Source organism: Polypterus senegalus, chromosome 9 (assembly GCF_016835505.1).
Source record: "Polypterus senegalus isolate Bchr_013 chromosome 9, ASM1683550v1, whole genome shotgun sequence".
Lineage (NCBI taxonomy): Eukaryota > Metazoa > Chordata > Cladistia > Polypteriformes > Polypteridae > Polypterus > Polypterus senegalus.
Window position 1 is genome coordinate 153,934,442 of NC_053162.1, and position 72,089 is coordinate 154,006,530.

At 38.5% G+C, this 72,089-nt stretch overlaps 1 long non-coding RNA gene across 1 annotated transcript; it reads right to left on the reverse strand.

The window, feature by feature from the left end:
• Window positions 1-15,530: 15,530 nt before the first annotated feature.
• Window positions 15,531-31,356, reverse strand: LOC120535016. Its single transcript, XR_005634847.1, has 6 exons — window positions 31,305-31,356; window positions 31,102-31,178; window positions 30,733-30,848; window positions 19,238-19,294; window positions 17,373-17,500; window positions 15,531-15,646 (listed from the first exon to the last, which is right to left on the reverse strand). It is a non-coding gene; the product is annotated as an uncharacterized LOC120535016 (long non-coding RNA).
• Between the last annotated feature and the right edge of the window lie 40,733 nt (window positions 31,357-72,089).

The window sequence follows — 72,089 nt, forward strand, 5'->3', positions numbered from 1 at the left end:
ATGTTAATTTTCTCCCTGTGCTTAAAAATTATTAAAAACTGGCCTGATTATGCGGCGTATGGTACGCTGCGGGTTGGCTAGTTTTAATTATTCAGAGAACTGTAATATCACGAATGTAATGGATTCTGTGTCCTGCTGGAGGAAGAGAAAACCGGTTTAAGAACCACCTAGTGAATCACACACATAGAGCACATAGATGATCAAATATAAAACAAAGCATTTAATGTGCTACTTTAGTTACGATGGGATTTGAGAAACTAGTAAATTAATCGATTTTAAGATGAAGTTTATGATGTTTTACTTTAATGACAAAATAAACTACGTGATTATGTGGAAATTTTGAAATCAAAGTTGACATTTCCTGCTTTTTTCCCCACTGTGTGCCTATTTTTCTTTTCTCTGTACCCTAATAAGCTTTCATATGACACTCATATGGTGGGCTACGACTCACCTTTTCTTGGTGACTTGAATATGTGACAACTTCTTTTTTATTTCAAGCACTGTGTGACTTTGTGAACTTGAGCTTTCGAGTTTCTCGGACACTCTGTCACTCGATCAGCTTCCTTTTGTTGATTATATGACTGTTTAAATCAACAAATAGTACATTTTTCCTTGCCTCCACTTGGTATTTGCTGAAATTCTTATATTTCCCCCGTGCTTTTCCCATTGTCTTTTCACAGAAGGCTGCACTTAAGGGTGATTTATATTGATTTGCATATTCAAAGAGGTGTAATTCGGTGAGGAGATGGGGCGGAACAGCAGGCACGTGCACGAGCATTACTTTTCACACTGATCAGGATTTATGTAGCAGAAGAATGCGGAAGTTGGAGTACGCACAAATTCCTGCATCTGGATTTTTCTGTGCGTAAGCACATTTCGGCTTTTGTGCTTACGTCATGTTATAGTGCAAATTCTACGCACGCCGTTATGCATGAGGCCCCTGGAGAGCTACTGTGGCTGCAAGTTTTCATCCATCCATCCAGTATCCAACCTGATATATCCTAACTACAGGGTCACGGGGGTCTGCTGGAGCCAATTGCAAGCTTTCATTCTCTTTTCTTAATTAGTAACCAGTTTTTGCTACTAATTAACTATTTCTCTTTATTTGAATGGACTTTTCTTGAGACTCTGACCGCTGAATTGATTCTTTTTTCCTTAAAGGGCACCTAAACATAACTCTGACCACTGAATTGATTCTTTTTTCCTTAAATGGCACCTAAACATAAATTTGATGTGAAGTGAGCCAACAGACGAGCAACTATGTTGGGGCCTCAAACTCCAACCAACTTCACTTCATTCTGTTTTTTAATATGAAGCCAATTCTCATTGCTAATTAAACCCGTTATTTAATTCCAGGGCGCTCATTCTGCAATGGCAGACATTTCAAAAACTATTGATTTTCTTTTTTAAGAGCGCTCTCAAAATGTTTTGTGCACTTGAGCAGATCAACATTACTGAGGCCTTCACCTTTCTTTATTTTCAGGTATTGTGTGAAGGATGCAGGTTGTTGTTTAAGTGTTGGTTAATTTTGTGTCTTAATATTGTTTGATTGCTAATTAAAGAAAAAAAATAATTAAGGGGCCTGAATCTTAAGTTGTGTAATCAATTAAAATGAAGGCAAAGAGTTAATTAGCAGCAAACACTAGTCACTAATTAAGAAAAGCATTTGAATGAAAACCTGCAGCCACAGTAGCTCTCCAGGGTCCTCATGTATAAACGGTGCATACGCACAGAAATGTTGTATAAGAACGTTTCCACGTTCAAATCACGATGTATAAAACCTAAACTTGGCGTAAAGCCACGCACATTTCCACGGTACCTCATACCCTGTCGAACGCAAGTTCTCTGCTCGGTTTTGCAGACTGGCGGCACCCAGTGTCAAAGCAGTGCTACTGTTCCTGTGTGGTTTATCTTTCTTTTTCAGATCCACATTACTTTATAAATACACTGAAATTAAGCGCATATTGTTTATTAGTTTAATGCATGTGATTGTAATTAACCAGTAACAATATAATGGTCCACAAAATGGTCAAACTATTCTAAATACAATAGCTGCTTTATCGTTGTTACTCTCACCGCACATTCTTCTTCTTTCAGCTGCTTCCGTTAGGGGTTGCCACAGCGGATCATCTTTTTCCATATTACTCTCACTGCACCACTCGGAGCAGCTGATCAGAAAGAGAATTATCGGTATACAGCATCAAGCACACGCTGCCTCAGCCATGCTTCCTATTTGAACTGCTTCTCACACGGCAAATGCTTCAAAACCTTTCCTGTACGGACCTCGTGGTTCAGAATCAGTTTCATCCCAAGAGCTCTAAACACAATCAATCAGTCCATAAAGTGCTCCTTGTAGAACTGTTTGGATTTATTAGTACAATCACCTCACTGTAAACTTGCACTACAGTTATAATATTACACAACCTGAGCCACTTTATGAAGCACGTATTAACATATGATGACGATATAATTTTTAAAATATTGTTAATAATTGAAGGACACGGTGTTGCTACGCTAGCAAGGATCTGGTGCTCTGTTCATGGATTCTTCCTGCATCGCACTGTATGCTTCACTGGGACTAGGAATAATTAAACACGTAACAACAACAACAACAACATTTATTTATACAGTATAGAATATTTTCATACAAACAGTATCTCAAAGTGCTTTACATAATAAAAAATAGAAGAATAAAAGACACAATAAGAAAACAAAATAAATCAACATTAATTAACATCGAATAAGAGTAAGGTCCAATGGCCAGGGGGGACAGAAAAAACAAAAAAAACTCCAGACGGCTGTAGAAAAAAAAAAAAAATCTGTAGGGATTCCAGACCATGAGACTGCCCAGTCCCCTCTGGGCATAAGATAGAGTGGATGTGCAGCATTGTTCTTAATGGCACTCAGTTTTGCTTTCATTCTCTCCTCCTCTACGACCACCAGGGGTCCAGAATGTTGCCCCATGACTGATCTTGCCCTTTATTTAACTTTTTGATTAGGTGGTCCTCTCTTGAAGTGACGTCACTAGCCTAGCACACACCAGACTGCCCATCACAGAGTTGTAGAAGATGTGAAGGATGTCACTTCCCACATTAAAGGAGCACAGTCTCCTAGGGAAGAACAGTCTGCTCTCCCATTTCTCCTTTATTTCCTACATGTTCCAAGACCAGTCCAGCCTGTCATTAATGTGGACCCCCAAGTACTTGTAGCAGTGGACCACGTCCACTCCTTGAATAGTGACTAGACATAGGAACTCTTTGATGTGGTGAAAGTCACTCACCAGTTCCATGCTTTTCCTGATGTTAAGTTGCAGACAATTCTCAATATCCCCCCACCCAACTCCTCTTCCCTGTCTCATCCTCCTTATCAATACACCCCCATATGTGCAGAATCATCTGAGACCTCGACGCTCAGGCACAGGATGTAGTGTCCGCTGTTAAACGTGTGACCCCTCCAGGTAGGGATTCCAGACCATGAGACTGCCCAGTCCCCTCTGGGCATTCTAACTAATACGTAGATATTTCAATGTTCCTTAAAAGTTTTGAAGAATCGGCGTTATAAGCTTACAGATGGCTTAACGTCTATTACAGAGCTGATTGTGTTGCGATTGCGTATCGTATTTGGAGAAAGAAAAGGAAGGACAGGAATTGGAGGTTAGTACGTTTGAAAGAGACAGTACTGCTGCAATAAATTATTTTATCGAAGGTCGCGCACAATCACTGCACCACCGTGTTCCCATGTTTAATAACATGCTTTAACTCCTATCATCATGAAAATGATATCACGTATACATCTCAGTATTTTAGTTATTCAGAGAGCTGTAATATCATGAATGTAATGGATCCTGTGTCCTGTCGGAGGTAGAGAAAGCCGGATAAAGAAGCACGTAGTGATTCACACACATAGAGCACATAGAAGATCAAATACAAAACAAAGCATTTAACATGCTACTTTAGATTATGATGGGATTTGAGAAACTAGTAAATTAAATGATTTTAAGATGAAGTTCATGATGTTCTACTTTAATGACAAAATAAACTACGTGATTAAAGTGTAAATTTCGAGATTAAAGTTGACATTTCGTGCTTTTTCCCCAATGTGTGCCTTTTTTTTTCTCTTTACCCTAATAAGCTTTCATATGACACTCAGATGGTGGGCTACAACTCGCCTTTTCACAGCGTCTTTGATATGTGACTTCTTTTTTATTTCTGGCACTGTGCGACTTTGTGAACTTGAGCTTTCGAGTTTCTCCAACACGCTATGTCACTCAATCAGCTTCCTTTTCTTGTTTATACCACGGTTTAAACCAACAAATAGTAAGTTTTTCCTTACTTCCACCTGGTATTCGCTGAAATTGTTCTATTTTAAGGGCTATTTATATTGATTTACATATTCAAAGAGGCGTAATTCTGGGAGGAGTTGGGGCGGGACAGCAGGCGCGTGCACGTGTGTTACTTTTCACGTTGATCGGGATTTATGTAGCAGAAGAATGTGGAAGTTTGCAATTTTAGTTTCTTATATCGTATATTTTTTTCTTTTCCAAGGATATCATCCAAATGATTTGAAGTGTAAAACAGATATTTTTTGGTCTGTCAAATTTTTCTCTTAAGTTTTTTATTAAACCAAACAGTGCATGATGAATCGACAAAGGTGTGAATGGAAACAAGTTAGATGGAGACCTGCTGGGTCTTTTGTTATTTGCATCTTATTGCTAATAAGGAGCCATTAAAAACAGTGAATGCAGCTCTTTAAGATTGAAATAAGTAATTAAGGGTAGGAAACCTTAACAAATGAGACCACAAAAATGAAGCATCAAACTGTCACTTGAGCAATAAGTGCTTCGTCAACAATAATTGACTTCTCATTAAGAAACTGGGATGGAACTGTGATGAATAGCCAGGGCCCATGCCCATCCAGGACGCCCCTGCAGCATATGTACCAGGGGAGCAAGCGTGGGAAACACAACATCTCCCCCTGGATGCTAGATGGCAGGCTCCCTGGGTTGCAGTGGTGCCTCGGGCTCCCCCAGGGCTTGATGGGTGTTGGAGTTTTGTGCAGCCCTGTTGGGTTCCACAGCCGCTGCCAGGGGGTGCTGCGGCAGGAGCTGCTGGACCATTCTGGGCACTAGTTTTGCCACACCTGGAAGTGCAGCCGGATGTCGGCAATCAAGCACCTGGAGCACTTCCGGATGCCCAATAAGAGGAGCCAGCAACCTCCACTCAGTGGCCAGAGTCGGGTGGAGGAGGATGAGGTTTCCTGGGAGGAGTGGCAGTGCAGAGGAAGAGTGGTTTGCTTTTTGTGTGTTGGTCTTTTGGGACTGTGTTGTGGCTGGGGGACATGGGGAAGACATGCCCTCCAGCTGAAAAAAATAAAAGTAAGGAACTCTTTGTAGACCTCCACAAATAAATTGTGCTGTGACACAGATCAGGGCCAGGGTATAAAAGCACTTCTAAACCTTGGAGTGTTCCCAGGAGCACAGTGGCATTAATAATTGTGAAATGGATGAAGTCCAGCCAAATTAAGTAACCAGGCAGGTCATGGAGGTGACCAGGAACCCAATGGTCACTCTAACAGAGGCTTTAGAATTCATCTGCTGAGATGGGAGAAACTGTCGGAAGGATAACCATCTCAGCAAGTATTCCATCAATCAGGTGTTTAGGTCAAGAGAGGCTAGAAGGACGTCACTCTTACCAAAAAGCATTTAAAAAAACTCTGACAGCATGATGAGAAAGGTTCTCTGATCTGATAAGAGAAAAATGGAACATTTTGGATGAAATTCCATGCGTTGTGTCTGGTAAAGACCTGGCAATGCTCATCACCTGCCTAATTCCATCTGTTTGGGGAAGCATGGTGTTGGTAGCATCATGCTATGGGTGCGCTTTTCAGCAGCAGGGACAGGGAGATGGGTCAGGAAGTATGAATACAGAGCTACAGACAACTACAGAGAGGTCCCTGAAGATAACTTATTCCAAAGTGCACAATCAAACACGCTTAATTTTGCCTTTAGTCATGGGGTGTGCCCTGTGTGCATCAGAGATGACAAGTGATGAATACTCATCTGGAAGTGCAACGCATATAATGCAGAGACATGGAATAAGGAATATGGGTGTTAGGGACCTCACAAAAATAACAGAAGCTCATCACTGTAATGTCTCGTGTTTTTTATACAATGTTGAAATGGAAAAATGAATAAAAAAGGGCAGAGATGGCAGCTGAATCTGCTGTACCCTGTTAACTCTTCATACAACACGTGTTCCACACTACAGCATGCTATTGACTGTCAGAAAAAGGGGTGAACACAACTGTACTGGAAAGTCATCACAAGTTGATAAATTTGATATGGCCAGTTATTTCCAGTGGTTTAAACTGACATGATCTGGTGATGAAATCAGCAGTTTCAATTGGCCAGTCTGACATACCGTATGACTAGAAGCTGAATAATGTGATGTCGGCTTTAGGTGATCAAAACTTAGTCTCCACTGTTAACTACCCTATTGTACGCTGTATCCTGTCAGAGTTTCCATGAATAAGAACATCTATATAAAAGGAGGCTAGCATTCTCAACAGGGTGATGCTGTCACAGCAACATTAGTAGAAGATGTGTTAAAAACTGATTTTTTTACTTTAAGTAGTCATTCATATTGTCCTAGGTTCTCATATAAGGCTACCATAGACATCAATCAGTATGTTCTCTCTCTTTACTCTGATTCAGAATATTTACGTAAATGTTTGTAAAACATATTAGTCTAATAATAACAAAGAATGGGGTCCTAATGACAAATGCTATAAAATAAATGAAAATTTCTCCTTTTGACTGTGTGCCAAACAGTGGAATGGTACCTTGTGTGTGCTGCATCCAGTGCTCCTGGGATAGGCTTCTGCTTTCCAGTATCCTGAAGTAGATTAAATAGGTTTGAGAAATTATATTAGCATTGTAATATTTTCTAAACCATTGTCAGAATAACACTACCTCTATAGCTCTTATACAGTATACCTGATTTCTGGTCACATTCCTTCTGATGCTTTCCCCACACATCATATTAAGAAATTATCAATTCTGTTGTATAAAACTGCAAAGGTTAACTGCTGAGCCTACATACTCCACCAGATATTTAGCACTGATTTTGTGCTCTGTCAGCATCTATGTGTGGCTTGTTAAACCACTAAACTGTACAACTTCTTCTGGGTTGCAGACTTTGTATTCTACCTTGAGGATCCCTTAAATTCTCACTAATACATGAACTACGTTTTTCAACTCCTCTACCTCTAGCTTCTCCTCGGGGTAATTGTCTTCAGCCTTTGCAGATGCACCCTTTGAAAGTTAAGTTAACCCACCTGAGCTCCCTTTGACCCAAATTAGTCCTAATTTCCCAACGATCCTTTTAGTACATGGCAATTAACAAGCCATTACCCCACCGTAAAGCTACTATAGCTGTACACCCTGAGAAAAGACAAAGCTAAGCAGCTGCCCCTTTCTGCTTTTATGATATTTGTCTAGACCACTCCTGATTATTTCCTTCAAGATAGCAAAAAATATGACAATAAAGAAAATTGATTTACGGCTTAAATTTTTCTAAGCTGTTGCCTCACCTCCAGTACAGATAACCAACTATCTAGCTCTGAGTTTACACTTCAGTTCAATGTGATGCCAACATGGAGCTGCTTCATGTCCTATCTTCCATTGAGATGTAGAAAAGGAACTCCTCCAGCATGACAAAAATGAAGAAACAGATGTACGCACAAGATAAAGATCAATATTTAAGGTAAATATAATGCCGGAAACAGAGTAAGATGTTTTAAAACTCTTTACCTGTAATTGGACACATAAATCCACAATTAATGGTGGTGATGCTTGCACATGATAACAGAAGGATACCATACAAGAGTATTCAGAACCCTCCATGTTTTAACACCTTCTTATGATTCAAGCTCATGCTAAAATTATTTCAATTTATTTTTCTCCAAATCAAACCAACATTCATTACAATAGATTGACAAGATTACATGATTTTAGACATTATTTCAAATTATTCAAAATGAAAATCACATTGACACAAGTATTCAGACCTTTACTCAATACTTAGTTGAAGCACCTTCTGCGATGATTTTAGCCTGGGGTCTTCTTGGGTATGACAAGATTTGCACGCTCTGATTTGGGGATTTTCTGAGATTTTGTTCTTCTCTGCAGATCTGCTCAATCTCTGTCTGGTTGGATGTACACCATTGGTGGACAGGTATTTTCAAATCTTTGGAGAAATGTTCAATTGAACCAATAAGAACATTCCCTGTATTGTCCCTAAGCCACTTCTGTGTTGTCTTTGCTTTGTGCTCAGGGTCATTGTCCTCTTGGAAAGTGAACTTTAACCACAGTCTGAGGTTCAGAGCACTCTAGAACAGATTTTCTTTAAGAATATCTTCATACTTTTCTATGTTCAGCTTTCCCTCAACCCTAACCAGTCTCCCAATCCCTGCTGCTGAAAAACATCCCCACAGCATGATGCTGCCACCACCAGGCTTCACCTCTGGAAGGTGATGATGCTTAAAATTGAGTCCAAACTTTGGTTTGGTATTCATCAGACCAGACAAACTTGTTTCTTACAGTCTGAGACTCCTGAGAGTTTTACTGGAAACTCCAGGCACTCTTTTGTGTGCCTTTTACTGAGGAGACTCTTCATAAACCCCACATCAGTAGAGTGCTGCAGTGATGGTTGTCCTTCTGAATGTTTGTTCCATCTTCACACAGGTTCTCAGCCAGAGTGACTATTGTATTCTTGTTCACCGATTGTACCAATGCTCTCTTACACCTAATTGCTCATTCTGGTCAAGTGAACAGCTCTAGAAAGACTTATGGTTGTTCCAAACATCTTCAACTTACAAATTATGGAGGCTACTCTGCTCTTGAGAACCTTCAGTGCTGCAGGAAGTTTTGTAGCCTTTCCAAGATCTACACCTTGACACAATCCTGTCTGTAAACTCTGCGGGCAATTCCACTGACCTCATGGCGTGGTTTAGGCTCTGATACACATTATCATCTATGGGATCTTCTATTGGCAGATGTGTGCCTTTCATAATCATGTGCACTCAACTGAATTTACCACAGGTGGACTCCAGAGAAGGTGTAGAAACATCTCAACAATGATCAGTAAAATGAAAGGCACCCTATGCCATATTTCAATTGTCAAAGCAATTGGGTCTGAATACTTGTGTCAATATGATGTTTCAGTTTTTTATTTTTTTAAATTTTGAAATAAATAATTATGACTACCATTTTCGATTTGTCATTGTGCTGCCTGATGAGGTAAAAAGTAACAACCCCCTCAATTTTAGTGTAAGGTTGCAATATAAAACAAAAATGAAAAGTGATCAGGTCTGAATACTTTCTGAATGCAATGCAACTAAGTACACTGATATGGTATCTTTTGCTTTAGTTTTTCTATGACCTTTTAGCTTTTTGTATTTTAACATGAATTTAACTTGTCATGCATTTACTTTTTATTTTGTAATCCTTTCTTGTTACTATGTAAAGCACCTTGTGAAGGCCTACTCTATGAAGGATTGATTGGTTGATCTATTCTACATGGATATCATAATCAATCAACAAAAAGAAAATGCATTCCATGCCAAACTACTCTTGTGCCCAGAATTAGAGTTGAAATTTTAATGAAACTTTCAAACAGAAAACTTAATATATTACTAAGAACCACATCTAAAAGTGGACCAAAGGAGCAATTTATTTATCCAGAATAGGGATACTGATGTCAGTTCTTAATGTTATATGTTGGCAATATACTGTACTTGGCAATGCTCCATGATGAGGAGCCATTCAGGTATGAAGTGGTGGACAAGTAAATAAGCATTGTATATCTGCTTCTTCAAGACACTAATAGTGTGAAGAGGGTATGGAGCACACTGTTTTCTGTATTATCTACATGTATGAATTCAAAGGTAGGAAGCCTCAGGGAAGAAAAGGAAGGGATTGTTGAAGACGCACCTATAATAGCAGACCAGTTAACACACGGCCCATTATTGTTGATACTGTATGCAGATGTCATATGTAATGGACACTTTTGTTTGCTGGTGTATGGTCTGTGGCTTTACCTGATGATTCAGTCAGGTCATTATTTTTCCGTATATATATAAAAAATATTGCAATGATCTTTCAAACTCTACACAGTAAGGTTATTATAATGAACTAAAACTGTGACTCAAACAGCTAAAAATGAATTTTGTTAATCAAAGTAAAAGCAAAACTAAAGGTTAAGCTAAATGCAAAACTGCAGTTAAAACCACATGCTACAAGAGTAATTGAAATAAAATAAAAATGAGTGGGGGAAAAAAGTTTGTTAACATTTTTGAAACAAAACAATTGCTGATAGTCTGCTATTGAACAATGCCTCTTCTGAGGCATACACAACTTTCACAGTTTCAACACTGTGGAGTAGTACACAAAAAAGAAAATGTAGAAATCCACTTCCTATCCCAAAACACTCAGCAAATTCTTCATTGAAGTGACTTAATTAGTTTGTCTTATGTCCACATATTGTGAACATTAGTCACATACGTCGTCTTTGGTTTGTGAAACACAACAAAGCAAAACTCAATGATGAAACATTTCAAGATATAAATCTGATTTGAAGAAGAACATCCCAATGACTGATCTGAAATTAAGGTACTAGATGTGACAAGAATCTTAGAGAAGCAGTAACAATTACCGTATTCTGAAATATCATGTTTTAATTTGCAGTGGAATGTGAAGGGTTTGAAGACAGCAGAAAAGGAGATGCTGCATTTGGTAAAATGTGCAAATACTAACACACACTGGCACATTGGGCTCACTGGATAATGATATGAAAATCCACTCCATCTCCCTCATCATGCTGTATTTGCGGTAAGTCCTCACATTCTCTTGTCCTTGCTCCCCGTCACCAGCTTTTTAAAAAATGGTTCAATGTATTTAATCAGAGGTGCAGTGGTTTGCTGTTTTTTAAGTATTAATATATTATTGTATGTTTTTTGAGAGCTACTGTATTTTTTGTTCCTCCATTTGATTTCTGCATTGAGCTTGATGCAGTGGGGTTAGGTTCTGATCAGGCAAATTCAATCATAAATTAAAAGATTTATGGAAAACATTATTTATTAAAAAAGAAAAGTTTTTGGCATGAAGTCATTTCAGCAAGTCCACAATTTGATAAGGCAGGCAACTCTTGTTTGAGACTCTGATGCCAAAATAGAGTTATAATTTGTAGCAATTTCAAATAAACTTTAAATGATTCTTAATTTTCTAGATGCATGTGTACGATTAAAAAACATGCATGGTTAAGTTGGCTACATAATTTTATTTTTTATTATTAAACTATCGGTCATGAGTATCATATATTTTATCTGTTTAGCTTCATGTATGCAATAATGAGTACTTTGTTTCTGCCTGAATTGTTTTAATAAAGATGCCACAATAATAAATACATTTTCAAGTGTGTTCCCTAATGCACAAACATTTCAGGTTATTACATATGAATTGATACTTATATTGTATAATATAACAGGGTATTGCGGCTGAAGATTTTTGCTATGATTTAAACCCAATCTTTAGAATTGCTACTGTTGAACGTCCATCTTGTTTTTCACTAACTGACAATGCATTACATGGCTATGTAGCCTTATGAATGCTGAAGATGTCAATTAAATAGAAAGAATATGCTTTGGAAATGGAAATTTAGCAAAGAATTGGTCATAAATGGGGAAGTACTGTCTGGGAGGACTTCAACAAAAGTAAATGTGTAACTGATTTAGACAATCAGGCTTGTGGAGATTATTTAAAGGGAAAGGACCTGCCAACAAAATACTTAAATTGCTTTCATGAGGATGTATAAAAGACACTGAAGACTGTGACACAATGAAGAACCACAAACTTAGCAAAGAAGGTAAATAGAGAGATCATGTTGGTCAACACTTTTACTTCATCTCCACATGAAGCCATTGTCCATTCACCTCAGCTTTAAAGAAGTAAGTAAATGTACAAATGGAGTTAAGATTTAAGTGTGTTCAGAGACTGGGTTAGCAGTTTGAAAGCTGGTGCATTTATACATTTCTTGTCACTTTATAATCATATTTATTACATATTTGTGTATAAATGAGCCATATTCATATTTGATAATAAAAAGTAGTAAGTACTAGCAGTGTATTTAAAATATGTTTTTAATATCATTTTATAAAATCATTTGGTTGAAATTGCTTTCATAGACAGCAGATTCCAACTTAAGTGATGAAAAGATTCAGGTGTTGTTAGTAGTTAATTTTGGTGGATCTATGGCTAATTGCAGAGCAAATTTCATTACCATACATTTTTTTTCAAAGAAGTACCTGATAGAGATTTATAATCTTTGCTTACATATCAATCTAAAATTATTGACTCCATCTGAACATGAAAGACAAGAGGATCATTGTGGCTAATAAATTACAGTGTCAGAGAAACATTGAATCATTATAAACTTTAGATAATGCAGCCATGAGGTTGTTTTTAGTGTAACAGAAACACAGCATGCATTTAGTAACTATTGTATAATGTGTTACCAAGCCATCTTTCATAAATTTGTACATAAGATAAGTTGTTTTTTTTTTACTTTTATGGACATGAACATTATGTCACTTTCCTGCTTCAATTTCAAGGAGCAGTAGAAGTGAGCTGCAGTGACTGCGGTTCACCAAAGAGACTGTGCAGCCACAGAGAGAAGTGCGGGATGGGGCAGAAGCAGACTGTCTTCACTGAATGAGACCTCTCCCTGATTTCTGTTGCAGTAGAGGATAGGATTTACCTTGTACAGTGGTGAATAAATAAACCATATCATTAGTACTGTATTGAACAAATAAAGATTATCATGTTAGTGAATTGAATAAACCCACTGTAACACTGTACCTTTCTTATATGGTAATACCCAGCTATCCAGCCCCCCACCTACATCTGACCGAGCCCGTGTCCTGCAGTAAAGTGTACTTGCTTCATTATGCACTACTGCAGGTGTTTTACTGCTTGAGCAGATGCTGAACAAGTCAAAGAAGAAATTCTATAAAATATGCAAATTGCAGGAACCTCGTGTAAGGTGTAAACGCTAGGGGTCGCTGTCACCCTGTTAACCCCAACAGACAGACACTCTTAAAATACCAAGGGGTATTTTAATTACTTTTATTCCTAGTGACAGTGCCTTAAACACCACGTGACACAATAGCACAGGTAAATAATTAAACAATACAGAATTCTCTAAGTCTCCTCGACAGCTCCCAGCAAGATTTGTCCACCTCCACCTGACTCTGGCTCGCTTTCTGGGTTCATAGCAGTCCTTTAAATAATCCTTGACCCAGAAGTGCTTCTGTCCTTCCGATCATGTGACTTGTCGGCACTTCTGGGTCAGATAGAGAACTTGAATTTTCTTCAGCACAGAAGTACCTTGGGGCTTCCGTCCTCATGACTTGGGAGTTCTTCCGGGACATGGATGAGATACAAGTTCCACAGTCTTCCTGCAGCGTCTCCTGGCGGCACCCATGGTACCCAGCAGGGCTGTGAAGCCGAACTCCAAATCTCAGGGTGCTCTTCGGGAATCAGGGAACTTGCCATCTAGCATCCTTCTAGTCTTTGGGCGTCTGGGCTGGGTTCAGTTGCCGGCCTTCTATCACAAAGGTAAAATTGAAACATTTTATTAGATAGTGTGGCAGTAGAGGTTCCGACCCACCTCTTGAACCCCAGGTACCACTCCAAACACTAGGTACAAGTCCAAGACTCTTTTATTTTCTTTTAGCACAGTGCACCAAGCACCTTCCAATCTACTCTTTAATAAACACTACAATAACCAAACCTCCTCTCCCAGACACTTAGCTACCCTTCCTCCCTGCTCAGCTCAGTGTCTGGGCTTTCCCAATGTCCCTTTATACCCCCTGACCCAGAGGTGTTCCTGCCCAACAGTCCACAAGTCCTTACACCTTCTGGGTCAGGGTAAACAGTCCATATCTTCATCCCGGAAGCATGTCGTCTCTTCCTGTCCCGGGACAGTATTATGACATACTTCCGGGTTATAGGGCATATACGAGTCCACGGGCCCTCTGACAGCGTCTCCCTGTGGCCCCCAAGGTATCCAGCAGGGCTGTGCATAAAAACTACATAGTCCATAAGGCCCTGCTGGAACTCGGGGCCCGTCCACGCTGTGGGGAGAGCTCCTCCTGGTGGCCTGGGGGTGAGGACCGGAATATAAAGCCAGCCATCCACCACAATAGATAGACTTTACAATTCTGCCAATGCTTTTCAAAGGGAGAATTAAAAATTTAAAATATGTGTTCAGCGTGCTGTAGGGGAGATCTCTATACGTAAATTGACCTGTCGTGACAATTGTTCTTAAACAATATTGTATGCCAAATTTCAAGAAGTCCCTTGTGAGCCAACTTGTTTATATGTAAGCATATCTAAAAAACAATTCATGGGTACAGCTGTTTTTTTGAATTGGAAGCCAGTTGTGTGACCTGCCTGTCTTTATAAAGTAATTTGAAGTGCTTAATTGAATGGTTAAATGTAAAAAGTGTGGACCATTATAGAATCCGGGTGCCATGGGAGTATGGCATACATTTCTTACAGAAATACTACACCCAAAAATGATATTTTTTACATGTTACTAACTTCATATAGATTGTAATGATGGTTGAGAAAAAATTTAATCTTTTGCTTTTCTAGAGAAAGGACACAGCAAAGTTTCTGACAGAAGAGGAACCAATGGTGGCCAACATAGGACAACAGCAAACTCTATCAAAAACATTCAATAAAAAAAATCTGACATTGCTTGTTTTGCATAAACCAGATTTCAACTCATTCAATCGCATGTTCACAAGGTGCAAAATTAAATTTTTTTGCTAAAATATTACTAAATAAATATCATTGGAAAATAAAAGTAGTTCATATTAAACAACAAGGCCCTTCACAGGGGATTGTTCTTTTGAAATGAAGACCGCCCTCTAACCTTCATTCATTGGTCCTGTCTTTAATTGAAAAGCACAATCACACATGAAGGGGCCTCCAGTTTGAGAACTACCTTTATTTTCTTGTGGTACTTATTTAGCAATATTTTATCAAAAAATACATACGTTTTGAAGGTTGTGACCATGAGACAGGTGACTTGACATATGGATTATGCGACATGAGTAACGTTGTTGATTAATGTTTTTATATTGTTTGCTGTTGTCTAGATTTGATGAATAAGACTCCCATTCTATCAGAAATGTCTGTTCTCCACTAGAGCATAAGATTAATATATTTTTTCACCATCATTACAAACAAGATAATCTTAATCTAAAACATAAAATAAAGTGAAATGATTCACTGATTTAGCATAATAAAAAAAAAATAATCAAAGAAAGTTGCCAATTAAAAAACTAACAGCACTGATCAAATCTTGCGAAACTGAAACTAAACTGAGAATGGGATGAAAGGTACAAATAGTATAGAAATAAGAACTAATTAAAAAAAAAAAAACATAAAACAAACTTGCTTCTTGTCATATTCCTCATATTGGCCGCCTTACAGCCGTTTTTGGCAACATCACTTAGATTTACACTTGCATTGGTAATCATCTGGCTGGACATCTGCTCACAAATGAACAAGAATTTATCTCTGAAAGAAGTAGAAGAGGATACATTCAGAGCTCATCAACTTGTTATACACTGACCTCACTCTGTTGAGCTGACTTTATTGTACCAGTCATAAGCAAATTACATTCTTGACTGTGGTGACCACTCATGCCAGTAGTCTTAATTTAAACGTAACCACCTTGGTTTTGTTTGTTTTTTGCTGTAAATATTAAAATCATCACGCCATCTACTGTTAGTTACATATTCACATATAGGAAAACAGAGCAAATAACTGTAATAATGCATAATGCAAATCAATCAATGAATCATGGAATAAATCCATTAATCTGTCAATTAATCATTTATTTTACCAGGCAGCTTTCATAAGAAGCAAGATGCTTTAGAAAACAAGCAACAACGTGATAGAAAACAATGGAAGTCACTATTTAAATAAAATGCATTATTATTGAAGAGGAAAAGTGGGCTTAACATTATTTCTATGTTCTTTAAAGTAATTTTGTAGCCTGCATATGACTCTGTAGATTTCAAGTGCCAGTGAAAAATCAACCTGCAGTTAAACTTTTACCATCTGAATGTAGCTCCATCTTAACACTTGTAATGCCCTTTTGACACTCACAGTTTTATTTAGTGTATAAAATGACTCAGTTGGCTCATAAGGAGGACTGCAAATATGTTGAAAAGAAACTGACAGAAAATCAGTAATATTCGAAATGGTTATTATCTGCCCTAGTGTGGTATTGGCTGAGTAGACAAGATCGAAAATGAGAAAACGGTAATGTCGTGTTTTTTATTTTGTGTGCTGGGTTTCACTTTGCTCGCCATCAAGAAATTAGAATGTTTTGGTTTTAATTTGGGATTAAATCCTTTCGCCTCATGAAAGTGCACTGATACCTTGAAAGCTTACTTTTAAAATCTTTATAATTTACCCCCTCACCCCTAGCTAAATTCCGTCACACTGGCGTCGTGTGACATTCTTTCCCACAGGCAGACACATACTTGCAGCGTCTCCTCATGCAAAGGGGCCTGAGACCTGGGAACAGGCGGGCAAGACTTCAAAGCACCCCCAGCCCACAGCTGCGGGCTGTCTCTCCAGCAGCTAGCTCCAGTTTGTAATCATTATTAAAGGCTTGACCCCAGAGGCATCCGTGCCGCTGTTCGCACGTCCTCCCCCCTCACGCCGACTGCTTTAGAGAACTTCTCCGCCGACGACTCCTGTTACCCATCAGAGTGGCAGAGCGCAAAGATGTAGGGTAAAGCTTAGTCCTTTCAACAAGAGGGATGCACGGCCTCACTCCTTCCTTCGAGCAGCCACTCGTATATCAAGGGCGGCATTCAACGTGCTAAAATTAATTGCCTTTGGATCAAGCAAACAGTGTTCTCAGAAGAGCCTCATGTAAGCAATTCTGCAAAGAACTATACATGTGCACTCTGTAGTTTTGGCAGTAATCCAGCAGGACCAGTTCAAAGAGGGTCAAGGCGACATCTGCGGTACTTTTCAACAAAATGTTGGTTTGCATTATGGATGTTATCAGATAGTCATAAAAATATTGGTAGTGTCTCATTAATAGACACGTTTTGGTGATACGTGGAAAAAGAGATACCTGCATCTCACTAAATGAAACGTCCACCCATCAGTTTCTTTAACCTAAAGCTGCTTCTTCTATTCTACAGTAGTATTGTGGGGCGTGAGATCTCAATGGCATAGTGTGAAAAATTATTTAAAGGAAAAAATATATCACTTTTCAAACCTGGTTGATCCAATATGGGAGTCACGAAAAGTTGGAGTCCATCCCAAAAACCATTGGCCCAAATTCAGGTAGCAACACTGGATGGAGACCAGTTAAAGAGGAAAATCTATCCTTAAAATGCAGAGAATCTGTAAAATACAAAGAAACAAATCCATTTCTGAAAATCACAACTTGCACTGTCTGAGGTTAGACAAGTTTATTCATTTCTATTTCAGGGTCAGGGTATATTTTTTTTTTGTTGATTCTACATAGATTGCTTGATACTCTCAATGAACTCAAACATTTGAACTGCCTTCACAAAGATATTTATAAAGAGATTGAGGACTGTGACACACTGAAAAAGCACAAACCTAACAAAGAAGGTAAAGATGACAGTCCATGTTGGTCTGAAAACATTTACTTCATCTCTGTACTAAGCTGCTGTCTCTTCACCTTAGTCAATCAAACTTAAAAAAAAAAGAATGCACCCTTACAGCTTGTCTAGCCAGTTGTGTGAATTACCTGCATTCATAAGGTAGGATGAAATACCTGATTCAAAGCTTAAAAGTAGACAGACATACATACACATATACTGTAGGTCTGATATTGTATGAAATCAATTGCATTATGCCATGTTATATTTTATATGAGACTAGCTTTGCCTGAGGAATTTTCTAAGATAAATGGCCTTGGCTATAAAGCTGTTAATAAATCGGATATATGAGAAGTATATAAAAATTTGTACTTTATTTTTTATTACCAGAGACCAGTATTATTAGTTCACTGGATCTCCTCATTTTTGAACATGCTACATACTATTGCACATTCCTGCTGAAGATCGCTTCCTGCTTTTCCTAGTGACTGATCTTGGCTTTTGTTGAAAAACACAATTTTACAGGAAACTATTCTTTTGTATTCAGACAGGTAACAATTGAATAATGGGAATTTTGGGTGTAAATATAATTTCACCCTTTAGCACATCTTGCAAAAATGTTAGATTCAATCAGATTTGAATGTAACTCTTTGATCTGTAATCTAGTATTTTTACAAAGTTTTGGAGGGTTTACATCATAAGCAACATAGAAACTGAAACATGACAAGCATATTGAAATGAAAGTCTGCCTTAGAGAAAGTGGGGAACTATAACATATAACCAATAAGAAATTAAATAAACCTCAAATAAAATGGAAAACTTTGGAAAGTGAAATTAAAAGTAGAAAAACTGTAAATCCTATCCTTGCAATGTTCAGTTCATACATGTGATACAACGGTAGCAAGCAAACTGAACTAAAGTCGTCTTCAGATATGGTTTTTTATTTGGTTCACTCGAAAAATTTTTTTGAGTTTATCACCAGTTGTATGTTCACAGAAGAAGGGGAATGCAATATAGCTGTATTATAATTGTTTTTATTTAATTTTATTAAAATGGCTTTACCCAGAAAGCAGCAGCCAGCCAATAAAGTTGTAACACTGAATTGTGTTTTACTTTAACTTATGATAAACAGTAATGATGTTTATAGTCTGCACATTTATGTGACCCATGCAATGATTTGAACATTTTAAGCATTTTAAGGAAAAAAAACAGTTGAAAAGAAATAACATCATGAACTACATACAACATGGACCATAGAAAGCATCTATGAGGTGCGCCAAAGGCATGTCAAGTAGGGGTGTTGGTATGAATGAGATGGCATCAGAATTCCATATTGTAGGACATCACCAATAGCAGCATTCGATTTCAAAGGTAAAAACTGCTAAAAATGTCAAATCCATATTGACATCAAAGCCTCAGAATCTAAACTTAGTACAGCATCATTATATAGTGGCTTTAAATAAATCTCTACTAGCAAAAACGTAAAATAAAATAACTAATGAGTTTTACTCACTTAAGAGCAACGTCTTGTTCTCTTCGCTTCAGATTCTGAAAACTGCATTTCCATCAGCTATAGGAAAAAATAGCACATCATTGTTCTTTATTTTAGCTTGGCTCCATCAGTTAGTTTGTGTTATAATTTTTTGATTATTTCCTCTGTATTTTTTTATGATTTGGAAAGCAGTTAACGCTGATTGTTGATTGGTATTGCAAACCTAATGAACACATACAGATGGACAATAGTGTTGCATTTTTGAATTCCAGTTCATTTCAGATGTATTGCCATGTGTGGTGCACACAGTAAAATGAAATGTGCGCTTCACCAAATGCATGATGCCACCACCCTTCTAGTTGCCAGAATCTCACTTTGTAGATTATGTCAAATATTACATCACAATAGGTGATGATAAGCAAAACCAGCAGAATTTCCTTTGAAATATGTTACATTTCAAATGCAATTTTGCAATACTGACACTTACTACAAACAGATATTTGGGTTTAGGAGTTTAACATTTTTTTTAAGGGGGTTGTGCAAAGAAAGGACAATTGCTTTCTAGGGTATTGGCAACACTGCATACACAGTTGCACTGTCATTGTCATTCACTGCTTGTCTTGGATGGCAGGAAACCATATCCACAGGACAAACTTTAACGATCAATAGACATTGGCACTGTATCTTATCATGTTCAAATCTGACGGGAGAGAGTCCCCTGCGTGGCGAGAAAAGCACGTGGCCATGATATCTCTGGCAATCAGCAGCTACACTCTGAAACACAAATAGCTTTCACAAAAACATGAAATGTTACTCCTTAACAATCCATAGATGATAATGTCTGTTGAACAAAGAGGTATTGCTAGCTAAGCGGAGGCAAGGTACGCTCCAACACATGTCGAGAGGTAGACCGACTCAAATAGAGGATGGTGTGTGAGTGAGGAAAGCGTCCCGCCAACTCCCCTCAGCCAGCAGCATGTATCTTGGATTCGTGCAAATAAATCGGTATTGCAAGTGAACTATGATACTTAGCGCAAAGTCGCAAAATCAACTGGAATGTTCAAGCAAATTATAAAAAAAACTCGATCGAAATCCGTTAAGTAGTTCTCTGGTAAAAAGTGAACAGACATACAGACTGGATGTTAGATTTAGATATGTCAATTTTGCACCACCTGTAGTGTAGTCAGGTGTTTAATGTCACAGTCAATATGGAGTTTCTATTTTCTCCCTCTGTCTCTCTAAGTTTTATTTACTTTTATTTTAAAACATCTAAATGATGATCTGAAATTTGCCTTAAATGAGAGAATTTAGGGGTGTGTGTATGTGTAAGACTGTACCGAGAGATGGAGTGGCATTATCATTTGCCTTGGATTTTGCACTATTTGCTTCTATGATTGACTTTGCTGTCTCGGTATTATCAAAACAGGTTTTAGACTGATGAGTACATTTTATAACATAGTTCATTTTAAACTGCTTTTAATCTTCATAAAAAAGGATTCTTTCAAGGCTGCTTTGATTGGCTTGCACTCTGAAGGTACAACATGAGCAGCTGCTCCAAGTGGAGCAATTTAGGTATTTTGGGTTCTTGTGAATGATTTGGGCTATCATCAGATTGACAACTGAATCAGCACAGTAGCAGCAGTTTTGTGAATATTATTGTGGTGAAAAGAGATAAGCCTTTAGTCACAGATTTTAATTTAAAGATCAGCATACAGCTAGGTCGATAGTTATGTTCATCAGCTTTGTATAATGAGCAAGAGAATTAGATGTGTTGGAAATGAACTTCCTGTACAAAGTTTCTCTTCTCACTCTCCAAGATGAGATGAGCAGGGTATCACCAGAACTGCTGGTTCTCTGGATTGAGAGATACCAGTTAGAGTTAATGTTAGATGCCATTTGGGAATCTAATACAGACTGGCAGACCCAGAACATGTTAAAGGGAACGTCTCTTTTGTTTGATTTGGGAGCTCCCAAGGATGAACCTGGAACATTTGTTGATAATAAAGTGGACTGAAATTTTCAACTCAGCAATACACAGCATAGTAAGGAAATGGAGAGTGAGAGAGAAAAAAGCTAAGTGATGTAGGTGCTGAGATTAGTTGTCCAAGGCCCATCTACCCATCTACCTTCAACTACTGTATGAGTTTTTGAGTGCTATGAGTGTAGTAGGTATAAAGTTGCTATTAGAAGCACCTTTTAAGTCTGTATTTCAAAGCTGTATTCAATGAAGTTGATAGTGCTTATTTAAGATGTAACTGTAACAGTCTATAGCATGTCAGGGTATTGAAGATACAAGGACAAGGAAGTAAGTTAAGTCCTGGTGAGCCATATACTGTACATTCTGCACTAACACTGTTTCTATTAGGGATACGTTAATTTATAATTGTAAAATGATATATAATACAGAAAGATTGCCCCATGATGGAGTAAAGCTCTGGAAATGAATGAATGAGTGGTGTGGCCGACTCTGCACCAAGAACAGATACCAGTGCAGAATAGATAACGGTTAAGAAGAGTAATTTAGTAACAAAGAAAGTGAGCAATATGCATGGAGCTTATAACAAAGCAGTTAGTATTAGTGAGGTAAGAATCCTCTAGTTTTATAGGTGGCAGTGAGTGATTCCTGTGCAGTACACCTAGTTCCTTGGTATAAATTATGATGAACACGCTACCTGGGGATTTGCCTGGTCTGTTAATGGTGAGCTGGAATTCAGGATGACAGAAACAAAAAAGAGGAACATAAAAAGAGCTCTTAAGAACAATTCCCTGACCACAGAGATGGTTTACCCACAAGAAAATCCTGGCTGGGATCATTGCCCAAGTCAGCTTGTAGTCAAAAAGTGAGACAAGGCAAGAGACTGCATAGGAGATGATAGGCCATGTTTTTGGGAAAGATGAAAACAGTACCAATAGTCGGAGTGCTGGTGCATAGACAGGTCTGTTAGTGAGCACAGTTTAGGCAGGGATTTACTTGTTTGGTTAGATGAACTGCATGTTTGTACAAGTATTTACTATTGTTTACTTTGTTTTGTGTTTTCTCCCTTTGTTTATTTCTTATTTTTTTTCTAAATCATATCCTTCATTTTGGAATTTTTCATTTTCAAACTGGTTATTCCTGAAGAAACCATAAAATATTTTTTTCATTACAATTTTAACAAATCAGTGATCTGTAACTTCAAACGTTACCTGTGCTTCCCCGTGGACCTCTTTAGTTTTCTATCTGGTCACTACAGTTGTGGAGTTTGCATGTTCTCCCTAAGTCTGTGTAAATTTTGTTACAGATTCCTCTAACTTCCAAAAAATAAGAATGTTAGGTTCATTATTGACAATGGTCAAATCAGTCTGGTGTGAGTGAGCATGCCTTCAGACAGAGTTTCTTCCTACCTAAGCCTGAAACTGCTGATGCAGCCTTCAAAAATGGAGGTATGGATAGTTTTTAACCTTGATTATCTTTCTAATTAAAATAAAATTGTATCTATTAATAAGACTTGGACATTACAGTGGTGCATAGGATCGCACTGCTTTGTTGCAGTTTCACCATTTACTGCCTGCGTCAAGTTTTTATGTAATTTCCATATCTGAGTTGTTTTATTTCTCTGGGTCTCCTCTCACACTGAAAAGACATTCCTGGCATATTATTTGATGGATCTGAACCGGCCTGGTCATGAAGGTGTGTGTCTTTGTGTGGGTGTGTGCATGTCAGTTGACTCTGTTAAGGACTGGTGCCTTGTTCAGGATCATTTCCTACCTTGCACCTAATGCTTCTAAAATAGACACCTACACTCTATGAGTTTGAATTGGAATGAACACTTTGCAGAAAGTTACAATATTTATAGAGATAATAATTCCTTACATTTACAATATATGTTTTCTCACTACTTAAAAGACTTTACCAAGAGAGTGGGGAGCCTCTTCAACCACCACTAACGAGCAGCAACCACCTGGATGATGCGACAACAGCCATTTTTGTGCCAGTAGGCTCATCACACACTAGATATTAGGTGGTGAAGGGGTGAGAGAGATAGCCATTGAGGCCAGTTTAGCCTGGACATTGGGATAAACCCTTCTCTTTACGAAGAATGCCCAGGGATCTTTAGTGACCACAGAGTCAGGAACTTGGTTTTACATCTCATCCAAAGGATGGCTCCATATGTCCCTGTCAGTGCACTGGGGCATTGGGATCCACACACAGACCACAAGGTAAGTGTCCCCTGTTGGCCTGTCCAACACCTCTTCCAAAAGCAACCCAACCTTTTCCTAGATGGTCTCCCATTGAAGTACTGACTAGGGCCTGAATATGCTTAGCTTCAGGTTATTGACCCATTCTGAAGTTTATATGGTATGGCTTTTAAACAGAAGTACATCAGTGAATTTGCAAACCAGTGAATCAGCATATATTTTTAAATCACTAAGTAAAAATAGAGTAAACATCAGAAAGACAGATTCTACCTGTTTAAAAAACTCAGAATTAAGTTTATCACTTTTGATGTTATACCAGGCCTTAATCCATCCATTCATTCAGTTTCAAACCCATTTCTCTAATTCAGGGAAGAGGGGTCAATAGCCCTGGATGAAATCCATCCCACTCACTCACACTGGACCATTTTAGAGACCCTAGTCAAGCTCACACAGACTGCCTAGACCAGGCTGAAATAGAATATTATAGCAAAATATATGCCGTAGAAGACCAACCCGGCTACAGACATTCACCAAAGACACACAATGTCCAAAACACACACATTTATTCTATTTTTCCTATTACACAACCAAGTATAAACCAGCACATAAAACTCCTCTTTTCTACTTCTTTTCCTTCTGCCTCCTCCACTCCTCCAGTCGCAAGCTCCGTCCTCTGCCTCCTGACTCCGGCTTCTCGAATGGAGTGAGGTGGCCCCTTTTATATTGCACCTGGATGTGCTCCAGGTGCACCCTGATGAACTTCCTGCAGCACTTCCGGGTGTGGTGGAAGTGCTGCATGGGCACCTGGAAGCATTTCAGGTGCATTTGGTTCCTTTTCCGGCAGCACTTCCTGATGTGGCGGAAGTGCTGCCATTCAGGGCTCCGGGATCATTCAGGCACCCCCTGGCGGTGGCCACAGACACCAACAGGGCTGAGCTTCCAAGCTCCCAATCCATGGCCCTGATATAATCCGGGAGAGCTGCCTTCTTGAGCCCCAGGGAAGATATGCCCCCCTCTCCCGTTCCTTCCCTTCTCCAGGTGTCCCGGTGGGGCAAGGTCATCGGTCGTTTGCCACAATGCTTAATAGTTTCTGAATTTATTTTTCACAATGAATATTAATTATATTTTGAAGTAAAAGTTGAAAATCCCCCTGAGGGTTAAATGTCATTAAAAAGTTAATTTTGTTTGGGTGGAATATGACTAAATGAATAGTTTGTCCATATTTTTCCTTCACAAAGTGAGTCTAAGTAACACTAGTTTTTACGAGTGTCACTCATTGACTTATTTTGCAATCTCTTTTGCTTCAGAATTTATCCGGAGGAAATGGAAATTGAGGTTTGATTTAAAAATCCCTTCTGACAACCACAACAGACATACCAATCAAAGTACAAGTGACTACTCACCTACTCACTGTGCTAAACACAGTGTAAGTAAAGTGAGCATGCAGAACTATTGGCAAATTACAGTGGATGTGCAGTATTCCTGAACACGCGATCACCTGGCTGAAAATGGCTGTGTACCAAAGCTCTAACCTAAAACAAAAAGCCTCATGTCGTGTGCACCTTACTGCTTGTAATAACTGAAATCACAAAACCTAAGCCCCTTCATGTAATTTTCCTAAGTGCTCACTGCATAATAGCAACATCATGCATAATACTCCAATTGCTTTAAACACTTAGGGCCCACCATGGATTGTTCAAAACTGGGGTTGAATTTCCAATATCATGTTTACAGGCTGAAAAACAATTTGACCCTTGACCTTCTCGGTCTCAGTCACTGAGAGTACAAATGTTAATGGTCACTGATCCCATTTGAAATTTACTTTTGTAAAAATTATCTGTTTCTTTGTAATTTTTTTAATTACTGAACCCCAGCTTGAACTATGAACAGATGAACCCTGCTCATCCTCCTTACTTCTTTGAATATTTCTATATATAGATTGATGTATGGTGACTTAATGTGACTGGTAGTAACAACATCAATTATGAGATGAAAATGATAAAAAATATTGAAAGGTGCTTTATAATGGAACATGAGTGGCAGACAAGGAACTTTCCAAATCAATTAGAAATTATAGCTCTACATATAGTAAATTAATGTCAATAAATATATATTGTCACGCATGTGTGTTGGAGGATAGCCTCATGGGCCCGACTGAGGCATGTAATAACCTGCTGGAGCAAGAGAGGTTTTTGGTACTAACATTCTCTTTGCCTATTTCCCAGTTAGCCACTTAGCCACGCCCCTTCCTGTTCATCATTTATAAGAAAACCGGCTGCCCAAAAGGAGGCAACCCACCAGATGGAGCTCCTGTGATTGACCCTTAATGCTGCGGCTCAGAGCCAAAACAGTTTAGCTTTTGTTTATATTTTTGCCTAAGGGCTGGAAACATAATGCAATAAAGTGTTTCTTTTGTTGAACTTTTTTTGTTGATTAAATGGGACAACCCAGTTAGCATCCCAACTTTTATCTATTCGTGGGCTGTCATTTCTGGACCCAGCCACCAAATTTAAATTATTTATATATATATTGTATATTGTGATGGGTGGCCATGGCCATTACCCACTTGGCATGTCAGCTGTATGGAAGGACTGGGGGAGAGAGCATCTACAAGACACTACATCACCCGGGGATGCTAGAGGGCTGCCCTCCTGGTCAGCTGTGGCACCATGAATTCCTGCAGGGCATGATGGGAGTTGGAGTGTGGCACAGCCCTGTTGGGTTTCATAGAGGCTGCCAGGAGATGCTGCAGAGCCCTGCATGGGGCTTTCACCACACCTGAGAGTGATTCCAGGTCTGATTAATGAGCCACCAGGAATACTCCCAGAGTCTGCTTAAGAGGAGCTGCCTCACTCCATTTGGAAAGCCACAGTGGAGAAGAGGTGAAGAAAGCTTACCAGGAGAGGAGTGGAGGCGGAGAAGATGAAGAAGAATAAGAAGCAGGAAAGAGTTTTGTACTGGACTGTGCTTATCTGTGTTTGTACTGTGCTGTAGGTAGCAGAGGAAAAGCACTAAACAATAAACATGTGCTGTGTGGCAAACTCGTGTCTCTGCCTGTCAATGTTGGGGTTGGGGTGGCTGGAGCACCCCTGGCTTCCACAATATATATAATATAAATATATAGGGAAAACCTCTCATATCTATACAGAAGGTAGCACCTTCCATTATACATCATGTACTGGTTTCACTATCTGTCTGTTGTGAGGGAAGTTTATAGAGTCGTATTTACTTATCGTCATGTAAAGGTTGTATCCCTGACTGAGTCAGAGTATTTGGATTTTATTAAATTTCACAATGCATCACATACAGTGCGTCCAGAAAGTATTCACAGCACAACAATTTTTCCACATTTTGTTATGTTACAGCCTTATTTCAAAATGGATTAAATTAATTTTTTTCCTCAGAATTCTACACACAACACCCCATAATGACAACGTGAAAAAAGTTTACTTGAGGTTTTTGCACATTTATTAAAAATAAAAAAACTGAGAAATCACATGTACATAAGTATTCACAGCCTTTGCTCAATACTTTGTCGATGCACCTTTGGCAGCAATTACAGCCTCAAGTCTTTTTGAATATGTTGCAAGCTTGGTGCACCTATCCTTGGCCAGTTTTGCCCATTCCTCTCAAGCTCCATCAGGTTGGATGGGAAGCGTCGGTGCACAGCCATTTTAAGATCTGTCCAGAGATGTTCAATCAGATTCAAGTCTGGGCTCTGGCTGGGCCACTCAAGGACATTCACAGAGTTGTCCCCCACTCCTTTGATATCTTGGCTGTGTGCTTAGGGTCGTTGTCCTGCTGAAAGATGAACCGTCGCCCCAATCTGAGGTCAAGAGCGCTCTAGAGCAGGTTTTCATCCAGGATGTCTCTGTACATTGCTGCAGTCATCTTTCCCTTTATCCTGACTAGTCTCCCAGTTCCTGCCGCTGAAAAACATCCCCACAGCATGATGCTGCCATCACCATGCTTCACTGTAGGGATGGTATTGGCCTGGTGATGAGCGGTGCCTGGTTTCCTCCAAACGTGACGCCTGGCATTCATACCAAAGAGTTCAATCTTTGTCTTATCAGACCATAGAATTTTGTTTCTCCTGGTCTGAGAGTCCTTCAGGTGCCTTTTGGCAAACTCCAGGCGGGCTGCCATGTGCCTTTTACTAAGGAGTGGCTTCCGTCTGGCCACTCTACCATACAGGCCTGATTGGTGGATTGCTGCAGAGATGGTTGTCCTTCTGGAAGGTTCTCCTCTATCCACAGAAGACCTCTGGAGCTCTGACAGAGTGACCATTGGGTTATTGGTCACCTCCCTGACTAAGGCCCTTCTCCCCCGATCGCTTAGTTTAGATGGCCGGCCAGCTCTAGGAAGAGTCCTGGTGGTTTCGAACTTCTTCCACTTACGGATGATGGTGGCCACTGTGCTCATTGGGACCTTCAAACCAGCAGAAATTTTTCTGTAACCTTCCCCAGATTTGTGCCTCGAGACAATCCTGTCTCGGAGGTCTACAGACAGTTCCTTTGACTTCATGCTTGGTTTGTGCTCTGACATGAACTGTCAACTGTGAGACCTTATATAGACAGGTGTGTGCTTTTCCAAATCATTTCCAATCAACTGAATTTACCACAGGTGGACTCCAATTAAGCTGCAGAAACATCTCAAGGATGATCAGGGGAAACAGGATGCACCTGAGCTCAATTTTGAGCTTCATGACAAAGGCTGTGAATATTTATGTACATGTGCTTTCTCAATTTTTTTATTTTTAATAAATTTGCAAAAACCTCAAGTAAACTTTTTTTCACATTGTCATTATGGGGTGTTGTGTGTAGAATTCTGAGGAAACAAATGAATTTAATCCATTTTGGAATAAGGCTGTAACATAACAAAATGTGGAAAAAGTGATGCGCTCTGAATACTTTCCGAATGCACTGTAAATTTATACCGTTAGTTAAACACCATTTAACCAACAACCTGCTGTTGGATGAATTGATGACTCAGGTATGGACTGTTATTGCCACATAAAGAACTGCATACATCTTTGTTTACTTGCTGGTATATAAGGAATGACCCAGTTTCTTTTAAGACCGAAGAAAAAGGGAACCATAACTCAGGTGCACTCTTCTTTCTTTTCTGCAGTGCAGATTGTTTTTGTGTAATAATAAGAACACCATATAATAGAATAAAGGTTATATTAACACATTCGTTATGAAATCTTCTATGTGAAGTTTTATATTACTTTATTGTATATACCTGTGCGTGTGTGTGAGTGAGAGAGTATATAGTATATTTATTCAGTGCCTGTAAAATTTAAAAATTTTATTTTGAATAAATTGAACTAATTTGTCTTTTTGCACTGATCAACAGAAAAAGTCTCTATATTATCAAAGATGTTTGCAAAGCAGACAAATTAATTTCACGTTTAAAATAAAATATAGTCGATCACTCCCTTCAAGTCAATATTTAGTAGATGTGTGTACAGGTCTCTCTCTATCAGCTTTCCCTCCATTCTTTATTGCAAAACTGCTCAAACTCTTTCAGGTTGCACTGGGCCATAAGTGAACAGCCTTTGTCAAGTCCAGCCACAAATCATCAAGGAAATCTGGATTCTGACTTGCTCACTGCAGGACATTGACATTGTTGGTTTTAAGTCATTCTTGAGTAGCTCTGGCTTTATGCCTGGATTCGTTGTCTTGCTGGAAAACAAATAATTTCCAAAATGTACATTTTTTTGCAGACTACATCAGGTTTTCTTCCAGGATTTCCAGTATTTTGCTCTTTACTTTCACAAGCCTTCCTGAGCCTTGTGCAGAGAAATGTCCCCACAGCATAATGCTTCCACGGCCATTAATCATAATGAGGATGGTGTGTTTTTGATAGTATGCAGTGTTTTACACCAAACATGAAATAAAAGTTCAATCTTCTTCCAGCTGACTTCAGAGTCTCACATGTGCCTTCTGCGAAACTCTGTCTGTTGCTTTCTCATCCATAAAGATGTGACCGGTGAAGCTCCCAGATAAAATTTGTTGTCTGCGCAATCTGAGCTGCTGTAGCTTCTAACTCCTTCAGAGTTCTCATATGTCTCTTGGTCACCAGTCGTCTTCTTACACTATCGCTAAGTTTTTGTGGACAACCTGCTCTAGGAAGCTTCACAGCTGTGCCATAGTCCCTCCATTTTTAATGATTGATTTAACTGGACACCAAGAGATATTCAGAGACCTGGTTATTTGTTTTTCTCCACCCCTTGACTTGTCATTTTCAATCACCATTTCATGGAGTTGCTTGAACTGTTCTTTTTGTTTTAACTGTGTGGGATATGCTGCCATACCGACTCACCACACATTAGACCTTCGGGATCAGACACCCAGACAGGTGATCTCCATTGAACTAATTACATGATTTCTAAATCAATTGGCTTCACCTGTGATGATGATTTAAGTTTGTCATATTAAAGGGTCGAATACTTACATGAGTAATTATTTTTTGTTTCATATTTGTAATTAATTTAGACCATTTTGCAGAAGTGTGATTTCATTTTGACAATAAAGTGTATTTTTTTGGTCAATGTCAAAAAAGTCAATTTAATGCACTGTGATTCAATATAGTACAACAATAACATGTGAACATTATACAAGGGAGTTAATACTTTTTATTAGCACTGTATATTCACAATACATATTATATAGGGTGTTAGTTAGACCAAAGCTGCGCTGGGCTGGCGCCCTGCCCGGGGTTTGTTTCCTATCTTGCGCGCTGTGTTGGCTGGGATTGGCTCTAGCAGACCCCTGCGACCCTGTAGTTCGGATATAGCGGGTTGGATAATAGATGGATAGTTAGACCAAAGTATCTTTTTTGAATCTCTTGGCCTGAATTAGCTGCACTGTGTTAGGGCCAATATGTAATGCAACAGCAGCAAAATTAATCTCACAGCCTCCTCAAAAGGTGTGATAGGAACTGAGCAGCACTAAAACAATAATAGTCTAACTAGAAGAATAGCAAAAGTATAAAACTCATAATGTCTAGTCTGAATGGTTATGGGCACACATTCACAAAAGAAAAGACATTTAATGATTAGCTAACAAAAAAAGGTTTTACTTTAAAATAATCTTCTAATGACTACCTTCTTTAAAATAATTTTCTTAATTGCTTTGCTTCTGAAAGAATGTCTGAGATTGCAGTAATTTACATCATGAGGAAATGTGAATAGAGGGTGACTTCCTTGTCTGCTGACATACATATTGTATTTATGAACACTGTGGACAGAAAGGAATTATAATAGATAAAACAAGCAGAACCTACTCCTCTGGCCAGGGGCTGGCGGAAATGCTAGGTGGAATTTCACTTACCCAAGTTACATCTTTAACCTTGGGTGGCATTTGCTTGCACAGATAAGCACCTCTCTGCCCCACCTAGAAGTGCCCTCAGCTTGGAGTTTGCATTGCCAGCTTCATACCCGGCTGCACTGCAATTCAAAGCAACAAAAGTGGAAATTAGGAATCAATATACTGCACCAGCAAGCATGGCAGAGAACCTGGAGTCTAAAAACATAAAAAGTCAAACTTTTCTTTAAGAACTTTCACAGTTTGGAACTGTCAAATGTTAACATAATCTGGGAGAAAAGCTGATGAAATATGCAGCTGCTGTATTTCAGAATTGCTTAAATGTTACTGTAACACAGGTGTCTTTCCTAAGGCATGGAAAACAGATACTTTTACCATTGTGCACCACCTGAAATGTGTCTGTGTCAAGCAATTATCTCTCTGTTAGCCTCACAGCATTACTGGCTACAGTCCTAAAAAAAAAAGGGAATTAAAAACACAACACTAGTTGACTCATTTCTGAGTAACAACTTAAACACATTTGAATTCGACATGAGCCAAAACGACTGAATGCAAAACAGTATATAAAAGACTCTCACCTTGATTAAGCTCGAAATTGTACTCTGTGCTTTGAATAGCACACATTGTGTGTAACCGTCAATCTGACTTGTTTCTATAAAGTGCCTGTGGTTAAATCATGACAGATGTTCCTTGTTTCATTTTGTTTGTTTTGTTTGTTTTTCTAATCTTTGTTAATACTCAGAACCCTACAAAGGAGTTATTATTATTATTATTATTATTATAATAAATTCACTATACTGTTATGTAAAAGTGTATAAATAATTAAAACACTTAACTCCAAAATGTGGAAACTCCATTGAAATGTGGGGGTGTGTGATGAGGTGGGGTTTGAGGGGATCGATTATAAAGTCTTTTTATCATTTAGATGTTCTTCTTTTCAAACCTGCATATGCTGGGTTCATGTCCAAATGTCAGTTAATGGCGTTTTCATTGGATAACCACATTTCCACCAGTTCTCCAGTTAGCACTGAATTTTACTTGCACTGAGTTCCATTTCAATGTGTGTTTGGTCAAACTTGTAAGTGTGCAAATCAGAGACTGTCGGTCCTTCCTTCTGACTGCCTTGTGATGTTCCTGTATACGCGCGGCAAGTGTTTTTGATGTTTGTCCCACATATACAGCTTGATACGCATTACATGGTATGCTGTAAACTGAGTTTCATGTCTCTGCTGCTGATTTCTTGCTTTTAGCATTAAAAAAACCTGTGCGCTGTGTGTTCATAGGCTTGTGCACTACTTTGATTCCTGCTCTGGACAGGATACATACTGTACCTTCTGATACCCCATGAATGATTAGGAATTGTGTGCCAGGTGGGATTGCGGGGTTCAGATTGGAGTCGATTGTTTGCTGGGGTCTCTGGCATCTCCTATGTAAGCATTTTCTGATGAATGTCTTTAGGTAGCTGTTTAATGTCAACAGTTGGTAAAGACAGCATCTTTCATTCTTTTTAGTCTCCTTGGTATTACAATGGGTGTGAACTCTTTTGAACAGAGTCCTGACACAGTTCCATTTATGTGATGATGGGTGACTGCTAACACAGTGTAATACAGTAATACCTTGAGATACAAGTTTAATTCATTCTGTGACTGAGCTCGTAAGTCAAAATGCTCGTATCTCAAATCGGTTTTCCCCATAGAAATTAATTGAAATGAGATTAATTCGTGCCAACCCACAAAAAAACACTCCAATTTTTTGTTAGATGTTTTCAACATAAGAAAAATGTATTAATAATGAACAAATATTGTATACAAACAAAATTAAAACTAATACATAAAAGAGAATCTAAAGAAATAAACAGATGTTGGCAGAGCCGATTAGCATATTGTAATGTTTTTTCTTTCACTTCACTTTTGCTTAACTTACTAGTTTTTTCTTTTTTGCCACACTTTCGTCACTTTCATTCGCAGGGCGTTTCAATAGAAACCTGTCCAAGGAGCTTTGTTTCTTCCTTCCCTTTAGATTGTTTCTGAAATGAGTTAGACAAGTGTCATTAAATATTACCGCTGCACGACCAGTTGCAACATTTTCAGGGTGTTTTTTTTTTCAATAAAGTCAGAAACTTTTTCCCACATTGCCAACACTTCCTTTATCTCACTTGAAGAGATAACCTCCTCTGCCTCTGGCTCCTCTACGATGTATGTTGCTGCGTCTGTAGTTCTGTCAACTCCTCCGTCGTCAGTTCCTTGGAATGTGTGGCAACAAGCTCGTATGATGGCTCGTATTTCGAATTTTGGCTCGTAACTCAAGGCTTATATCTCAAAAAACTCATACGTTGGGGCACTTGTATCTCAAGGTACCACTATATTTAAAATATTTATGTATACGTGGGCACATCCGATGTGAACTTCATAGGCTCTCTGTAACACATAAGATATGCTATGTCCAGGCAGTTACATACGAGACATCCGACTGTATGTATTTCTGAAAAAGAACAGAAGGCTTTAGGAGAGCTACAGAGTGAACACAATATTGTTATTACACCAGCTGACAAAGGAGGTTTGACAGTCGTAGTTGACAAACAGCAATATGTCACCACAATACAGGAAATGCTCACTGACATCACTACTACAATTAGCCAGCGACCCAACAAGAAACACCTTGAATAGAATTAACACAACTCTCTAATAATAACCGTTTAAACTCCCGGAATTCTACAGCCTCCCAAAAATCCACAAAATCCCTTTGAAGTTCAGATTTGTGGTCAGCCTAATAGGTGGCCGGAATATAACTTATCTAAAAGACTTTTTCAAATGCTCAAACATTTAACATGTGATTCAGATTATTTTGTTAATAGAGCAAAAATGGCACTGCAGCCCCTGAAGAATGGATCCATCACTGATGATGAATTATGGTCTTGTTTGATGTTGTGTCACTATATACAGTACCATGATTCCAATTTATATGGCCACGGAGACTTTATTGACAAAACTAAACAACGAGCCCACCATAATGGCATGAACAAACCCAACCACAAATGGCATAATGCATCTAATATCACTTTTTCGGAAAATTTGCTTCCATTTTAATGGAAAATACTACAGAAAGAATGAGGGCATGCCCAAGGGATCTCTGTTATCGGGAATGGTTATGCAGCGATTTGAAAGTGCGACTCTTGCTCAGTTCAAACTCAACACTTTGGATACCCTATGTCGACGATACATTTGTCATATTAAAAAATGACAAGCTGAATGAATTCCACAGCCACATCAACTTAGTATTCCCTGCAGTTCAGCTCACTTTGGAAAAATAAATAAACTGACGCATTCATTTTCTGGACATCTCCATTGAAAGAGGTAGTGACGCCACTTTGATTATGACTGTTTCTCGCAAGGAGTGCTATATGGACAAAATACAGTAATCCCTCGCTATATCGCACTTCGACTTTCGCGGCTTCACTCTATCGCGGATTTTAAATGTAAGCATATCTAAAAGTATATCATGGATTTTTCGTTGGTTCACGGATTTCTACGGACAATGGGTCTTTTAATTTATGGTACATGCTTCCTCAGTTTGTTTGCCCAGTTGATTTCATACAAGGGACTCTATTGGCGGATGGCTTAGAAGCAACCCAATCAGAGCATGTATTACATATTAACTAAAACTCCTCAATGATATGCTTCCTGCGCGGTGCTTGATTGTTTGCTTTTCTTGGTCTCTCACCTTCTCTGACATTCTCTGCGCCTGACGGAGGGGCTGTTTGCACAGAGGATACAGACGCACCTCTACAAAATGCCGCTTTATCGCGGTGCTTTGGCATACTTAAAACGTATTGATTTTTTGCTTTTCTTATCTCGCGCTCTCTCTCTTTGACATTCTCTGCTCCTGACGGCGCTCCTTTGAAGAGAAGATATGTTTGCATTCTTTTAATTGTGAGAAAGAGCTGCCATCTCTGTCTTATCATGGAGCACAGTTTAAACTTTTGACTAAAGGGTGTTATTTCATGTCTAGAGGGCTCTAATAATGTTAACAGTGTGGGAAAGTTTATAAGGGCTTAACATATATAAAAATAACCATACAAACATATGGTTTCTACTTCGCGGATTTTCACCTATCGCGGGGGGTTCTGGAACGCAACCCCCGCGATCGATGAGGGATTACTGTATTACACTTTTTTAGCAATCACCCCTCATTGCATAAATGGAGTTCTGTTAAGACTCTATTCAGAAGGATTCACACCCTCTATAATACAAAGAATGCTAAAAAGAATGAAAGACGTTATTTTTTTTTCCATCTATTTACATCAAACAGCTACCCCAAGACATTTATCAAATAATGCTTACATAGGAGGCACCACAGACCTCAGCAAACAGTCGACTCTTACCTGATCTCACGTCCTACTTGGTACAGAGAGGTGTATAAGAAAGTACAATGTGTATCCTCTCCAAATCAGGCATCAAAATAGCCCATAAACCTGCAAACACTTGGTGGACTGCTCTTTTTAATGCCAAAACCAAGAATTCTGCATCAGAGACATGGAACAAAGTATAGAGTATACCATGCAATGTGTGCCCAGCTGTGTATGTGGGACAAACATCTAAAACACTCACAACACGAATACAAGAACATTACAATGCTGTCAGAAGGATGAACCCACGATCTGTGATATACACACACATACAAGTTCAACTAGGACACGGTGCAAGTCACATTTAGGGATAATACTAAGAGTGCCAGAGAGCTGGCTAAATCGTGGCTCTCCAATGAAAACAGCATTAGCAGAAATTTGGACTTGAACCTAGCATATGCAGACTTAAAAAGAACACTAAAATAATAAAAAAAGACTTTATGGCCAACACCCTCCAAACCCTACATTATTGTGCCACCCCTCCTTCATTTACTATATATTGCCTTTGATTCCTGTATGTCTAATCAATTTCCTTTGAAGGTAGCACCTGGCAGGTTATTGAAAGCTTAGGAATAAAAAACTAATTTTAGGATGCATGATTCATTTTCTCCCTCTATGGATTACTATCTACAAATACTGTATATGGTAAGGACAGGATGGCATGCCACAACCAGCTTTACCTATACAACCAGGTTTACTTATGGCAATGTGAACACACATTAGTTCAAAGGTACACTACTTGGCTTCTTATAATCCAACAACTTAGTATTAATTCTTTCCAAAAGTCTTATTTTTATTACGAAATTTCTGTTGAGCTCTTTTTGGGCTTAATGCTAAAACAGTCAAAGAGTACACCTTCCAAAGTGCATTTGTTTCTCCTCCAGTGGCAGCTGAATGTGAACTATCTTCTTACTTTCCACTTGCTCCTTTTGAAGGGTTCTCTTGGGGATGCTTCTGGGTTGCTGTTTTATGGACATTCAGAGGTATGTCTTTTCCCTGGACACTCAGAATCATCCAGAGCTCTGCTTTCTGATCTAACCCTTTAGATTTCTCTGTACTGCTTGACACAAGGAGGCAAACCAAACTACAAATAGAACAGAAAAAGTCTCTTTAATGTCAAAGTGAAAACAGATCTCTGCAAAGTCACCTAAACTAATTGAAAATTGAAAATAAAAAAATAATTAGTGTCATAATTATTCACCTGGGGCGGCACAGCGGCACAGTGGCGCAGTGGTAGCGCTGCTGCCTCACAGTAAGGAGACCTGGGTTCGCTTCCCGGGTCCTCCCTGCGTGGAGTTTGCATGTTCTCTCCGTGTCTGCAAGGGTTTCCTCCCACAGTCCAAAAACATGCAGGTTAGGTGCATTTGTGATCCTAAATTGTCCCTAGCGTGTGCTTGGTCTGTGTGTGTGTGTGTGTGCCCTGTGGTGGGCTGGCACCCTGCCTGGGATTTGTTCCTGCCTTGCGCCCTGTGTTGGCAGGAATAGGCTCCAGCAGACCCCTGTGACCCTGTGTTAGGATATAGCGGGTTGGATAATAGATGGATTATTCACCCCTTTACATCATTATTTAGTAGATTCACCTTTGGCAGCCATGACAGCCTTCAGTCTGTGTGTACAGTTCTTGATCAGCTATTTTTCTTTCTTCTTTGCAAAATAGCTTAAGCCATGTCAGACGCATGGGGTTTGTGAGTTAACAGATTTTTTTCAAGTCCAGCCACAAATTCTGAAATGGATTGGATTCTGCCTGGGCAGAACATTGTTTTTAAGCCATTCTGTTGTAGCTTTGGATTTGTGCTTGGGGTTGTTGTCTTGCTGAAAAACAAATTTTCTCCCAAGGTGCAGTTTTTTTGCAGACTGTATCAGGTTTTATTCTTCATGATTTCCCTGGAATTTTCTCCTTCCATTTTAATCTTTACGCTCACAAACCATCCAAGGCCTGTTTCAGAGAAGTTGAAATCAACTATTTATGAAATGAAGAGAATATAACAGAAGAGGGTGGCACGGTGGTGCAATGGTAGTGTTGCTGCCTCGCAGACCAGGGTATGGGGAATGTGAATTCCAAGTCCTCCCTGCATGGAATTTTCCTTTTCTACCTTTGTCCACATGGGTTTCCAGTGCTCCAGTTTCCCCCCCCACCTTCTAAAGACATGCAGATTAGATGACTTGGCGATGCTAAATTGGCCCTGTTGTGTGTTTGGTGTGTGTGTGTTTGTTCGCTCTGTCCAGGGTTTGCTCCTGCCTTGAACCCTGTGCAGGCTGGGATAGGCTCCTGCACACCTCACAGCTCTGGTCTAGATTAAGCGAGTTAGAAACTGACATGACATGATATGGAAATGACAGGAGATAAACAATGAACAATCACAAGTGAAAAAAAGAACCAAATTCTTCCTGAGCCAAGGGGTAGATATTTGAAGTTGACTGAAAAACAAAGCAAAGTTGTTACAGCAAACCAGGATTTAAATATTCAAGAAGCAGGAGTCTAAGTTTCAAATGAATTGCTGGAGGCACCATTAATCTGTGCTGCAGACAGTTCAAAATGTGTTAAACAGGGGCCTACAGTTATGCACTTGGGTACCTTTCAGTGAGGGGCAAGAATTAATGTGGCTCCTAGGGTACTAAGACAGAATAATTTACATTCAGTGGGTTTAAATGGAAGCATGGAGAGGCCTAAAAGAAGATTTGTGGAAACAGAGGAATATTTAAAGAAGTAAAAGAAGACAATTGGTGACATACATGGGTCCAAAAAGAAAAGACAGGAGGGCAGCGTCAGAACACATGCAGAAAAGTGTCAGGTAATCCAAGGGGACATAAATGACAAAGATGAGCACCATGAGGCGCATCAGGTAGCGCTTAAAGAGAGTTGGAAAATCTCTGTGTTGAATTCTGAATTGGGTGTGCTAACAGTTCAGCTTTCCAGAGTAAAACCTTACATTGGAGAAAATAGTGTCTCATAAAAAGGGGGAAAGATGACAGAGGAGAAAGGTTTCTGAACCAGACAGAAATCAAGGGCAGAGGTTTGTAGGATTCTTTACAAAGTAAAATGATAGTGTGGTTTTTATAAAGCGTTTGGCTTATGCCAAGCATGGCATTTAGTCTAATGTTGAAAAAACTTAAGTTTTGTAAGTTGCTGACCATAGGACCTTCTTCCAGCTGACTTCAAAGTCTCTCGTCTGCCTTCTGGAAAATTCCCTGTGTGTGTGTGGTTTTTTTTTTAAAAAAAAAAACATGGCTTTCTCTTTCCCACTCTCTCACAAACTGCATCTGCTGAAGCACATAGGCAGCAGTTGATCTGCACAGTCTCTCTTCTTCTTGCACAATCACTCAGTTTTTGTGGATGGCCTGCTGTAGGCAGTTTTCCATCTGTGTCACACTCTTTCCATTTCTAAATGATTGGTTGTGCGTTTCATGGAGAAGCTTGGAGTGTTTTTTTTGTCTTCAATGTACAGGTTAGGCTACTATATTGACTCACCACAAGTTTGACCTTCCACATACAAGTATTTATTAATGATAAATATCATCTGAAACTTCAGACAGATGATCTCCATTGACCTTCCAATGACTTCCAAAACTCATTGGCTGTACCATTGATGATATGGGTGTGTCACATGGGGACTGAATACTTATGAGATCAATTATTTTGTGTTTTATAAGTAATCATTTTAGACCACTTTCTTTCTATCTATCTATCTATCTATCTATCTATCTATCTATCTATCTATCTATCTATCTATCTATCTATCTATCTATCTATCTATCTATCTATCTATCTATCTATCTATCTATCTATCTATCTGTGTGTGCCAATTTGTCTTTTCTTTTTCTCTTTTTAGCTCGTCAGTTTCCATTTTTTAACAGCCTTGAGGTGTGCTTGGCCAGCAAAACTGAACTAATGATGGACAAATTTAAATGATAAAGAAGAGAATGAGATTACATGGCCAGTGCAAATAATAAGGGCGCTAAGGGGCATTTTCACAGAGTAATTATATATGTACTTGAAAAAGAAAGACTGAACTCACTGCCTAGCAATACAGTCTCTTCTTCACCTCCTAGAATTTTGGAAATGATGTACTTGAGCAGTATGTTTCTGTAACTCCTGAGACGCACTCCTCGTATTCTTGTCCAAAATGTGCAGTGATGGCAATTCAAAGGGGAAGCCTTATCAGACGCTCCCATAAAGTATTCCCATGTCCACCAACTTCTGCTTTACACTCTTTACAGACTTTCCATCATTCACCACTTTCCAAAATTTGATGTCAAATTAGAAATGACAAATGAGGTTTTTTGCATTTTTATAGAAATATGGCAAGCACATTTGCATTGCACAAAGATGACATTTTGCTTAATGCTCCCTTTTTCAGATATTTATATTCTGTTTACACATATCACTGTTGACTAGTGTGTACATTGGTGGATAGGACACTTAAGCAGCAGCTGCTCCCCTTTCACCTGTAATGTTGTTTGAACCCTTGATTTGTCAGTTTTAAAGCCCATAAAATGAAATGAGTCAACGATAATCAAATGAAAAAAGAAGAAAAAAATTACTTTAAATTTAAAAGTGTTTTATAAAAACAAGAGAGGGTCAGGGTACCTCTAGGGTAAGACCCACATAATGAGGACAAAAATAAAGCCGGAAACTACAAAACCAAAGGAAAACGTTTGTCCAGAGATACAGCAACAGGACATACAAGGCAGGCAGTTACCTGGGGACACAGACTAGGAGTGGGACCCCCAAGGGCTTCTGTTTACATAGTTACTAATGTTAAAGACAAATCTGCAGTAACCCATCCTTAAAGTATACAACACAATCGGAAAAACCCCTAAGTGGGGCTCCAATCATCATTGTGGGAGTGCGATCAACGTTACTTTTCATAAAGCAAAATTTGAATTGATTAATTTTCTTTAGACAATTCGGCCATACAATGCCTAGTCTATCTATCTATCTATCTATCTATCTATCTATCTATCTATCTATCTATCTATCTATCTATCTATCTATCTATCTATCTATCTATCTACTTTATATATAGTATTGGTTGGCATACATGGATTGGCATCCCGGCCAGAATTGTAAAAGGATCCTTACCAGGCTGGGAGGCCAGTATAATGGAAGGACTGGGGGAGATGAACACCATGAAATAGTTTCTCCCCCTATATGCTAGGTAGCAGTCCCCTTGGATTAGGATCCACACGTAGATGCCTGCAGGACATGCTGGGACCTGTTGCTCCTTCATGCAGCTCTGTTGGGTGTGGACCATCAGGGGACGATGAGGGGATTAAAACTCCCTCCCTTCTTGGACTTCAAGTGACATGGAAGTTCTTCCATTGGGCTATGCCCTAGCACCACAGGTAGTCCTGAGTCCAAGATAAAAGGAGCTGCACTGGCAAATCTGGGTTGGGTGTAAGGTGACAAAGGAGTGGAAGGAGAAATAGAAAAGGAACTGTGTTGATTTATATCATTCTTGCAGCTTTTTTTACAAAGCATTTGATATAAATAAACTTTTAATTCTTTACTAGAACTGGTGTCTATAAATTTGTGTCTGAGATTTGCTGTTCTGCAACATCCCTTACTGGCCATATATACAGTATACTGTATATATATATATATATATATATATATTATATATATTTTATATATATATATAATATATAATATCTCTTTATATAATCTTCATTTGGGTCTTGATCTTTGTTTGTCCACGAATGAATTAGAAGCAGCACTAGATGGCAGTAGAGAGACAGCTAAAACAGAGGCATTGCATTAAGAATCTCCTCCAGACTTATACTACTGAAGACTGTAGTACTCCAGTCACACCTCAAAACACAGACATTCCAACTAAATAAATTGTTGTGCTTTAAATTAACTAAAGAAATCTTCATTAGATCTTGATCTTTGTCCGCGAATTCCATGCATGTGTAGACCACCTTCCAGTTTAGTACGTTGTTGTTACTCATGGATGTCAACAATGTGCCGGAATAACGAAAGGGGTGGTGGACAGTGTTACGCTGGTTAGCTCAAGAGGCCTGGTTAAAGAATGAGATTGTCGAAGATAAATGGTATGTGCCTACGTAACATATGAATGAAAGAAAGACAGTGGGTAAAATGAATGACAACGTAACAGCACGTTCCGGAAATTATTATTGTTACATTGTAGCCGGCAAGTGCTGCGCGTCTCATAGTTGTACAGTGCCTTGCTCACATGTCAGTGAAGTGATCCCTATTTATGCTTTAAAGAGCCTGGATACCTATGTGTCCCCCTTTTATAACCATTGCTCCGTGTATATTGCCTTACTCTTTGGATTGCCACAAAGCAACCTGCGAGATTGGAGAAAGGTTGAGAGGAAACGACAGCGTCCTGAAAACGAGACGGTCTGTGAACGGACAGAAGCAGAAATGCTCCTACACCACCACATAATTACTATTCGGACAGTGATTCCGAGTAGGCCGTTCCTATCGAATCAATATCCAAGGGTTTTCTTTTTTAATTTTGTTTCCTTTATAAAAAATCATAATGCTGTGTGACGAAGGGCCCAGTTCACGACTGGCAGCCGTGTTTAAACAGGGAGCCCTTCACAGACAACTTTAACACGCAATAACGTAGTTAGGACATGCTAGTATATATATATATAACATATATATATATATAATATAATATACAGTGGTGTGAAAAACTATTTGCCCCCTTCCTGATTTCCTATTCTTTTGCATGTTTGTCACACAAAATGTTTCTGATCATCAAACACATTTAACCATTAGTCAAATATAACACAAGTAAACACAAAATGCAGTTTTTAAATTATGGTTTTTATTATTTAGGGAGAAAAAAAATCCAAACCTACATGGCCCTGTGTGAAAAAGTAATTGCCCCCTTGTTCAAAAATCACCTAACTGTGGTGTATCACACCTGAGTTCAACTTCCGTAGCCACCCCCAGGCCTGATTACTGCCACACCTGTTTCAATCAAGAAATCCCTTAAATAGGAGCTGCCTGACACAGAGAAGTAGATCAAAAGCACCTCAAAAGCTAGACATCATGCCAAGATCCAAAGAAATTCAGGAACAAATGAGAACAGAAGTAATTGAGATCTATCAGTCTGGTAAAGGTTATAAAGCCATTTCTAAAGCTTTGGGACTCCAGCGAACCACAGTGAGAGCCATTATCCACAAATGGCAAAAACATGGAACAGTGCTGAACCTTCCCAGGAGTTGCCGGCCGACCAAAATTACCCCAAGAGCGCAGAGACGACTCATCCAAGAGGTCACAAAAGACCCCAGGACAATGTCTAAAGAACTGCAGGCCTCACTTGCATCAATTAAGGTCAGTGTTCACGACTCCACCATAAGAAAGAGACTGGGCAAAACGGCCTGCATGGCAGATTTCCAAGACGCAAACCACTGTTAAGCAAAAGAACATTAGGGCTTGTCTCAATTTTGCTAAGAAACATCTCAATGATTGCCAAGACTTTTGGGAAAATACCTTGTGGACTGATGAGACAAAAGTTTAACTTTTTTGGAAGGCAAATGTCCCGTTACATCTGGCGTAAAAGGAACGCAGCATTTCAGAAAAAGAACATCATACCAACAGTAAAATATGGTGGTGGTAGTGTGATGGTCTGGGGTTGTTTTGCTGCTTCAGGACCTGGAAGGCTTGCTGTGATAGATGGAGCCATGAATTCTACTGTCTACCAAAAAATCCTGAAGGAGAATGTCCGGCCATCTGTTCGTCAACTCAAGCTGAAGCCATCTTGGGTGCTGCAACAGGACAATGACCCAAAACACACCAGCAAATCCACCTCTGAATGGCTGAAGAAAAACAAAATTAAGACTTTGGAGTGGCCTAGTCAAAGTCCTGACCTGAATCCAATTGAGATGCTATGGCATGACCTTAAAAAGGCGGTTCATGCTAGAAAACCCTCAAATAAAGCTGAATTACAACAATTCTGCAAAGATGAGTGGGCCAAAATTCCTCCAGAGCGCCGTAAAAGACTCATTGCAAGTTATCGCAAACGCTTGATTGCAGTTATTGCTGCTAAGGGTGGCCCAACCAGTTATTAGGTTCAGGGGGCAATTACTTTTTCACACAGGGCCATGTAGGTTTGGATTTTTTTCTCCCTAAATAATAAAAACCATCATTTAAAAACTGCATTTTGTGTTTACTTGTGCTATATTTGACTAATGGTTAAATGTGTTTGATGATCAGAAACATTTTGTGTGACAAACATGCAAAAGAATAAGAAATCAGGAAGGGGGCAAATAGTTTTACACACCACTGTATATATATATTGTGGCATACAGCCAAGGCCCTTGCCCTGTTGGGACATCTTTACACTGGAAAGATCAGGGGATGGAGCATATCCAGGGCATTACCTCCCCGGAGCACTAGGTGGCAACCCCCCCTGGATTGCAGCAGTGCCTTGGACTCCCACAGGGCTCCATGGGAGCTGAAGTTTGGTGTAGCCCTGTTGGATTCCATGGGTGTCACCAGAGGTTGCTGCAGCTGATGATGAGCCCTTACATGCAGCATTTCCGCCAGACCTGGAAGTGCTGCCAGACTTAGGTCAACGAGCACCTCAGTGTGCCTTGTACAAGGAGCCAGAAGCCACTACTTGGAGAGCCAGAGTTGGGTGGAAGAGGACGAAGCTTGCCAGACACAGAAGGAAAGAAAGGAAAAGATAGTGTTTGGTTTAGTGCTGTACATGTGGGAAACGGTGGAAGGCACTTCCCACGGGAAAAAATAAAAAATTAAAATATGTACATATATACACACACATACATAGGTTACTCACACATAACTGACACATTGCAGAAATACAATAAGAGACTGGCCTAGTAGGGTCTGCCTGTACTTTTAATAAGGAGGCCACACAGTTAACTGGAGAACCCCACCAAATGCCAGTGTGGGCAAATGGTTGCCTCTGAGTGAAACATCAGATATGCTTGACGAGTTCATGGTTGACCAGTTCAAATGCACTGAGGTCATGGAAGATGGAGACATAATCAAGAGAGAGTTAGTTTCCCTCAAACCTAAGAAGGCTGCAGGGAGCTCCCACATGGAACAGATGGCACCCTGTTCAATATTATAGAAGGCGGGCTGACTCAGAGCTGCCCTGGCCTGTCTCACACTTTAATTGTAATCTGGGATTCTAGGTTATAGAAACATCTAGGGATGCCAGATGGAGCTCTGCTAAAACTGCCCCAAGACATTCAGAGGGCATTCCTGATTATGGAAGTGGTGTTAGTGCAGCCAGTGATTTGTGTAAAAAGACTGTGAGGTGAGCAGGGAATGCTTTATATTTGATGCTTCTGGCACTGTGTTTCAAAGTAAGCAAGTAGATGAGCAAACCTACATGGCAGCCAGGGATGTAAAGTGTGGTAGCCAGCCCTTAAGGTAGTTACAATTCTGTCTGAGCCTTTCAGCTCTCCCGTTCTGTCTTACCAGTTTGTGTGTTTGTGGTGAACAAATCATTGCTTTTAATTTATTTTTGTTTTTCAATGCTTGTTGCTCAGAATTAGGTCGGCACACTGAGATGCGATTTACAGTATACATTAATATATAAATTATCGGCCACATGATTTGAATAAGTGAAAGGTAAACAAGCAGTTTTTGACAGGAAAACAAATATGTGCATAATAATATGTGACCAGGTAATCTTCTTTTAAACTAAACTGAAGTTATTAAAGTGTTAGATAAGTCTAAATCCTTGAATGACACAGTTGTTAGTTTTGTTGACTCACAGCACCATGGATCCAGTTTTGGATAAATGACGCCTTAAATAATCCATTAATTAATGGTAATGACATCTTACGTAATTCTCTTTTGTTGTTGTTTATGTCTGCTTCTCTGTTTAATGTTAATATTGAATGAAACAAATGCAGGTGCTGTTCAGCAGTCCCTGGTGAACTCAGCTATGAACAAGTAAGAAAATGTCTGCATGGCGCAACACTCAGGTCCGTCCATAGACTTGGTTAGTTGGAATACATTTTCTAGTCACTATAGCAAAGAGTTTGTTATTACAATTTGGTTTACAATGCATTTTTGTAACAGTGAGTCACAATTAAAAATAACTAAAAATACAATATAATTCCCTGGACTAATAGTGTACATAAAATATATTTTAACAGTATTTTAGAACTTCACAGACAGCAGATTCCAACTCAAATGATGAAAAATTTCATGTGCTGCTGGAGTTGGAGGGTATGTTTGTTTATTGTAGTTCATGTTTCTTAAACATAAAATTTGTCAAAAAATATACCCCCACCTTCCAGAATCCTGCCCTTTGTATTGGTGACAGGTCCATCTCTTTACAGAAATGAGCTGGTCAGGGCGTTAGGACGCTTGGTACTTCTTACACCGCCCACCTGGACTTTTCACACTTCTGCCATCCAAGAGAAGATACTACAGCATCAGAGCCAGATCTTCCAGGCTGCAGGATAGTTTTTACCCCCAAGCTGTCCGACTCTTTAACACCATGCTGCCCCCTGGGATCTTCCACAATGCCTCAACCACCTCTAAAAACAGAACTTTTATTCATGCAAGCTGCTTTCCTGCAAAGACTAGTGTGCATGTAGAAAAGAACTGAAAATCTGATACTGACCTTTAAGTATTTTGCACACTGCACTTTGACATTCTTTGATATCCTTCTGCTGTGAATCATTCTGACCTGTCATTGCTAACACGTCTTAAACAACTATTATCATACACTGAAAATTTCTGTATTATCTATTATTCATTTATTATATTAGATATTTATTGACTATATTTATGTATTTAGATTGCATAATACCATAAATGTTCATATTGCTTACTACATGTCAATATTGCTGCTACTTCTTTGTCTTGTCTTTGCACAATGCCTTGTCTTGCTTGTGTTTTAATTTTAAATCTTAATTTTAATTTAAATTCTATATTAAATTTAAATTTTTTATTTACACTTCATGTTGTTACACTGTGGACCCTGAGCTTCACAATTTCATCTATCTGTATACTTCTATATGGTTGAGATGACAATAAAGTTCGCTTTGACTTTGATATTTAGAATGACTATGAACTTAAAACCTGGACATGAATAAATGGAATATTCTTCTTTCTTTTTCTGTCTTTCCCTGTCCTTCCCATCCTCTTTATAAATTTCCCTGCTTATTATCTCCAAATTTTAAGCCAGTATCATGTCCATATGCAAGTCTGTGTTAGGTTGTCTACCCTTATTATCACTCTGGCAGTGTGACATCCATTCTTCTCCTTCCTTCTCATGGAAAGCTATCCTCCACAATCTCTTTGGTTTACCGACAAAAGCGCGATAGACATATGTGCCCCCGACAAACCCGCGACGGACAAATGAGCGCCGACAAACCCGCTAACTGGTTTTCGACAATTGCACGACGACAAAATCGCGAGAGAGGCCAAGACAGTGGGACGCGTACGTGTGCATTATGTACACATTATGTGCTAGGTTATAACTGTTATAACTGCTGATGGCATGCCGCAAACAAATAACTCAGTCGAGGGTTGGCATAACGCGTCGTATACAAAGCGGAATTACCAGCAGTCAGGCAGCCAGCAAGTCTAAATACGCTCAACTATCAAGACGTCTTGCAATTCTTCCTACATATGCAGGACGTGATCTTAAGGACTATCTGCGTGCCGTGCTGATGGCATACCGCGTCTCATAATATGGACTTCTAAAATAAACATTATTATATATGCTTTAAACTAGTCATTCATATTTAATTAAACTTTTGTGATTTTGTCTGCGCGATTTTGACGCTGCGTTTTAATCTGCTCTATTTTGTCGCCGCGCATATGTCTATCGTACAAATGTCGGGTCACATCTCTCAGCACAAGTAATTTAAATATGTACATTGCCTGTACCTCACCCCTCAATAATATTATGTTATGCACATAGCTGCTGATCCCATCTGTCACCTATGTCCTTTGGTTCCGACCCGCACAGTCCCTGGTACTTTTCTGTATATGTTTTTGGTCTGCCCTCAGGTTTTTGTGTTTTGGACAAATGTTTCCAATTGCCTATCCAATATTGTTTCTATTAATATTCCCCTTTTGCCTCCTATACTGTATTTCATCTTCTGGACCTCTCTTCTCGTATCTTAACCTCTATCCAGCGGAGGTTATTCTGTCTGGGTCCCATTTCCGCTAAACTAATCTTTGCCTCTCACTGGAAATCTCCAGACTGTCTTTCTGTGTAAACCTCTGGAAATCCTCCTTCTATAATCTAACCTTACTTGAACATTTGGTGGCACAGATCAATGGATCATCTGGCTTCAATGTACAGAAGTGGCAAGTTGTTCTGTGCTTAGTTTGGAGCAACATAGCGAGAGGTCTGTGTCATGCCCCTGACCTTAATCTTTAATTTCCCCTTTTCTATTTCCTTTTTCTCTGTTAGGCCTTGCTATATCTGTCTGGACTCTCTCATAGGTCTACGCAGGTATCATTAACTTTAGTGCTATATGGACCCCATTTTCTTTAATTACAGGCCAATTTTTTGGGAGTTTGGGCACTGCAGGGTTGTCGTTGCCTTCTATGATTACAATTACTTTTTTCTATGATTTCTAAATGTTTTACTGCTTATTAAATTTAAAATATAATAGTGTAACATTGTGCTGCTATGATGATAAATTACAGAGTCACATAAATATTGAGTCATTATAATCATTAGTGAATGTACCCGAACATCATGTTACTTATCTGCTTTGACTTCGAGAGAAGTGAGCAAAATGGGCGCTGGCCGGGGGCCTCAGGAACATACAGGAGGAGCCCACAATGCTTCTGATGCCTATGTACTGTATGTTTCTGTTTTGCTATCAAAACTGGGGCCCTAGCACATTACTTTGCCCAGGGGCCTATGATGCTGTATAGCCGTCCTTGAACTGAGGTTTGTTCAAGGTGCCATGCAGCCACAGAGTAAATGGAGCAGAGGCAGAAGTCAGACTGTTAGCATAAAACAAGTCCTACCCTTATATTCTGGTGCGCTAATGGACAATGATGAAAAAATAAATATTATTACTGCAGTATTGAATACATAAAGAATATCATTATTAGTGAATTAAATAAATAAATACACATCAGACATTGTACCTTTCTTTGTATAATAACACATGTTTACTCCCACCCTGAACTGTGTCCAGCAGCAAGGTATACTTGCTTTAGCACCCACCACTGCAGGTGTTTCACTGCTTTGCTGTCAGGGCTGGTTGTCAAATGAATTAAAGAAAAAAATTAAAATTATTCAAGTTGAAGCAACCACTCACACCTGTTGAAACAGAATACTAACTTGTAGTTGAAGTCACACAGGCGGTTGCACTGCTGTAAGATAGATGAGTTTGCAAACTTGCAAATATCTGAATGAAAATAACCAAACCAAACTCCCTGAAAAATAACTGTGCCAAATTTCAACAAAATCAGTCCCCTGGGAGCTGAGCTGATATATGCAGATAGATGGTCAGACACATATGGCAATTACATGTGAACACACCTAAATGGTATACTTGTACATTGCTGAAGAGAAGGATCAAGAAACAAGAAAGGTCAGGTGATTTGTGATCTAATGCGAGGGTCTTCCCTTGGATCTGTTTGCTCACACGTTGTGGCAGCTTAGTCCTCAACAGATGGAGAGTGGAAAAAAAGGTTCTTCAGTCACCATGCTTTGTGTACTTTGCTGTTGTGCATTGTATTCTGTACTAGGTATTTTACTTGTGTATTTTTTATTTCAGATTGATTATTGCATTTAAACACATTATATTAACATTGTAATGGTTTTAATTTTCTCCTTATCTATACTGAGGCCTTTGACAACACCTATTTTATTATAGTTACACTGTAGAATGCCTGTAATGGTTGGCTGGCCAGTTGATGTAAATTAATGACAAAGAGGGAAAACAAATTTGACTCTTGAATTTATACATGAAGGTCATTATGACATAATATTCTACACACAAGTATTATGTGGGATTTTAGTTCATACTTTGGGGCATTTGTGTCATTAAGCCAAATGCCTACATCTTTAGAGGCTGCCATTCTGATTATTCACGTTCACATTTGCCATTACAGCTTGGAGTTCCAAGATGATTGTGAATTTTGTGTACTTGCCACTCTAAATTTATCAACTGTGAATGGTTGTGGAACTGTGCTGCCGTGTTTCTTGTGCCATGCCCTTGGCATAAGCTCTGGCACTGGATGGAAAAAGCAAGTACAATAAATTGATTACTAGATAGATATTCCTTTAACAGGCCTATTACAAACAACAACTCAAAGTTGTCAAAAAAAATCAAGTTCCTTTCAGATTACTGTCTAATGATAGCAAATTTTGTTTATCCAGTCAGAAAACAACAAGAAGAAAACGTTGCCGTGTCCTTTACATTGGTGAGCTGCTTAAATTTAAAACTAAAGTGTTCCAAAGGCCCACTCCCTGAACTGAAATATTCAGGTCAGGTAACTCAGAGTTCAGACAGAAAACAATTTGCTTTTGTGAAGTCATTTCCAGTAATTACTCAGGAATGAATCACAGTAAATAAATCAATCTAAATGAATTCGAACAATGCCAAAACAATTGGGTGAGTTCATTTGAGCTGATTGGCCATACCCTGCCTTGGCACTCTATCATTTATAATATGCTCTTGTAATAAACCGGTTCTGTTTTATGCATGTGTTTCAGAGTGTGCACTCTCATAAATTGCTTTTTAAGGCATATCCATAAAGATACACAAATATGTAAGAATATAGTAACAGGAGAGAGTGTCCTTATAATATTTCACCATATCTGGAATAATCCAAATGTAGGTACAAATGTCAAATGTGGTTATGTTAATACAAACAATGTAAAAATGAATAAATAATAATAATACCAAAGTCCAGAAGATAAACTCCTGCCCTGGAGCCCTTTACTATTAGGGAGGATGGCTCTTCCAAATGCTTTGCAGTATCATATTAATACACCGCCATCCCAATTTATGCCTACTCCTAATGTGAGTAATTCTTGAGAACCCCTGATCTACATATAAATATTGCAGGTTCAACTGATGCTTTTTAAGAATTAAATAGTAAGTAAAACTTAAAAAGGGCATAAGCTTGGTTGGGAACATGGCTTCTTCCTGCCCTGCTTTAATGTTGGAACGAAGGACCACCATGTGAAAAACCTGGACAAACTGACAGTTTTGTAAAATCCACTTGGATTGTTGGATATGTACCTTAAAAGAGAACATTTCCACTCAGTTGGCGTAGTGGCAGCACTGCTGACTTGCAGTAAGGAGATCATGGGTTCGTGTCCTGGGTCCTCCCTGCGTGGTAGCATTTTGGGTAGTAAGAAAAACGCTGTATAAATGGAAAGACATGCTGGGTGCCTTAAAATGGGCAACATACTATACCCTCCACACCTCACAGTTCCCACCTAATAGGTTGACCTCCTACCCTCAAAAACATTATGGTCTCAGCTGTTCCAATTTAGGAAAGTATTTAAATCTCTTGCATGTCCAGCACCCCTTGTCTTCACCCTAGATGCCATATTGTGTGCAAACCAGTAATCTCTTTAAAATTCTATCAGTGTGTTACTTTCTCTCTTAATCTCTTGTGCTCATCTGTTTTATATTCTGGGCACTCACTACATATGAAGGGGCTACCACCCCCTTGGTGTTGTGCCTTCGGCAGCTAAGACACACTATCATTGCCATTGTGGAGGTTTCATTTGTACTTGAGGCTACTGCCTGACTTTTTCCATCATGTGCCATTCCAACGCAACTATTGGCCCTGACAGTTCTTTGCCAAGTGGGTAACCCTTCACATTATACTTATATATTCTATAATCTATACACTGCATGTATATTATATAATTCATTTCTGCAAATATTATCTAAATCTGTATATTCAGATGAAATAAAAAAAAAAAACAAGCACTGAACTAACACTTGCACAAGATGTAAAGTATAGAATAATACTTGGCAAATTCACAAATTGACTGAAAACAAGCAAAATGTATACTATAATTGGAGTTTTATTAAATATACGGGCACTTACATCTATTCCAATGAAATGCTTTGAACATTTGGTGAAAAACATGTTAATGACAGAGGCAAAGTCTTTTCAAGACAACAATCAATGTGCTTATTGCGCAAACAGAAGTGTGTAAGATGCTCTGCTTGTTATCTTACATCAAATCTACACCTTTCTTGATCAGCCGGGTTCATATTTTTGGATTTTTTCTTCAGCGTTCAATACTATACAGCCCCATATACTGATTGGGAAATTGAACAGTATGAATGTAAACCCATTTATTACACAATGGATTCAGAACTTTCTTTTAAACCGTTCACAGACAGTTAAAGTTCAGGACACTTTTTCAATAATCATTCATTCAAACACAGGAAGTCTGCAGGGGTGTGTCTTATTACCATTACTTTTTGCTCTGTACGCAAGTGACCTGAGACAGAACAATGACCACTGCTCCATTATCAAGTATGTAGATGACACAATGCTCATAGGATGCATATCTGGGGAGGATTAAAGCCACTATCTAAATCAAGTGGACTGGATGGTAAACTGGTGCAATAAAAACTTTCTCACTCTGAATGTAAAAAAGACCAAAGAAATGATATTTGATTTTTAAGAGACAGAGATCTGTATGTTCACCTATTGTAGTTCTGGGAGAGGAGGTAGAAACAGTGACTGAATATACTGTAAATACTTAGGAACTTACCTAGATAACAATCTTAACTGGAATACAAATACAAAAAATGTATTCTCTAAATGCAACCAGTGCTTATTTCTCCTCCATAAACTCAAACTATTTAGAGTAGACAAGGACCTCATGTTGTCCTTCTATCGCAGTCTGATCCAGTCTGTGATCACTTTCATTTTCATTGTCTGGTTTAATAGTCTGACAAACCAAAACTCCAAAAAGCTCCAGCAGATTACAAAGTATGCAGCTAAAGTTATTGGGGCTGATGTACAGTAGATGATTTGACTAGTGTATGGCAGAGGGCAGGCAATGTTAAAGAAACTGGAAATCATCTCAACTGATGACAGTCATCCATTACATGTAGAACTAAAGTTCAGTAAATCAGGAGGGACAGTCGCTTTGAAAACCCACAAATCGTTCCACAAACTCCTTTCTTCCTAGTGCCATACGTCATTTCAATAAAAAATATCGGAGATAATGATTAAGGTTTTGATATATATCCTGTAACCTTTTTTTGGTGTAAATATGTATTATCTAACTGCTTTACCTTAACCTTTCTTGTTTCTATTTGTCTGTTTTATCTCATTCTGTCTGTTATTAGATGCAACCCAGAAGGCAAATTTCATGTTTTCTTGTGTAAACATGACTAAATAAAGAAACCTTAAACCTTAACCTTAAAATGTAAACTTTTCAAACAGAAAACTTCTTTTTTTAAAGAAATAGCAAGTGTACTTCTAACTAATTTTGTGCTGGTCTATCAAAATGCTTGTTGACACTCAGCTTTTTCCAAAATTCAATAGTACAGTACATTTCTCAAACCAGTAAAAGTACAAGTTTTTATTCACTCGCTCATTCACTCATTTGTACACTTATGGTACCAATGCCACTGTCAAGCACACACAGTACAAGATAATGGCTTCTTCACGTCCTGCTTTAATGTTTGCATTGACTCGCCAAAAAAGGTTCATTGGCACAGCTCTCTAGGCAATATATATTAGAGGTAGGCTCTCTTATTGTATACCATTAACATACAAGGCTGTACTCACAGACATTACCTTTAAGACACTTACACACCAACAGCATAGTGAGCAAAAACAGAAAATGGACAAAAGGGTGCAGGCCTCAAAAATACTATAAGAGCCAAATGAGGGAGGACCTTCACTGGTCAACCTCAAAAACAGGCCCACCCATGGGAGGAGTCTGATATTTAGGCTGGGGGGTGGGGCAGATGAACAATGAAAAATAATTCAATTTTTAGAGTCACAACTGTACTGTTATATATTTGCATTACATCCAATACCAAATATAGCTTCTTGGACTACGATTGTTTTCAATAATGGATGCTGTCATTGCCTGGTGGCTTTGTTCACAAGAGAATTTAATACTGAAAACATTTAAAGTATATATCCTAAAAAAAAGTATGTACAGTCTGCCTTTTGTATCTGTGGATTCAATCAACTGCAGTCAGAAAATATTAAAAAAATAAAAAATAAATAAAAATCCATAAAGTTCCAAAAAGCAAAACTTGAACTTACCATGTGCCGAGCACTATGCTGAATCCACATGAATGAAGTGATGTGTTGGGATACCCTGTGGTTGCCTCCTGGAATCTCATAGATCCACAATGCCTCTGGATCAGTCATTGTTTGAACATTGTTCACCTTGCTTCTCTATCGTTCGCTATTTGTGCTGTGTATATGTGTGTAATTATCATTTTCTGATAGTATTCAAAACCCATTCACAATGTATTCAGCACAACTTATACATTTTGAGTATTCAATACGAATGCAAATTTAAATCCCCCAAGGTATATTCCGTATTCAGTAACTAAATACCTTTTTAGAGTATTCTACCAACCACTGTTAATTGAAAATGTGCATTTAGGAACTTAGTTACCTGATTTTGAAAGTTGGAGCATTTTCTGTTATTTATTAGCTTCATCAAAGAGACAGGTATTACATTTTTATTTCTTGAAATATTTTGTAAAAGGGATGTGTGTGACGTTTGGTCGAGATTTGCTCACACCAGCAGGCCACTCTTTGTAATGGCAGGCATAAGCACCTGGCATGTGTGCTCTACGGTTTCAATTACTCATGCTTACAACTTTTCCAACAAGAATGGCTATAGGATGTACAAAAGATGAAAATACTGTATACCAAATATAAAACTTGAAATAACCTCTCTCAAGTTACATCTGAAACAGAAAACTAATCTTTAATTGATATTATACAAATTTTTTCTTGTTTTAAGGATAGACAACATGCAAGAGAGAGTCACTTTGGGCAGGCAGGAGCCTATCCCTGTAAGCAACAGGCACATGCTGAGCAACCATTGGACAGAGTGCTAGCCAATCACCTAACCTGCATGTGTTTGGACTGTGGGAGAAAAACATGAGTAATCCTAAGTGGAGCCACATGGAAATTTTCATGCAGGTGCACCTGTGACATGATCATTGGACTCCTTATAATGATACAGTAACTCTACCACTGTATAGCCATGCACATATATTCATTAATTATTAACATATTTATGTTAACTGAGGAAATAAAAAAATGGAGAAAAAAATGCTCTTTATTTAACACTTTAATAACATAGTGCAGTGGGTAGCGCTGCTGCCTCACAGTTAGGAGACCTGGGTTCGCTTCCTGGGTCCTCCCTGTGTACAGTTTGCATGTTCTCCCTGTGTCTGCGTGGGTTTCCTCCCGGTGCTCCTGTTTCCTCCCACAGTCCAAAGACATGCAGATTAGGTGCATTGGCAATTCTAAATTGTTTCTAGTGTGTGCTTGGTGTGTGGGTGTGTGCGTGCATGCCCTGGAGTGGGCTGGCACCCTGCCCGGGGTTTGTTTCCTGTCTTGCACCCTGTGTTGGCTGGGATTGGCTTTGGCGGAACCCTGTGGCCCTGTAGTTGGGATATAGCGGGTTGGATAATGGATGGATGGATAACATAGTGCATCTGATGGGAAGCCCCTCCATCTCCCACCACCCCTTAAACTTTTTCCATGTCCGCCCCTCTTTTTCCTGAAGCTGAAAATGAGACACAGATTTTGAACAGTTCAAAAATGAGTTTAAATGTACCTGATATACCAAAATGGCCATCAAGTGAGTGAAAAACTGTGAAACCTTCTAGCTTGAAGGACAAAAGCAAAATTATGTTCTTTAAATTTAAAGATTTAAATAAATAAGCAAAAGAAGAATATGAAAGTAAGGCAAAAATTGAGAAATGAGGCAAAAAGATATGCATGAAAAAGCAATTCAAAGCAAAGAAATCCAAATTCAGAATCAAATCGCAAAAATTCACAAAAACCAGAAAATTCAATAATATTTACAATACATCTTAATTCCACAAACTCGAATGAAACACTACTGAGACCATTTCCTCATCCTCAATATAAAGGATATGAATGGTCCCAAAAGTAACAATATTATGGTGGCCCTGCCTAATGGGGTTCACCTGACAAAACACAAAGAATAGAGTCAAATAACATTCACAATACATAAATGCTAAATAGTAAGCAAACATATCCATCAAATATAATAATTCAAAAACAACAGAAATAACAATAAAACAGAAAATAAACATAAGCCAGGAAAAAATCCTGGCTGTTACCTTTTGAAATTACAGATGTGGACATTTTATGATTAGTTACTGTATGTTTTAAAGGTTTATACTAATTTTAGTATATAAGTAAAATATTTATTAGGAAATCCATACTAGAAGAATAATTTTATCTGGTATACTAAATCAACCAGTATGTTGTCCATTCCTAATCATTAGACCCCTGTACAATCGGACATTGCCAAATACTTTTTCATATTTTAAGTATTAATCTGCAGGGTAAACTTTTCCTCTCTAAAAGCTCTAGTTTAAATAAAATGGACTATTTCAAACTGACTTCTTCTATGTTATATTTAGTCACTTTCTGGATTCTGCTTTGCATTATACTGACGGTTTGTCCAGGACTGGTTCTTGCCTTGGACCCTATGCTGCTAGGGTAGTCCCCAATGCTTTGACCAGGTTTGATATTGGAAGGATGATTGGCCATAACTATTTCAATTGACATAAAAGAGTGAAGTGAAGAAATAAAGACTCAGGAGAATACTTAGAAGATAACAGGTGTCATGATCTGGTATTTGTTTTTAATTTTTCTAATGGTTCCTTGGTCTCTAAAAATATTTGAAACACTGTGTTGGGGCTTTCAGGTGCCCAGGAATCCATTTTTTTTTTATTATTATTTCAACATGTTTGTAATAATGTTAAAAACGAAATGCATTCTTCGATGGTTCCATGTAGTTTTTCTTATGGGCACCACCACTTTGGGACCTTTGTGATAATGCTTGTCATGATGTTGCCAGGTGGGGTCAACTGGAAGTGTTCAGTGCATGATAACACTGTGTCAAAGGTATAAAGGTCATGTTGTACACCTGGTTGTCCAGGTTTGTGGATACAACCTAAAACCCTCTCATGATTTTCTTTGCGATTAATAATTGATTTTTCTATATTTTGAGTTTTACTTGATATGTTGGCTCTTTTTACTGAGCATTTTTGACTCTCTTGATGTGCCTCTTAACTACGATTTCGGCTTCTCATTGAGGTTGTCTCTTGTTTTTTCAATTTTTACATTTATGTAAAATTACTAGCTCTTGGTTCTTGATTCTATTTTCATTTCAGACTCTTGCCATTTGGTGGCATCAGTACAAAAGGAATTAAAGCACTAAAGTGCAGAAATCAACAAGCTAAATCACACAGTAATCCAAAATGTATCTAGTAATAAACACCAAATATGTTACTTAGAATGGAATTGCTCAATAAAATATAATTCTTTCTCTATGTCTTTCCCAAATTTCTTCATTTTTTATCCCATGGCTTGACTTTAAAGAAGAAGGCAGCCATGACATCACATGTCACACTATGCCCTAAGAGCACACAGACTCATAGCAGCTGTGTTATAAAAAAAATCACTACCTAGTGACATTGCCAACTATTTACACAAGACACTAAAAATGAACAGAAATAAAAATGGAAATGAAATCCTGTGGTTTTTACTTAGATCCTGTTAGGGTGGAGTTCCTTAATTTGTGTTTTTATTATATTCTCATCTGTTCATTTCCTCCAGTCAATGTACTGTTTTTGCTTTATTACATTGATCTTTTAAATAATCATCTTTCTAAAGCACTCTCATATACTGCATGAACAGCTTTGTGCAAAACAAAATCACTATGCATCATGCAACATCTTTCCAAGAGTAGCCTGATCACCTCCTAGTGGACACAGAAGTTAAGTGAGTGAAAACTCAAAATGGTAGAAGTCCACGCTCATACAGATTTGTGTGATTAAGGTAAGGTTTTGATATAAATATGCTTGCATTCAAATTTTAACTATATGTAAATCCTTATAAATAACAGTTAAACAGAAATAAAGAGACAAAATGCAAAACATAAGGTGCATCTTCAATTTTTAAACTTCTGACCCGTCAAGAAAATTGCTTTAAAGTGAATAGGAGGGAAAGGATAGGCATACCTTAAAAACAAAAAGAGAAAGCAAGGATCATTTTTTTTGTGTGTTATTGCGTAAACTATGCTGAGGGCTAGGATTTAAATCTATCTCCCCACCTAACAATAAATACAACATAGGTAGCAATTTAAGCAATAAAACATACAACACGTTCTTCAAGCTACAATGCACTTCTTGTAACCTTTTTATTCAAAACAAAATGTACTTGAAATTACAGTCTTCAGAAATGAGTCGTACATTTTAAAAAGCCAAGGGCTAAAGAAGCTTTACTACATACTAGGCTAGAATTAAACTTGGAAGAAAAAAAAGAATAGGCAAAATCTAGAATTAAAACATTTTTATTACATTACTGTAATTATGGTGTGAAAAACTAAAAAAATAAAACTGAAGGACTTTAAAGTTGCCTACAAGAGACTGAGCTCAAAATAAAAACAGAACCTGAGTTGGCAGAGGTAGGTGATAATTTCTGAATATGAGAAGGTCTTAGCTTTTATAGCGATCACCAATTACACTACTAACTTTATCAAAAATCTATTTGAATTACTTGAGTTTATGGAATTTACTCCTACGTGGCCATTTATTTTGTAATTCACATAATACAAATCATTATGGCTGAATCAAACACAAGTTAGGTACCAGTCCTGTATAAAGTGCTTTTAATGGTTACAGAAAAATTGGATGGGAAGAGAGTGAGGCAGAAAGGAAATAAACCCTCATTTTTATTTTGGAAATCAAGAAAGTCAAAGCCGCAGATCTGTACTAGAAAGAGAGATTAGATAATCTTGGATCGCAGAATGAAGATTTCATGGATTAGCCATTTCCAAAACACCGGATTTCAGCCAGCTCACACAATCTTAGATAGGCTAATCCAGACTAATACACGTTCTCACCAAAATTTACAAGCCCTTACAAGTCGAGCACGGAGTTATCAGTACATGATGATGTCGTCATCTGTAGTATACTGTATGTAATAAAAGAAAGTGGAACCTGTAACTACATATCTGATTTATCAGACTGAACAGCATCCAGACCTTTGTGAAGATTGATCTTTTTTCAATAATTTAATTTTGAAATAACTTCCTTCAAAGTTAGAAAATCTCAGTATTGCTACTTGGAGTTCTTTTTTTGTTTTTTAAAAGAATAAAATAACTTCTATAATGTTAAATTCCATTAAGACTTAATGTAACTAAAGTTAAGTAAGTAATTTTTTTAAAAGTCCACTGTTATAAGTAACTGTTCTTTAGTTTTTACTCTCTTTTGTAACTCTGTTTAGCCATTTTTACTATGAAGCAATTTAAAGACACTTTCATGTAAGAAAATGTGCTATAGAAATACATGTAGTTAATTTTATTTCTGACATTTTTTTATTTAAATAATAATTTGGTGTTTACAAGCATTTTAACTTTGAATATTTCAGGTTCGAATTAATCCTCAAGTGTACATAGTACATTGAAATTTTTACTTGCTAGTCCCCCACAGACTAGTGACATATTGTATTTAAATGAAATATTGATGCTGACACATTTAACTGTGTAGACATCAGACATCCAGAGAGCAAGTTTTCATTGTCAAATACAAAAAGAACAAAATTTTATTAATTTTTAAATATTACTTGCAAAAGCCTGTGCCTCACGCAAATAATGGATACCTCAGCTGGTCTTAAAAAAAATGTCTTGTAATAAGAGTACAGCTCTGTATCACAGTGGAAGCAGCTTTTATTTTTATAATATCAATTAGTATAACCAAGGTGGTTAATCTTGTAATTTAACAGCTGGAAAAAAGAAGATACTGTGTACTGTCTTAGTGGACAGCTGAAGAAGGAAGATCAAGCTTGTGTTTCTGCTGTGACGTGCTTTTTACCTCCGCAGACTTTTCCTTGCCAGGCCTGGTTTGGTCTCCATTGTGACCTAGGGCTTTAAAGGGGAATTTCAGCAAGCTCTCTTTATCTGTGGAATGCTGGTTATCCTTGCTGCTTCAGTGACTAAAGATTCCTAGAGTCTGGTACTGTGTGGTTCATCTAAACAATACAGCCCACCCAAGTGATTTAGCTCTTTGCCAAGTGGCAAGTTATCAGCCAGAAGTCACTGTGACCCAACAACAAAGACTATATAGGAGTTCTTTGTCTTTATTTAATTCTGTTATACTATATAGTGTATCTGTAATGGATTTGAAGATGGTGCTGTGGTTAATAGCTACTTCACATCTCCAAGGATTACGGTTTAATTGTCTATGTCAAATTTACATATTTACACTCTCCTCGTGAATTATTATGGGTATTTCTCTTGGTACTCCAATTTTTACCCTCACAATGTAAAGATGTCAAGTTCTCATTTGTCCTATTGTAGTGAGTGTGCATAAGTGATATAAGCTGTCATGAGAAGGAATGTTTCACTGCTGCTATTGGGGGAAAAACAACATGGAAAGGGACAGTGCTGAAGGCTGAAAATGTATAACATAAGAGTCTAATTCTTTAACTGGAATCGACATTGCTGACATAGTGGAAGAACAGTGAAACATGGCCTTGTTTTGCCCATCATTTCCCACGTGAAACGTCTGCTATAATGAAGACCAGTCTGTTGGCCTCCGCAGGAAAAAGTAACAGAGAGACTGGGAAATGTCATGGTGGATGCCAGCAGTGAGTTGCAATTTGAGGTTTTTGAACACACTGAGCTTATATGTACATGCATTTTGTAATTACCTTATTTTTCTGAGGTTAGATTTTTTTTATGTATTTATTTAGCAGTCACCTTTATCCAATTTGATTTACAAAATGTGTTAAAATAAATACAGGAATGATTAGAAGGTTCAAGCATCAAAAGCAACAGAAAATAAGATAGAAAAACAAGCAAGAGTAGTAGTTTATGTGCTGGTTATGTCCTCTCAGAGTGTGTCAGTTAATTTGCACGTCTTCTCAGATATCATTAACAAATTGCTCAGCCAGACTGTTGCTTCCAAGTGCTTTAGGACCACCACTATTGTTCTTGTGCCCAAATAGCCAAGAGTAACATGTCGAAATGACTATAGTCTAATTGCACTCACTGCTTTGATGGGACAGTCACGTCACACATCAAGGCTAAGCTCTCCAGGCACCTGAACCCTCTCCAGTTTATATACTGCCAAAATTAGTCCAGTGACGATGATATTTCTTTTGCCTTTCATCTTAGCCTTATTCATTTGGTCAAAAAGAATACTTATGTAAGAATGCAGTTCATTCATTTTACCTGCAGCATTCAACACAATAATTCCACAGCAGTTAATTATGAAACTCAGTAGGTTAGGTCTCATTACACCATCATATAACTGGATATCGGATTTTCTCACGGCACGCCCTTAGTCAGTTCAGAAAGGCAATCTCACTTCTAGCACTATCAGACTAAGCACTGGTACACAACAGGGCTGTGTCCACTCTGCTCTTCTGTTCAGTTTACTGATGTACGACTGCACTGCCAGGTCTAGTCTCAACTACATCATCAAGTTTGCTGAGGAAGCCAATATGGTAGGGCCTCATCAACAACAATGACAAGTCAACATTAAAGGGAAGAAAATAAACTCCTGACAAGCTCGTGTTTAGACAACAATCTCTCTCTCTAAGTGCGGAAGAAATAAAAAAAACAAAATGATGATTATTGACCTTAATAAGTCTCCTTCTGTATACAGCCAGCTCTACATACATGGCTTGAATGCTGAGACGGTTCATAGAGGACCTCACCTGGAGTCATAACTTTTCTACTCTTGTTAAAAAAGCTCAAAAATGGCAAAACCCTCCTTTCCTCCATCCTTACCACATTTTACAGGCATGTTATGAATAGCATGCTAACCAGCTCTACTAATGTGTACTTCGGGAGCTGCAGCATCAATGATTGCAAGATGTATGAGAACTGAGAGGACAGCTGAGCTCATCATTGACGTGTCTCTGCCTTCTCTCCAAAACATCTTTAATAAACACTGCCTCTATAAAGCATCCATAATTGTGACTGATTCCACCCACCCCTCACATAAGTTTATTGTTCTACTGTCATCTGGTAGAAGATACTGCAGTATCTATGCCCACTCAACTAGACTGCTCAACAGCTTCTACCCCCAGGAAGTCAGGCTCCTTAAAGCCTTCACTAACTCCAAATGAACTGTTAACTTTATATACTGTTTTTTTTCTTCCTTTCAATTATTAACTCTACTTATAGTTTTTGGGACAAGGTTAGTGTATAACTTTGTTTAATATCTTAACAAATAAGGAAATAGTAATTTACTTTGTGTTACTGTATGGAACTCTGGTTTGCACTTGTCTTCTGAACTTTGTTGCTAAATATGTTATACTTTATGCTGTCTTGTGTTGTTGTACTTTACACTGTGGGCCTGAAGGCACACAATTTCGACCCACTATATACTTTTATATGGCTGCAATGATAATAAAGAGTACTTGACTTGACCTGAGTAGTAATGCCACTCCAGAAATACCAGCAAATCAGTATCCTAAATTTAATGTTGGTACAAGAGCAGCTATCTTGTAGAAAAGAAACTAAGCAGTTCCAAAATATTTAATGAAAAGTTGAGTTGTTAAAAGTCACAGAACCATGAGTAAATTCAGATAGACAAAGTGAGATCATTCCACAGACTGGGAACAAGAAATAAGAATTGTTCAGTCTTGGAACATCTGGCAAGAGGAGGGATGGTCGACAGACAGGCAGAGGCAGAACAGAGGTTCCTTGACGGGAATACTGGAAATGTTGAGGAGCAGAACCATTCAAACGTATGTCAAGGCAAGGGTTTTGAACAGGATCCTTTGCAACATCAGGACTTCAATGAAGAGACTGAAGTAGAGGAGTGGTATAAGTGAAATGAGAAATGGAGAACACCAGTCAAGCAGCTGAATTCTGGAGTAGCTGAAGAAGTCTGATTACAGTTGAAGGAAGCCCTGCCAGGAAAAAGTGGCAATAGTCCAGCCAAGAAAGAGCCAGTGTCTGAACAAGGTGTTGTGTGGAATAATTAATGAGGAAATATCGAATTCTCGGAATTATATGAAAAATGAAACAACATGATTGGGTCACTGAAGAAATACATTCATACAGAGATTCCTGATTGCGACTGATGGTGAAAGGATGACATCTTCAAGAGAAATGCTTATTGACAAATCTGACAAAGGAGAATCAGAAAGCAAGGACAGCATATATGACTTTGAGAGGTTGTATTTGAGGTGATGAGCATTTATTTATGAAGAGATGGCTAAAAGACAGACTGAAGAACTGCAGCCTAAGAGGAAAATGAGGGGAAGCTCTGTTCATCATCAGCACAGAGACGGCAGGAAAAGCCATGAGAAGAAATAACATTGCCTAGCGAGGGTTTTGTGTTTTTGCTCTGTCATTTTGTGTTTTACCTTTGTTCATGAACACCACCATTTTGTCAATTATTTTTATGGCCACGGCTTTTGTTTTTTTGTTTATGGTTACTGCCATTGCTACCATATGACTGGAAATTTTCAAAGGCATGACCCCATGAGTCATTTCCAAATTAAGATGGCAGCACACTATCATTTAGTGTATAAGTTACTGAATATTTTCAAAAACTATTTTTGTGTTAGTTACTGCAAATGTCTGTTTAGGGAGTAAGCACTTTTCACATGTTACTTCTTGTCTTTTATTCTTGGTTTACACATTGAGCTCTGGTGTTCTTTGTCTCTCTGGCTTTTTTGAATCCTGCTTCTTTTTCTGGTTTATTATTATTCTTGATCTTGTATCTTGTTCCCCATATGTTCCTCCTGCCATTTATAACCTGGCAGAGCATAATATTCTTAAGCACTTTGTCACATTTTTTAAATTTATTAATTAAGCAGGCTTTCCTGGATACAAAAGATATCATGATAAAAGTGTATATAAATAGTATTTAAAGTAAGACAATAGAAGTAAACTAGAAGGAAATTATATCCAAAATATGAATTAACGTCTTTTATAAATATTGCCATTCAAGGTACTTTATAGTACATTATATTGTCAAAATCAAAAAATCAAATCAAATACCCTTTTATTGTCAATTCACAATATGTACATAACATACAGAAGAATCGAAATACTGTTTATCTCTCATCTTCATAGTGCAATAAAATATAAAATATAAAAAGAATATAAGTATAACATACTGTATAAGATAAATACAATTAGAACTTGTAAAGTAATCCTAAGTACAATGTGCAATAATTAGTAGTGCAAAAGCCACTTACAGTAAAAAGTGAGAAGGTGCATTATAGAGTAGCATATGAGATGTACAAAAACACAAACAGCAGCAGATGTAATATTGAGTGTTTATATAATACCAGCTGAAATAGGGTACTTGGTAGATAATGACTCTTGTTACGATCCAGGGGCAGGGTGCAAGGGGGGAAGATAGTGGACAGAGTTCAGCATCCTGACATCTTGGTGGATGAAGATGTTTGACAGCCTTGTGGAGCAGGCCTGGAGGGTCTGGTACCTTTTCACTGTGGGGAGGGGCTAAAGAGGGAATGTAAGGGGGGGGGGAGAGTCCCCAGCAATGCTAATGGCTCTACGGGTGAGGCGGGTGTGGAAAATGTCCTTGAGGGAGAGCAGTGGGGCACCAATGATCTTACTGGCAGCATCCACTATGCGTTGCAGGGACTTCCTACAGGAGGCAGTGCAGCCTCCATACCACACAAGGATGCAACTAGTGATGATGCTCTCGATTGTGCCCCGGTAGAAAGAGCACATGATGGAGGGTGGCACTTGTGCTGTCTTCAGTTTGCATAGGAAGCAGAGGTGGGTTTGAGCTTTCTTGGCCAGTGACGTGGTGTTACCTGACTAGGAGAGGTCCTCGGAACTTGCTGTTACTCACCCTTTCCACAGCTACACCATCGATGGTCAGTGGGGGAGTGCTGTGAATGACCTCTCCTGAAATCGACCACATTCTCTTTGGTCTTACCCACGTTCAGAAAGAGATTGTTGTCTTTACACCTCATTTCTATAGTTGGCTTCGTCATTATTGGTGATGAGGCCAACCACGGTTGTATCGTCTGCAAACTTGACAGTGTGATTGGAACAGTAGATTGGTACACAGTCATGGGTCTGCAGAGTAAAGAGCAACGGGCTGAACACACACCCTTGTGGGGCCCCAGGGCTCAATGTGATGGTCTTAGAGGTGTTATTGCCGACTCGCACATTTTGTGGCCTCCCTGTAAGAAAGTCCAACACCCAGTTGCAGAGAGGGGTCTTGAGTCCCAAGTGGCTGAGGTTTTGTATTAGCTGCTGGGAATTCATTGTGTTGAATGCTGAACTAAAATCTAAGAACAACATTCACACATAGGAGTTCTTTGAGTCCAGGTGGGTGAGGGCTGGATGGAGAGCAGCAGAAATAGCATCCTCTATGGTCCTGTTTGACCTGTATGCAAACTGAAACGGGTCATGGGAGCAGGGAAGAACAAACTTAATGCTCTGCATAACCAGCCGCTCAAAACATTTCATGATTGTGGAAGTCAGTGCTACGGGTCGATAGTCATTATAGCTAGATGGGAGGGGCTTCTTAGGGACAGGGATTATGGCTGTAACTTTAAAACATAAAACACAATATCACTAATACTTAAGCTATTTTAATGTTTTAATGAAGTCTCAGAGTTGTATGTGCTGTGACTGAGTCAATAGATTGTAGGAAGCAAAAGGAAGTATTGGGGCACCAGCCAGGCAACAAAATGTAAGTAAGTAAAGTAAGTGTGGTAACCACTCAAAAAGGGCTCTGTTATCGGGAGCTCTGGGCTCCTTGAGGTAACGGTCAAAAATAAGATGCAATATTCCGGGGACCGCCGGTTTTTATGACATCTGAAGTGGAAGGGGTGGAGGCAGCTCTGGGCACTGTGGGCAGTGCTAGGCATCCTCTCTGGGAATCTTCATGGAATCGCATATTTAAAAAAAAGAAGATACAGTTAGTGACAGTGCCCCCTATCATCCAGGAGTGGTATCGCTGATCTGAGCAGGGTCTGGAAGGTGCACATACATGACAATGCATGCAATATATATATATATATATATATATATATATATATATATATATATATATATTATATGCTAATATACAGTATATAAAGCTACCATACATATACGTATATACCAAATATATGCATGGTAGCTTTTTATACTATATAGCAGAATTAAAATTTAATATTACTTAAAATTACGTTTCATAATTTTATAATCTGGGGAGTTACTTAAATTCATTATACAAGTATAATTCATCCACTGTTGTAGCTTTCTGCAGTTTTCTTATTTTCAAGTAAACACAAAAGTAAGATAAAAACGTTTTTGACAATTTCTCACAAACAGCAGCAAAAATGTATGCAATTCCTTTTTATTTAATAAATTAATGCCAATGATTGTTTAAAGTGCCTGCACTCAACAGCAGTTATTGAAACAGACTGTTTGAATACTGCAGGTGAGGAGAGGTTACTATTACAGTCCCTTCGACACCATCGCAGGATTAAGGTGCGGATATTTGCAGGCTCAGGGAAAGGCTCAGCTGCCCAAATATTTATCAGTTTCTCTCTTTCGCTCTTCCATCCCTTGAGAAAACTGTATGTTTTTAAGACATAGGTGTATATCTGTTGATGTCTGTGTGTGGTCTGGTCTCAGCACTTCTGCTGAGTTCCTGTGAGATTTTCCTTTAATAGGATCATCGAGTTCAATAAAGAATGTTTTAGTGAGCATCAGAAGGCTATGTTAGAATTTAATATTATCAATTCAAAAGGGATATTTCCTCAGATATAATTTAGAAAATGTATCTTCTTCCGTCCATTCCTCCATTTTCATACCACTTTAACTAATTACAAGGTTGCCAGCCCTTTAAATAGTCACACTTATTATAGGGCCGATTTGTGTCAAACAATCATTTTGTTTTAATGGTACCTTTCAATGTTAGCATCTTGGCAAAAGCATATTAAAATAAAATGCAGTATAAACATTTTGTGGAGTGGCATACAAGTAGCAAAAGGGATGTAACCAAGGATTAATGGGGATATTCCCTTTTGCAACCCTCAAAAGGGAAAGTAAGTAGGAGAGCAACGTCCAATTTTAGAGCTAAGAGCCAGGCCCCACTAGGGGGTCGCAGATCTTGTCAGCCATGGTGAACAAAGTGGCACCCTGGTAGCAAATGCTCCTTCTACATAGGAGAAGATAAAGAGAGACAGAGTGGCCACCAAGGGTTGGCAAATGTGCAGCATTCCTTCTAACCATGAGCAGCATGTTGTTTTAGGTTGGAAGAGAAAGGAACTCCTTGTCCTTTTAATGCTGAAGTGTGGGAGGACTGTGAAAAGGTCATCCCTTGCCCTCTAGCCTAATTGTAAACAGTATGCAGCCTCTGACTAGGGTGGGTTGGATTGCTTTGACCTTTTAAGGCTGAAAGCCCAGGAGTAAAGTAAAATACCCAGGGTAAAGGACACCAAGTCCTGCTAAAAGAATCAGAGCCTCCATAGGCAGTGTTGGGCCATCCCTGATGAATGAAATGACAGCCGAGCTAGGCCGAAAGTAATCCTTGGGTGTTCATGGCATAGGATTAATTTAAAGTGAAGTCCTCATTATGAAACCTGCCTAGTCCAGTTTTGGGTCTATATGGCTTACTTACATTGGCCAAATTATAGTCACTAATATCTAACATACATATATTCAATTAATTAATTATTAGTGGGTGTGCTCAGTGATGGATTGATACTTCCCAGGGTTAGTTTTTATCTCATGTCTAATGAGCCCCCTGTGATACTGAGTTGAATTTTGCAGGTTGGATTGCAGGTTGGATTAGATTATTGACCCCTTATACCTCATAGAAACTCTGAAGTTTCCATTTTGAATATACTTTCCATTTTTAACATGTCTCCTTATTACCTCGTGTTTCAAGAATGAAAACACTGTATTTTCCCAAGTGTAACATTCCTTGCCAGTTGGAGTTTCCAACAACAAAAGAAAAATCCTGAAAATTTGTGAACAAGGCCACTCATTCACAATTTTGCTTGCCGACGATTATCGGTAACACTTGTTACCCATGCTTCCAAAACTGATTTTGAAATGTTTTGACATTTCCTAAGTGCAAGCTCACATTCGCCCCGCACCCATGCCAATTTAAAAGACAGGAGTGAGAGGCAAAGTTGAAGGACACATGGAGAGTAAAAGGTAAACTGACACTGAATTCACAACAACGTGTCACAGGGCTATAAGAGGAAGCAATTCGGAGAAAAGTCACATGATGATTCTTGTATGCCGAGAGCTTTTGAGAGATCCAGTTTCTAACAATTACATTTGGAGAACACAGTCATAAGGCGGAGCTGGTTGAGCGGGCTCCACAGGTACTGGGGGTGGAGAGGGGGAGTTGTAGAGACCTCATCAGATGACATTATGGCCCCAGCTCTAAAATAACTTCTGGCATTTTTTTAATTAGATCTCAGATTATTTATTTAGAAGACATTAGCATGTCATGCTCTCAGATATTATGCCCAGGGTCATCCTGCTTTGTGTGCCATCCTAATTTCAATGCTGCAGCACCGCTATGAATGTTCATGTGAGTCAATTTAGTGCTAAGCTGGCAGGCGGATTTCACAAATATGAGGCTGTGGAGATGCCATGGAATGAACTAATGATTGCTTTGTTTTTCACTTCTCCAGTTCTAATTCAAGCACAGGCTTTAATGGCTTCTGCCTTTTTGTGTTGAACTTTGATGGGGTGATTACTGACTTAATCTATAAAAGTGTCCACCTCTAAATAAATACTCTATGAATAAGTAGTCATTACAATAATGAAATTCTGAAGTACTGCTCTTCTTTTTTTCGGTTTTTCACAAAGTTGGTAGGAATTAGAAACACTAATCTGACATTTAGTTTACAGATATTAGGACTGATCTGTCAAGGTATAACATATAATAATAACATACTTTAAAGTGTTTGGTCCAATCCAGGGTCACAGAGGGCCAGACCCTATCCCAGAAGCACTGTAGGCTTGGCAGGAACATACCTTGTACTGGTCCATCAATAGTTAACTTAACCTGTATGTAAGAAATTAAGAACCACTTGTGTTGTGAAAATTGGTCATTCTAAATTGGCCTCAAAACTTCATCTAAATTTTAGCCTAATATACATGCCTTATGTGAAGTGGGATTAAACCTGGAGTACCTGGAGAAAAAAACAGAAACAGAAAGAAAACTCTCCACAAACAACAAGTACTCATGGGATTTGTACCTCAGACGTTGCACACATAACTATGAAGCAGCACCAACCACTGTGCTACCATGTTACCAACATTCTGATACATGTTAGTTTCATTTCTCTTCTTGAATCGTAAGATCTAGGGACTCACTGGGTGAGTCTACAATCCTGAACTGCATGAAATGACACAATAATGGATACAAGGAATCATTAGATACTGTATGTATAAGACATCTGTCATTGTCACCATTATTCAAATAATTACTTAACAAGTGATGATTCCAACAAATGATAGAAAATGCATCTGCTAACACACACAAAAACAAAATAATTTAAACAAACTAATCAGTGAATTGACTTCTGTGCCAGTAAAGGGCACTTAGCCTCAGACAGAACAGTAAGGATATGTTAAAAATCTTTACCTAAAATATTTTTAAGCTATACCTACAGGCTTTATGATCAAAGACACAGAGAGAGTTTTATCATTTACAGTCTATTCTCATTATCTACAGAGATTATATTCCTAAAAACCCCCACAGAAACACAAAATGCATATACTGAAGGTTTGTATTTGAGTGAAAAATGGGGTCAGAAATGTCTCTCAGAACATTAATTTTTCTAGTCACATTTTTAATTTTTGTTTTTAGTCCCATTCTGAATGTAACAGGAAGGAGTGGTCCTTTGAGGAGTTCATTGCCCTTAAGGGGTGCTGTTGGAATCAATGGACCTCTGGTTGATCCTTTGAATAGTGGCTTGGGCTTTGTGATTCGGGTTTCGTCCTGAGAAAGGCAAGCAGGCTCTGAGGGATGTTAGGGTTTGTAATTCCACCTATATCAATCCTCTTTTTGCTCCTCAAGGTTCTAACAAGGGATCCGTGACAATAGTACAAATACATTTATGCATAAATAATAATTTTTATATAATACTTGTATAAATAGTATATATGCATATATCTATAAATAAATAACTACAAAGCTACTGCTCATATTTAATACTTCACCTTAATTAATACCCTATACAGCAGGGTAGACTATGTTAATTATGACTGAATTATATCCTTCATTAAATATGTATTATTACATTGGCTCATAGATTAGTCTTTTCTGACCATGCTATTAACTAAATACTGAGAAAATTGGGCAGGACTCTATGGATGATATCTGTAAGGGTGAACCTAAATTACATGAAGTGGATGTTAAAGGCCTGAAAACTGAACAGGGATGCAGCCATACTTTCAAAATGTGATTTTTAACTACTTAGAACCAATCACCGAATGTAAATGGTGAGGTAATAGTAACAGAGGTGGATGTAGGAGGTAGAAGGCCCCTGTGCTTGAACCATTGCTTAGGCCCCACCTGCAGAAGCCGTTCTAACTAGAATGTACTGCCAAAGCTTGACATTGAATTGGCTTTACACAAGAAGAGCAAGTAGTGCAACAGTATACAATAGGTGAATAGATAGCTTCAAAATCCATGGTAACAGCATTTGACGTTATGAGCCCTCTTGAGATCAATGAATGGCATCTTTGAAAGTTGACCAAAGCTTTTGTCACACCATGCACATGCACATGTTTACTGTTTTTGTAAAATTGTCACCGTCATATGCTTTACTATCACTAGAACTGGAATTTAGAATGCTGTTGCTGGCCATTGCATAGAACTGTCAAACAACGTTTTTCATCACGGACAACTACATTCCTATATACCACATTTAGTTCTCCTGCTGCAGCAAATGGCTTTCCAGCAGTCGTCCTGTGACACTACTTGCAGCACACAGGAGATGAGTAAACTCGTGGCAGACTCTATGTGTGTGCAACTAGCGGTGAAATCAATGGCAGTTTAAGATAACTTGATGAGCAAGCTTAATGGCAGGAACATTAATTTGAAAACCAAAGAACAGATTTTTTTCCCTACATCTTAATTAAATTCAGGATTCTTGTAGCCCGTATGGCCCAGGTCAGCCTGTATGACCGTGAATAGCAACATAACATAAACTGTAAGTGACCTTTGATTTCAGAATCCTAGCCTCGTCTCCATAGAGTTTGCAGGGTGTCTTCAGATGCTTGCATTGATTATTTCGAGTACTCTGTTTTTCCTCCCAGATCTCTGCAGGGTTGATTGACTGGCAGTTTCAAAGTAGCCCAAGTGCAGGTGTGAGTGTTGGTTTTGTGCTGCATTGTGCCCAATTGTACTGGGATAGATTTTCATTATTGTCATCCTTAACAGAATAAATGATAACTAATAGAATTAAAATACACCTTCTTCCTCTTCATCTTTTCCCACTTGTATCTGAGGTTGATGTGCTTGATCAATCTTCTCCGTACAGCTTGGTCCTGCACCTCCTTGCCAGTCAAGCCCTTTTCCTTCAGATCTTCTTTTACTTTTTTCCATCCTCTTCCACTTTGGCCTCCATTGCTTTCTCTTCCTTTGTACTTCCATTCCCATTACTCTTTTGCTTACATATTCCTTGTTTCTCCTCGTTACATGTTCCTAACACTTCAACCTTCTTTCCTGTACTTTCTTAGATATTTCTCCCACTTTTATTGTACCTCTGACTGTCTTCTTATTTTGTCCTTTTTAGTAACTCCACACATCCATCTCAACATTCTCCTTTCTACCACATCTAACTTCTCTTGTGCTCCCTTTGCTGCCCAAGTATCACCTTTATACATCATTACTGGTCTTACCACTGTATTAAAAACCTTATCTTTATCCTTCTCCTTAATTTTATGATTACACAATATTCCTGATACCTTCTTTCACTCATTCCATCCACACTGCACTAAATGGGTTTTCTCTGAATGAATCAGTGAGGAAGGATAAGAAGGGAGCAATTGTCTGTAACCACCACCTGCAAAACCATTCCCTTTTTGGGACTTGTCTTGCTGTTGCCTCTACAGTGTACTTGTTGCCACTTTCATTTGTACCAAAGCAGGTGAAGTTGATTCAGATTGAAGTTGGACAGATTGATATTTCTGAAGATTAATTGACTTGGTGTTAGACAGTGACGATTACATGTTCTCTTATTTTTTTTTAACTATGTACATTTATGGAGAAAATGATTAGGAACACTATACTTACACTAGGCTGAGACTTCATTTTCTTTCAAAACAGGCTCAGTTCTTCATGGCATGAATTCCACAAGATTTTGAAAACATTCATTGAACATTCTGGTCCATGTTGGCTTGATCACATCGTGTAGTTTCTGCAGATTGAAAATCTCCCATTCTACTAAATCCCAAATGGTGTTCTATTGGATTCAGATCTGGTGTCTGGGAAGGCCACTGAAGAACACTGAACTCATTGTCATGTTCATGAAACCAATCTGAGATGACTTTTACTTTTTTAAGATGTTGCATTATTGTGCTTGAAGTGGCCATTATAAGATAGGCAAAATGTGGCCACGAAGGGATGCACTTAGTCTGCAATAATACTCAAACAGACTGTTTCATTCCGGCGATGATTGATTGGTATAAACTGACCCAACGTGTGTCAAGAAAACATTCCCCACACCCTTACACTATCACCAGCCTGGACTGTTGATACAAAACACATTGGGTGCATTGATTCATGCTGTTGGCTTCAAATT